Genomic DNA, 72089 nt, shown 5'->3' with positions numbered 1-72089 from the left:
CAATGTCCTTCTATCCTAGACATCTAGATTGATCAATGTGAGGCATAGACCATGTCATCCTCTAATCAATCTAAATCTTGAAATCCAAGTAGACTCACTCAATCAAATGAGCTCAATATCTCATATTAACTCATTTGGGCATGGCCATGCACTTCGTGGTCTCACTCTATCAAGAATATCGATGTCACTCCCGTCAAATAGGAGGGATAGATCCCATCTACATCACTCACATCCCTCTGCATAATTTGTTACATACCCAGTAATCGCCTTTATAGTTCACTCAGTTACGGGTGACGTTTGACAAAGTCAAAGTACGTAACTCCTTATGCAGGGAACTATGGTGACTTTAGGTCCAAGAACTAGTAGTCATACTAATAGCCACATGAGAAAGTATATGACACTCATATAACGATCCATGATACTTTCTCATGGCGGGTCATTCAGTATACATTCTCCAATGCATACCCATGTGTCAACTTGATATCTCCATATCCATGGCTTGTGAGATCAAGTCATCAAGTTGACCTATATGCTAGTCTCGTCGCATTAACATTATCCCTGAATGTTAATACTCGACTAGGAATGATTAAGAGTAGTATTCTCTATATCATCTCACTATCGATTCAACCAATCGATTGATATAGGTAAGAACCTTCTACTCAAGGTCGCTATTATACTTAGTTATTTGGCACCAATACAAGTAAGTATAATAACCAAAAACAAATGTCTTTATTTATATACAAGAATATGATACAACGAGTCCAAACAATAATCATCAAATGATAGGCTCTAGGGCTCTAACTAACAATCTCCCACTAGCACTAGTGTCAATCAGTATAGGCTCTAAGACCCAATGACCTAGTGTGGCCATTATGCTTTCTCTGTGCCAAAACCTTGGTCAAGGGATCTGCAATGTTAGCCTCAGTGGGTACTCTGCAAATCTTCACATCTCCTCTATCGATGATCTCTCGAATAAGATGGAAGCGTCGTAGTATGTGTTTGGCCCGCTAGTGTGAGTGAGGTTCCTTAGCCTGTGCAATTGCTCCATTGTTGTCACAATAGAGCTCAATAGGGTCAGCGATGCTAGGAACTACCCCAAGTTCAGTGATAAACTTACGGATCCAAGCTGTCTCCTTTGCTACCTCTGATGCAGCAATATACTCGACCTCTGTTGTAGAATCAGCGACTGTGTCCTGCTTCGAACTCTTCCAGCTCACAGCACCACCATTTATGCAAAACACGAACCCTGACTGCGATCGATAATCATCCTGGTCGGTCTGGAAGCTGGCATCACTGTAACCCTTTACAGCTAGCTCGTCATCGCCTCCATATATCAAGAAATATTCTTTAGTCCTTCTCAAGTACTTAAGAATATTCTTGATCACTATCCAGTGACTTTCACCTGGATCTGACTAGTATCTGCTCATCATGCTCAAAGCATACGAGACATCAAGATGAGTACATTGTTAGCTAGAGCCCTAGAGCCAATCATTTGATGATTGTATTTTGAACTTGTTGTATCATATTCTATATAAATAAAGGCATTTAGTTTTTGGTTATTATACTTACTTGTATTGGTGCCAAATAAACTAAGTATAATAACGTCTTTGAGTAGAAAGTTCTTACCTATATCAATCGATTGGTTGAATCGATAGTGAGATGATATAGGGAACACTACTCTTAATCATTCCTAGTCGAGTATTAACATTCAGGGATAATGTTAATGCAATAAGACTAGCATGTAGGTCAACTCGATGACTTGATCTCACAAGTCATGGATATAGAGATATCAAGTTGACACATGGGTATGCATTAGAGAATGTATACTGAATGACCCGCCATGAGAAAGTATCATGGATCGTTATATGAGTGTCATATACTTTCTCATGTGGCTATTAGTATGACTACTAGTCCTTAGACCTGAAGTCACCATGGTTCCCTATATAAGGAGTTATGTACTTTGGTTTCGTCAAACGTCACCTGTAACTGGGTGGACTATAAAGGCGATTACTGGGTACTTAACAAATTATGCGGAGGGATGTGAGTGATGTAAATGGGATCTATCCCTCCTATATGACGGGAGCGACATCGATATTCTTGATAGAGTGAGACCACGAAGTGCATGGCCATGCCCAAATGAGTTAATATGAGATATTGAGCTCATTTGATCGAGTGAGTCTACTTGGATTTCAAGATTTAGATTGATTAGAGGATGACACGGTCTATACCTCACATTGATCAATCTAGATGTCTAGGATAGAAGGACAAAGTCACATATTGTGAGGAGTCACAATTAGTAGTCACAAGGTGATGTTGGATCTCAACATTCTTGTAACTTGGGTAGTAATGATGTATTGCTAGATACCGCTCATTACTTATGCTTCTAAATGAGTTTAGGGGCATTGCCAACGTTACAAGAACCTATTGGGTCACACACAAAGAACAAGTGGATGGAGATTAGGTTCATATGATGAACCAATTGGATTAGGTTCATGTGATGCACCAAAGATTGGATTCGGATTAATTCAAATTAGACTTATTGAGTTAAACTCAATTAGATTCAATTGTTGAATGAGTCTAATTTAAATTTGATTCATTGAGTCAATTTATATTAATAAATTGATATTCATTAAATTAAAATTGACTTGAACCAAATGTTGGTTTTAACTCACAAAGGAAGAGAATTGGTCAATTTTGACTTGACCAAATGGAAGTTGAAACATCAAGTTTGACTTGATGTATTGCCACATCATGAAGGTTGACTCATCCTACATGGCATGACTAACCTTGCCACATCATCTCCACATCATCAAGGGAGATCAAGAGGTTACACTCCTCCATTTAATGTGGTCGGCCACATTAAATGAGGAGTTACTCATGTGTGGCCGGCCACATAATGAAAAATGGGTTTCATTTTTGGTAGCATTGATGTGTGTTGAATGCTTCTTCTTCCTTGCTTCTTCCTCCTCTTTGCTTGCTGTTGCCATGGGTTTCAAAGGAGTAGAAGGTGGTTGAGTGAATTCCAAGAGCATAAGGAAGAGTGAAGGTCACAAAGGAGGATACTACTTCTTGAGTGTATGAGATTCTTTTTGCATCCTCTCTTTTTCTTCCTTTCAAATCCTACCAGAGAGCCCTAGAAAGTGCTAGCACACTTGGGGTGCTCTCTTCTCCATCCTTGAGTGTTAGAGAACACTTCTTGTTCGTGTGGATATCACTAGAGAGTTGTCTACGTTGACAACTTCGAGATCCGGCGTACCTTGGACTTGCGGGATTGCGAAGGGCACGCATCGAAGGTATAAAATGTTTTTCCTTTGTAGATCTACTGTAGATCAAAGTTTGAAACTCGTACTCGTATTTTCAAAAGTTTTCTTCGCACGGATCCAATGGCTAGGGGGTTTCGGGGTTTCCGCGACGTGAAAAAGCGGTTTTCGTGACCCGAAAAACCCAACAGTGGTATCAGAGCCACGTGCGAAGACTTGTACGAGTTTAATTAGTATTTTTATGAAAAATATGCATACTATAACATTCTGTGAATTTCCTAATTTTATTATTTTATGGGTATTTTTCTCGTAGAAGCGAAGCACAAGTGTTTTTACACTTGTAGGCTTCGACTACCGAGAAGAATTTTCCGAAACGGCAATGTTTCGACCCAAATCGTTTTGGGACAGCGGACTAAGGCGCTCTTGGATCACTTAGGAGCAACTCGCGATGGTTAGATCGCAGGTAGGGGTACTGCCCCTAACCCCGCAAGGGGATTTGCTCCGCGATTGCGCCCGAAATCGCTAATCGGGACCGCCGGGAAAATTTACTCATAAAATCTGTAAAATTATAAAAAAAAATTACAGAAAATTATGAAAATATATAATTTTGAATTATATATTAATTTTGTGATAGTCATGGCCCAAAAAGACCCAATGTGATTGGATTTGTGTTGTAATTCATAAAACGGCCTGCGTGCCGTCATGTGATATGTGTGCTGTATTTTGATTCGCGACCTGCGCGTCGTGCCTTCTATTTTATTATTTTTGTAAATTAGATTTAGACTCGAATGTAACTCGAGTTTCTAAAATTGTAATGTACAAAATTGGAGCGGTGGAAGATCCACTTGAGACGGAGTTACGAGGAAGGCGCGAGCAACACAAGGTGGTCAAAAGGAAGGAGCTTGAGAAGCTATTGACCTTAGGTTGACCATACGATCTTCTCATTGGCTTGAGAAGATCGTAGTAGGGCCATGACATAATCACATAATTTAATTAATTGCTTGTGTATATATGATGCATGTTTAAGTAATTAATTAGTGCCTAGCGATTAGATTAGATCTAAATCGTGCACATGATGCACTCTTCAATTAGATTAGATCTATCGAGTATATGATACGCATCATCGTTTAGATTAGATCTAAAACGCGTCAACTCGTAATGCCTACCATGCCGTGATACCTACCACTACCTCGATCGCATGTTGTTGTTGAATCTGCCAAAGCAGAGCAACACATACTATCTTGGTAGGGTACGGAGGGACAATCTTGGTCCCGCCTATCAACGCATGGGTGAGTACAACTCAATTAGATTGAGTATTCCTAGTTAACTCGGTTGGATCGAGTATAACTATAGGCATTCTTCCAACGGTTGGAAAGATATGTCAAAATCACATATATATTAACTCTCGGGCATATTAGCCAAAGCTAACTCGAGTTTTAATATAAATGCAGATATTGATCCTATAAACAAGAGTTTCATAGAGATGTAATTGGTAATCATTACCTACCGATCATACTAAGTCTTGGGCGTATTAGCCAAAGTTAACTCAAGGGTTAGTATGATGTGGATCTTGTCCCACATAAATTATAGAATTCAGTGGGAGCATCATTTAGTTAAAGGCCTAATTAAATGATTAAGAATATGATATTTATTTCTGCATTTATTTCTGTTGTAGATTACCATGACGTCGAATACGAACACCTTCTCTCTGCGATCTGTCCTTGAGAAGGACAAGCTCAACGGAGCAAATTTCCTGGACTGATACAGGAACCTGAGAATAGTTCTCACCCAAGAACGTAAACTGTACGTTTTGGAGCAGCCCATTCCGGAGGCTCCTCCTGCCACTGCCACGTGAGCAGACCGAGATGCTTACAAGAAGCACCAAGATGACGCATTAGATGTGTCATGTCTTATGCTCGCGATCATGAACTCTGAGCTTCAGAAGCAACATGAGTTGATGGGCGCTTACGATATGGTTGAACATCTTTGTCACCTATATCAATGACAAGCAAGGCACTGGAAGAGGAACTCCAAAGAATACATGGAAGATCTTAAGAAGAAGAGAAATAAGATTTCTACTTCAGGCATACATGTTATAGAAGTCAACCTCTCTATTTCTTCATCGTGGGTATTAGATACCGGATGTACTTCGCACATTTGTACTAATGTACAAGCGCTGAGGAATAGCAGGGCATTGACGAAGGGTGAGATAGACCTATGAGTAGGCAATGGAGCACGGGTTGCTGCTATTGCTGTAGGAACTTACCATCTATCTCTTCCCTCTGGGCTTGTACTAGAATTAGATGATTGTTGTTATGTGTCTGCCTTGACTAAGAACATAATTTCAGTTTCTTGTTTGGATAAGAAAGGATTTTCGTTTATAATAAAGAACAAATGTTGTTCCGTCTATTTAAACGATATGTTCTATTGTAGTGCACCTCTGATAAACGGACTCTATATTCTAGAACTTGAGAGCCCTATCTATAACATAAATACCAAGAGGTTCAAGTTAAACGACATGAACCAAACCTACCTCTGGCACTGTCGCTTAGGTCATATAAATGACAAGCGCTTATCGCAGCTCCATAAGGATGGTTTGTTGGACTCATTTGATTTAGAATCATATGAGATATGCGAGTCATGCCTACGAGGCAAGATGACCAAGACTCCCTTTAGTGGGCACAGCGAAAGAGCGATTGATTTGTTAGGACTCATACATAGTGATGTATGTGGCCCTTTCAATGTCGCTGCTAGAGGCGGTTATAGGTACTTCATCACATTTACTGATGACTTCAGTAGATATGGTTATGTGTACTTGATGACACATAAGTCAGAATCCTTTGAAAAGTTCAAAGAATTCAAGAATGAAGTACAGAACCAGCTTGGCAAGAGTATTATGATACTTCGATCAGATCGAGGTGGAGAATACCTTAGCTATGAGTTCCGTGACTATCTAGCTGAGTGTGGGATTCTATCCCAACTCACTCCTCCTGGAACACCACAGTGGAATGGTGTATCCGAAAGGAGAAATCGTAGCCTATTAGATATGGTACGATCTATGATGAGTCACACAGATCTTCTGACATACCTTTGGGGCTATGCTCTAGACACGGCAGCTTTTATACTCAACCGAGTTCCATCAAAGGTCGTGATAAAGACACCATATAGGATATGGACTGGGAGAGATGCCCAGGTGTCTTTCATGAGGATTTGGGGTTGTGAGGCTTACGTTTGACGTCAAGTTTCAAACAAATTAGGACCCAAATCCGACAAGTGCTACTTTATTGGATATTCCAAGGAAACTAAGGGATATTACTTCTACAGTCCCAGTCAGCACAAGGTAGTTGTGGCAAAGACTGGGGTCTTTCTAGAAAGGGACTTTGTTTCTAGAAAGACTAGTGGGAGCGCGTTCGATCTTGAAGAAGTTCAAGATGCGAACAATAGCACTGATGCCTCGATGAAAATTGAACTGGAACCACAAAGTGTTGTGAATGATGATGTTCCACAAAGAGTTGAGGAACAACAACCAGTTCAAGTAGACATACCTCTTCGCAGGTCTGATAGGGTACGTCGTCAGCCTGAGAGATACTCATTTCTCTTGTCTGACCATGATGACGTTATGCTCATCAAGGATGAGCCTACCACCTATCAGGAAGCTGTGATGAGACCAGATTCTGAGAAATGGCTATAAGCCATGAGATCCGAGATGGAATCCATGTACACCAACCAAGTATGGACTTTGGTTGATCCACCTGAAGGGGTAAAACCCATTGGGTGCAAGTGGGTCTTTAAGAGAAAGACTGACATGGATGGACTTATCTATAAGGGTCGCTTGGTAGCTAAAGGTTTCAAGCAGATTTATGGTATTAACTATGATGAGACCTTTTCTCTAGTAGCGATGTTTAAGTCCATTCGGATCATGTTTGCTATTGCAGCCTACCATGACTATGAGATATGGCAGATGGATGTCAAAACCACGTTTCTGAATGGAAACCTACTCGAGGATGTGTACATGACACAACCTGAGGGTTTTGTAGATCCACAGCATACTAGCAGAGTATGCAAGCTGCATAGGTCCATTTATGGACTAAAGCAAGCTTCTCGGAGCTGGAATCTTCGATTCGATGATGCAATCAAACAGTTTGGTTTCATCAAGAACGAAGATGAGCCTTGTGTCTACAAGAAGGTTGTAGGGGATATAGTTGTCTTCCTCATATTGTATGTGGATGATATACTACTCATTGGGAAGGACATCCCTATGCTTCAGTCTGTCAAGACCTGGCTAGGGAGTTGCTTCTCAATAAAGGACTTAGGTGAGGCATCTCGCATTCTAGGGATACAGATCTATAGAGATAGATCTAAGAGGTTGTTTGGCCTAAGTCAGAGTACATACATTGACAAGGTACTCCTTCGGTTTGCCATGCAGAACTCCAAGAAGGGATTTCTGCCGATGTCACATGGCGTGAGTCTTTCGAAGACTCAAGGTCCCTCTTCTAGAGAGGAGAGAGACCGCATGGATCAGATCCCTTATGGCTCAGCCATAGGATCGATCATGTACACTATGCTATGTACTCGACCTGATGTCTCGTATGCTTTGAGCATGACGAGCAGATACCAGTCAGATACAGGTGAAAGTCACTGGATAGCGGTCAAGAATATTTTAAGTACTTAAGAAGGACTAAAGAATATTTCTTGAAATATAGAGGCGATGATGAGCTAGCTGTAAAGGGTTACAGTGATGTTAGCTTCCAGACCGACCAGGATGACTATAGATCGCAGTCGGGGTTCGTATTTTGCATTAATGGTGGTGCTGTCAGCTGGAAGAGTTCGAAGCAGGATACAGTAGCTGATTCTACAACAGAAGCCGAGTACATTGCTGCATCAGAGGCAGCAAAGGACGTAGTTCATCACTGAACTTGGGGTGGTTCCTAGCATTGCTGACCCCATTGAGCTCTATTGTGACAACAATAGAGCTATAGCACAGGCGAAGGAACCTCGCTCACACCAGCGGACCAAACACATACTACGGCGCTTCCATCTCATTCGAGATATCATCGAGAGAGGAGATGTGAAGATTTGTAGAGTACCTACAGAGGCTAACATCGCAGATCCCTTGACCAAGGCTTTGGCACAGAGGAAGCATGATGGTCACACTAGGTCATTGGGGCTTAGAGCCTACACTGATTGGCAATAATGCTAGTGGGAGATTGTTAGCTAGAGCCCTAGAGCCAATCATTTGATGATTGTATTTTGAACTTGTTGTATCATATTCTATATAAATAAAGGCATTTAGTTTTTGGTTATTATACTTACTTGTATTGGTGCCAAATAAACTAAGTATAATAACGTCCTTGAGTAGAAGGTTCTTACCTATATCAATCGATTGGTTGAATCGATAGTGAGATGATATAGGGAACACTACTCTTAATCATTCCTAGTCGAGTATTAACATTCAGGGACAATGTTAATGCAATAAGACTAGCATGTAGGTCAACTCGATGACTTGATCTCACAAGTCATGGATATAGAGATATCAAGTTGGCACATGGGTATGCATTAGAGAATGTATACTGAATGACCCGCCATGAGAAAGTATCATGGATCGTTATATGAGTGTCATATACTTTCTCATGTGGCTATTAGTATGACTACTAGTCCTTAGACCTGAAGTCACCATGGTTCCCTACATAAGAAGTTTGACTTGATGTATTGCCACATCATGAAGGTTGACTCATCCTACATGGCATGACTAACCTTGTCACATCATCTCCACATCATCAAGGGAGATCAAGAGGTTACACTCCTCCATTTAATGTGGCCGGCCACATTAAATGAGGAGTTACTCATGTGTGGTCGGCCACATAATGAAAAATGGGTTTCATTTTTGGTAGCATTGATGTGTGTTGAATGTTTCTTCTTCCTTGCTTCTTCCTCCTCTTTGCTTGCTGTTGCCGTGGGTTTCAAAGGAGTAGAAGGTGGTTGAGTGAATTCCAAGAGCATAAGGAAGAGTGAAGGTCACAAAGGAGGATACTACTTCTTGAGTGTATGAGATTCTTTTTGCATCCTCTCTTTTTCTTCCTTTCAAATCCTACCCGAGAGCCCTAGAAAGTGCTAGCACACTTGGGGTACTCTCTTCTCCATCCTTGAGTGTTAGAGAACACTTCTTGTTCGTGTGGATATCACTAGAGAGTTGTCTACGTTGACAACTTCGAGATCCGGCGTACCTTGGACTTGCGGGATTGCGAAGGGCACACATCGAAGGTATAAAATGTTTTTCCTTTGTAGATCTACTGTAGATCAAAGTTTGAAACTTGTACTCGTATTTTCGAAAGTTTTCTTCGCACGGATCCAATGGCTAGGGGGTTTCGGGGTTTCCGCGACGCGAAAAAGCGGTTTTCGTGGCCCGAAAAACCCAACATACATAGCATGGCATACATGATTGATCCTATGGCTGAGGCATAAGGGATCTGATCCATGTGGTCTCTCTCCTCTCTAGAAGAGGGACCTTGAGTCTTCGAAAGACTCACGCCATGTGACATCGGCAGAAATCCCTTCTTGGAGTTCTGTATGGCAAATCGTAGGAGTACCCTGTCAATATATGTACTCTGATTAGGCCAAGCAATCTCTTAGATCTATCTCTATAGATCTGTATGCCTAGAATGCGGGATGTCTCACCTAAGTCCTTCATTGATAAACAAGTCCCTAGCCAAGTCTTGACAGACTACAGCAAAGGGATGTCTTTCCCAATGAGTAGTATGTCATCCACATACAATATAAGAAAGACAACTGTGCTTCCAACAACCTTCTTGTAGACACAAGGTTCATCTTCATTCTTGATGAAACCAAACTATTTGATTGCATCATCGAATCGAAGATTCTAGCTCCGAGAAGCTTGCTTTAGTCCATAAATGGACCTATGCAGTTTGCATACTCTGCTAGTATGTTGTGGATCTACAAAACCCTCAAGTTGTGTCATGTACACATCCTCGAGCAGGTTTCCATTCAGAAACGCGATTTCGACATCCATCTGCCATATCTCATAGTCATGATATGCTGTAATAGCAAGCATGATCTGAATGGACTTAAGCATCGCTACTAGAGAAAAGGTTTCATCATAGTCAATACCATGAATTTGCTTGAAACCTTTAGCTACCAAGCGACCCTTATAAATAAGTCCATCCATGTCAATCTTTCTCTTAAAGACCCACTTACACCCAATGGGTTTGACCCCTTCAGGTGGATCAACCAAAGTTCATACTTGGTTAGTGTACATGGATTCCATCTCGGATCTCATGGCCTCTAGCCATTTCTCAGAATCTGGACTCATCACAGCTTCCAGATAGGAGGTAGGCTCATCCTCAATGAGCACAACGTCATCATGGTCAGACAAGAGAAATGAGTATCTCTTAGGCTGACGACGTACCCTATCAGATCTGCGAAGAGGTAGGTCTACTTGAACTGGTTGTGGTTCCTCAACTCCTTGTGGAACAACATCATCCACAACACTTTGTGGTTCTAGTTCAACTTCCATCGAGGCTTCAGTGCTATGGTCCACATCTTGAACTTTTTCAAGATCGAACGTACTCCCACTAGTCTTTTTAGAAACAAAGTCTCTTTCTAGAAATACCCCAGTCTTAGCCACAACTACCTTGTGTTGACTGGGACTGTAGAAGTAATACCCCTTTGTTTCCTTGGGATATCCAATGAAATAGCACTTGTCGGATTTGGATCCCAGTTTGTCCGAGACTTGACGTCTAACGTTATCCTCACAACCCCAAATCCTCATAAAAGACACCTGGGCATCTCTCCCAGTCCATATCCTATATGGTGTCTTTATTATAGCCTTGGATGGAACTCGGTTGAGAATGAAGGCTGCTGTGTCTAGAGCATAGCCCCAAAGATACATAGGAAGATCTGTGTGACTCATCATAGATCGTACCATATCTAATAAGGTACGATTCCTCCTTTCGGATACACCATTCCACTGTGGCGTTCCAGGAGGAGTGAGTTGAGATAGAATCCCACACTCAGCTAGATAGTCACGAAACTCATGGGTAAGGTATTCACCACCTCGATCTGATCGAAATATCTTAATACTCTTGCCAAGCTGGTTTTGTACTTCATTCTTGAATTCTTTGAACTTTTCAAAGGATTCTGACTTATGTGTCATCAAATACACATAGTCATATCTACTGAAGTCATCAGTAAATGTAATGAAGTACCTATAACCACCTCTAGCAGTGACATTGAAAGGGTCACATACATCACTATGTATAAGACCTAACAAGTCAGTCGCTCTCTCACTGTGCCCACTAAAGGGAGTCTTGGTCATCTTGCCTAGAAGGCATGACTCGTATGTCTTATATGATTCAAAATCAAATGAGTCTAGCAAACCATCCTTATGTAGCTGGGATAAGCATTTGTCATTTATATGACCTAAGCGACAGTGCCAGAGATAGGTTTGGTTCATGTCATTTGACTTGAACCTCTTGGTACTTATGTTATAGATAGGGTTTATAGAGTTCGTTCATCAGAGGTGCACTACAATAGAACATATCATTTAAATAAACTAAACAACATTTGTTCTTTATTATAAATGAAAAGTCTTTCTTGTCTAAACAAGAAATTGATATAATGTTCTTAGTCAAAGCAGACACATAACAACAATCATCCAATTCTAGTACAAGCCCATAGGGTAGAGATAGATAGTAAGTTCATATAGCAACAGCAGCAACTTGTGCTCCATTGCCTACGCGTAGGTCCACCTCGCCCTTTGCCAATGCCCTGCTATTTCTCAGCGCCTGCACATTAGTACAAATGTGAGAAGCACATCCGGTATCTAATACCCCTGATGAAGAAATAGATAGATTGACTTCTATAACATAGATACCTCAAATGGAAGTCTCACTTCTCTTCTTCTTAAGATCTTCCAGGTACACTTTGCAGTTCCTCTTCCACTGCCCGGTCTGACTGCAGTGGAAGCAGGTAGCATCCTTGGCGACCCCTCCTTTAGGTTTCAATGCCTTGCCTTTGCCCTTGGCTTGGGACTTTCCCTTGCCTTTGGGCTTGCCCTTACCTTTGCCCTTTTGCACCATCAAAATGAAGTTGGGCTTAACCTTCTTAAAGTTGAGCTCAGCAGTTCTTAACATGCTAAGCAGCTCGGGCAGTGGCTTGTCAATTTCGTTCATGTTATAATTTAGAACGAATTGACTATAGCTATCTGGCAAGGATTGCAAGATCAAATCAGTGGTCAGCTTTTGGCCAAGTGGGAATCCCAACCTCTGTAGGTTTTCTATGTACCCAATCATTTTGAGTACATATGGGCCTACGAGAGTCCCATCTTGCATCTTGCACTGAAATAGTGCCTTAGAGATCTCGAATCTCTCGTGCCTCGCTTGTCCTTGATATAGTTGACGAAGATGTTCAACCATATCATAAGCGCCCGTCAATTCGTGTTGCTTCTGAAGCTCAGAGTTCATGGTCGCGAGCATAAGACATGACACATCTAATGCGTCATCTTGATGCTTCTTGTAAGCATAACGGTCAGCTCGCGTGGCACTGGCAGGAGGTGCCTCCGGAATGGGCTACTCCAAAACGTATAGTTTACGTTCTTGTGTGAGAACGATTCTCAGGTTCCTGTACCAGTCCAGGAAATTTGCTCCGTTGAGCTTGCCCTTCTCAAGGACGGAACGCAGGGAGAAAGAGTTCGTATTTGACATCATGATTATCTACAACAGAAAAATACAGAAAATAAATAAATATCATATTCTATTAATCATCTAATTAGATCTTTAATTAAATGATGCTCCCACTAAATTCTATAATTCATGTGGGACAAGATCCACATCATACTACGCCTTGAGTTAGCTTTGGCTAAATCGCCCAAGACTTAGTATGATCGGTAGGTAACTAATTACCAATTACATCTCTATGCAACTCTTGTTTATAGGATCAAGATCCGCATTTTATATTAAAACTCGAGTTAGCTTTGGCTAATACGCCCAAGAGTTAATATAAACGTGATTTTGACCTATCTACCGACCATTGAAAAATATCTATAGTTAAACTCGATTCAATTGAGTTAACTAGTTGCTCAATCTAATTGAGTTGTACTCACCCATGCGTTGATAGGTGGGACCAAGATTGTCCCTCCGTACCCCACCAAGATAATATGTGTTGCTCTGCTTTGGCAGATTCAACAACAACATGTGATCGAGGTAGTGATAGGTATCACAGCATGGTAGGCATTACGAGTTGACGCGATTGAGATCTAATCTAATCGACGAGGTGTATCATATACGCAATTTAGATCTAATCTAATCATTAGGGTGCATCATATACACGATTTAGATCTAATCTAATCGTCGAGGTGTATCATATAGACGATTTAGATCTAATCTAATCGATAAGGTGCTAATTAATTATTATTCTAGCATGCATCACATATACACACACAAGCAATTAATTAAATATTTTGTGATTAGTCATGGCCCTACTACGATCTTCTCAAGCCAATGAGAAGATCAGATGGTCAACCTAAGGTCAACAGCTTCTCAAGCTCCTTCCTTTGACCACCTTGTGTTGCTCGCGCCCTCCTCGTAACTCCGTCTCGAGTAGACCTTCCACCGCTCCATTTTGTACATTACAAAAGTGAAACTCGAGTTACATTCGAGTCTAAACTATTTACAACAGGAATAAATAAATAGAAAGGCATGACGCGCAGGTCGCGCATTAAATATACAACACGCACAATCACATGACGGCACGCAAGCCATATTATGAATTACAACACACAATATCCAATCAAATTGGGTCTTTTGGGCCATGACCATCACAAAATAATATATAATTCTAAATTATGTAATTTCTATAAATTTCTGTAATTTTTCTTACAATTTTTATGAGTAAAATTCCCGGCGGTCTCGTTTAGCGATTTTCGGGCGCAATCGCGGAACGAAACCCCTTGCGAGGTCAGGGGCAGCACCCCTACCCGCGATATAACCATCGCGAGTGTTCCTTAGTGATCCTACAGCGCCTTAGCCCGCTGTCCCAAAACGATTTGGGGCGAAACCTTGCCGTTTCAGAAAGATCTTCTCGGTAGTCGAAGCCTACAAGTGTCTAAACACTTGTGCTTCGCTTCTATGAGAAAAATACCCATAAAATCTATTAAAATCACAAATATACAGAAACTTACAAATCTTAATTTTTGTCATAAAAACAAAAACAAAACTCGTACACGCTTTGCACGTGGCTCTGATACCACTATTGGGTTTTTCGCGTCGCAAAAAACTATTTTTTGCATTGCGGAAACCTCGAAACCCATGCTACGCATCCGTGCAAAGTTTATAAAATTTCAAAAACTTCATGTACGAGTTTCTAATCAAGATCTAAACTAGATCTACAAAGAAGAAGAGCATTACCCTTGATGCGAAGCCCTTCACGTAATCCCGCTCGTCCAAGGTTCGCCGGATCTCGAGAGTATCAAAGTAGATACTCCACTATGTGTATCCACACAAGCAAGAGATGGAGAAGAAACCTTAGAGTGTGCTAGCACTCATGCAAGGTCTCAGCAATGGAGAGGAGAGGGAGAGAAGAAACCTTGAGAGGAAGAAGAAGAAATGAATTCACTTGAATGAAAATCAATTCATTCCACACTAAAAGTGGTCGGCCACTTCATGAGGTTTGTAACCTCCATGGGATACCAAGAGTCTCAACTCTTGGTAACTCCCATGAGGTGGCATCCCACTTAAGCAAACATGATGATGTGGAGCATCATCATTGGCCCACTCTTTGCCAACTCACCAATGAGGTGGCAAATGGTCAAGTCAAACTTGACCCTTCATCTTCCTCTCAAGTCAAGTCAAACTTGATCATTTCTCTCCCTTGGTTAATCTAATCTAACCATTAGTTCAAGTCAATTTTAATTTAATGAATCTCTATTCATTGAATTAAATTAATTAAATGAGTCTAAGTCCAAATTAGACTCACTTAACACATGAACCAAATTGAGTCTAACTCAATTAACTCAATTTGGATTACTCTTAATCCAATTTGGTTCATCACATGAACCTAATCCTTTAGGTTCATCAAATGAATCTAATCTCCATCTAATTGCCCTTTGTGTGTGACCTTATAGGTTCTTGTAACGTTGGCAATGCTCCTAAACTCATTTAGAAGCATAAGTAATGAGCGGTATCTAGCAACACATCATTACTACCCAAGTTATAAGAATGTTGAGATCCAACATCACCTTGTGACTACTAATTGTGACTCTTCACAATATATGACAATGTCCTTCTATCCTAGACATCTAGATTGATTAATGTGAGGCATAGACCGTGTCATCCTCTAATCAATCTAAATCTTGAACTCCAAGTAGACTCACTCAATCAAATGAGCTCAATATCTCATATTGACTCATTTGGGTATGGCCATGCACTTCGTGGTCTCATTCTATCAAGAATATCGATGTCACTCCCGTCATATAGGAGGGATAGATTCCATCTACATCACTCACATCCCTCTGCATAATTCGTTACATACCTAGTAATCGCCTTTATAGTCCACCCAGTTACGGGTGATGTTTGACGAAGCCAAAGTACGTAACTCCTTATGTAGGGAACCATGGTGACTTCAGGTCCAAGGACTAGTAGTTATACTAATAGCCACATGAGAAAGTATATGGCACTCATATAACGATTCATGATACTTTCTCATGGCGGGTCATTCAGTATACATTCTCCAATGCATACCCATGTGTCAACTTGATATCTCCATATCCATGACTTGTGAAATCAAGTCATCGAGTTGACCTACATGCTAGTCTCGTCGCATTAACATTGTCCCTGAATATTAATACTCGACTAGGAATGATTAAGAGTAGTGTTTCCTATATCATCTCACTATCAATTCAACCAATCGATTGATATAAGTAAGAACCTTCTACTCAAAGACGCTATTATACTTAGTTATTTGGCACTAATACAAGTAAGTATAATAACCAAAAACAAATGTCTTTATTTATATACAAGAATATGATACAACGAGTTCATACAATAATCATCAAATGATTGGCTCTAGGGCTCTAACTAATAAGAACAGTAGAAGAAAGCGGAGCAATAGTGAAAGCACAAGAATGAATAATGAATAGCACATACCTCCACCGGTGCATGGACTCCCTCCCCCCCTCCCCCTTTATATAGTGTCCCGGTGGGCGACATGCACGCTCCTCAAGGCGCGAGCACGCTTCCCCCAATTGTCCTATGAAAGGATATATCAGAAAAGTATCTCTAACACCATACCTTAAGAAGGCATGTAAATCTCTGATGAGATAGTAGAAGCTTCCGTCGTACGATCCGCCTGTTGACCATGCCCTATTATTAGTGGCATTACCTTCCAAAGGGATATTAAGAGATACAAGAATTGCCCCACTGTTCAGTCGAGCAGGTTAGTCGCTCGGTCGAGACTCCTCCGCTAAGTCAACCTTTGCTGCTTTTTCCCATAGTGACTTAGTTTAGTAGATTATTTTCGCCCGACCGGATAAGCGCTCCAATCACCATAACGTTCCTCTAATCCATAATGAGCATCTGATGTTTTTGCCATAATGATCCTGCCAAATGGGCGTTCTGCTCAAACAAGTCACCTGGCAGATCGAGCACTTCATGCTCGATCAGCAGTTGGTGTTGCTTTCCGCTGATCATCTTTGGTAGGACCGCTGATCACGTTGACTACCTAGACTTTGAGTTCTGCGTCGATTGCTATCTCTACATTTGATCTGTGTTGGGTGGGTCCTTTTTATCGTCACATCAATTATCATAGTTGATTATCAAATTAAGCCGTGTTTAACACGTGATGATTTTTTTTTATGGTTATTGGTCTTTAATTGATTGATTGGTAGATGTTTAATTGGTAGCTTATGTCCGTCACTTTAGCTGATGTGATGATCGGATAAAATTTATTTTACAATTTTTAGATGAGTGATTAATTATTGTGGAGATTAAAAAATTTATAGATTTTCCTTGAGTGATTTTTTTTAACGTGGGAAGAATACTTGAGGTGAGAATTTAAATTCCAGAACGTGATAAATCTGATGAACGTACGAATTGCGTGAATGGCTTTATTTAGTTTTAAAAGACTTACCTATTATATGTTGCGCGTGGATATTTTTTCACATCTAATTATTTATATTATGTTTTTATTAATTTAAATTTATGGTTAATTTGTTATATATTTAAAAGCCTCAGATATGCTTTGGATGTGTAAATTTTCAATTCAATGTTCCATTGTTTTTATTTAAATACGAAGGTGATAAAATTAAATCTTTTCTAAACAATAACATCTTCCAATGCTCTGTTTTTTTGTTCTTAACTTCCTATAACAAAATTAAATATACTAATTCAAACTTTCATATTTTAAAATGCTTTCTAAAGTCCCATTAATTATCAAAATATTATCTGAAATTAAAACTGAAGTTGCTAGTTAGGTTGTATAGTAAAAAATATTTACAATTAATAAAATCTTTAAAAACAACAAATTTTGAAAAGGGTTTAACAGATTACTACATTATATATCAATTTGACTAACACATTATCCATGAGAAACGCAACTGATGAAAAAACATTATGAGATTTTATAGATGTATAAATAGCAATTGGTTGGCTAGAATGAAAGGTATCAAGTGCCAACTCCACTTGCTGGCTGTGTTTTGGAATCATCAAATGGGTTGGGTGGCATAGCAGCGTTTGAAGAAGACAAGCTTGAACAAATTTAGCTCTCCAAAACTTGTAATATGCAGCAGTAACCAACAATCTTCTCACTATTTCTCATGCACAATAACAACGTGATGACGATTCAGCAACAAGATAAAAACATGGATATCATGGGGGAAAACAGCTACCACTGCACAAACACAAGAAGCCCTAGATCTAGCACGAGTGAGTCTGGTAGGCCAATCAGAATAGAGTGGAAAGAGCTTGCAGTTGCTTCAGAGAAATTACAAAGCATAACAATGGTGTTGTTATAGCAAGTTCATTCCGCTTGTAGACAGTAAAGCTGGCGAATGTTCCCGGACGCTGCAAAAGGATTCGATCGAGTTAGGGACCTTGTTTAACAATCACTTGCATTATTAAAAGTAAAATTCACAGAGAGTATGATGGTATTAAATGCCTCACTGCATGATGGTGAAATACAAGGTGTATGATGCCCAAAGTATAGAGAGACCAAAATTTCAAGATTAAGCCCTGTGATGAAGTCTAAAGGTATGTTATCATAGCTCTCACCCACACTCCCTCTCCTTTATTCTTCCTTCCATTGCTTGTGACGACCCTCTTTGGCACTCTCCCTCTCCTTTATTCTTGCTTCCATTGCTTGTCACGACCCTCTTACTTATGTAACTCACCCGATTAACTTGTCATACCAACTATTAGCCTAACTCAACAAGTCACTAGTCACTCCCTCATCTAAGTTTATAAATCAGCTCACAGGTTATCATATGAGATAATCTGAGGTGTCACAGTTGCTCGCTTTTGCTTGTCAATGTTTCAAGAACCAGACTGATATTGCTTCAATGAGCCAGATTTGGACATGTGCTTCAAGATATGGAATCAGATTGACAGAACCAGCGAGACCAGGTACAACTGAGCTCAACATGGATTTGTGCAAGTTAAATAGGTTAAGTGAATACAAGTAAAAACTGATGCCTAGATGGGTTCTAAAACAGGTCTTGGTTTATATTTTAAATGCATTGTCAAAATGTATAAAGTTAATACCATAGGCCATAGTTCAAAGGACACTCTATGTAGACTACAAATTTATAGGACACGAGTGGATGGACTTGTGCATGGAGTTTTATCAGTCTGGATAAGTGGGAAGCTAGAAAGTACCATATAACCAGTCTTTAAAATGTGCATGAAGGGCGGATGCTAGTTCTCGCTTCCGGGTTTCATCAACTGGCGCATCTCTGATAGCTTGTTGAACATCAAGCAAGTTTTTATGCTGGAGAAATCATACAACTAAGCATTTAGAATTGGAAAAAGTAGTATAAGTGAAACATAGCCATGGTACAAATAAGCATAAGAGAAGTTACCTTCTTCTTCTGGGATGTTCTGTAGGTTTCAGGCAAGGGAAATGGGTTGTACTTTGTACATTCTGGTGATTCGGCTCCAAACCAGTTAGGAATCTGAAGAAAACCATATTCTAATTTCTTAGCCAAGTCAAAAGAATGTGCAAGCTTGTCTATGTCTTTTCAATCCAAAGCTATAGCTCGCAATTATAGCCAATGAAATTTAATTGCATACCACAGTGATGCTAATTTCAAGAACTAGATCCAAACGGAAATAAGGTCGGCATACCAAAAAATTAGTAAATTGATCAGGGTCAATGCATGTGGCTGACTCAGCTTGAATGTCAGAAACTCCAGCAGGATGAGATAAAGGGTCATGAGGATCGACCATCCCCAGCACCAAGGGTTGGTCCCATTTATTGACACTAGAATCGATGCCAGCTTGAGCTAGATGCTGTTCCAGTTGTGAATAATAGGTATTAAATGGCCCCACCTGAAAGGAAGACAATAAACAAAAAAAAAAATAGCAACACGCTATGCATTAGCCTACTACTATGGACGACAAATGTGAAGTTGCTAGATGCAAAGAGAAAATAAGCATCAAGATAAATATTTGAGGCAATAGGTTGTTACTTGTGTCACAATGGTAACAATCTGGTAAAACTGATTTATACTGAATGAATAAGGAGTTCTTACCCTAGTCTGCTCGACACAAAAGAATGCTTCATTCAGTTTTTATTATTTGTAAGAGCATTGCCACTGAAAAAACTACTCTTTGAGAAATATTTAGAAAGGGGGGAATTCCCTAAGATAATTTTGAGAGGGTTAGAAGTGGCTTATGGATACTAACACACGAATTCAAACTTAGTTTGAGCAAATAGTTAGCAACACTAACTACTAAGTGGGACCTGGTTTTGTCAGGGATAGAGAATTGGGATTAGTCTGTTCTTGTGAAAAAACTTGGGGCGTTCTATGTGCTTATGTATGAAAGAGCTTTGAATGCAAAATTACATATTCTGACGCCAAGCAAGATAATGATGATGATAATGCGAGAAGAGAAACCGAGGAAAGGAGCAATTCATCATTTACCAAAAAAGAAAATTTTATTCAATATTGAGGATGAATCCTTAAATAGTTAAATAGGTTTTTTAGATAAACTCCAAACCCAAATAAGGATAGAAATCCTAATATATACACCTCAATTTCCATCTTGTAAAGAAAAGAGTATTTGCCATAAAATGGAAAAATAGAATTTACCAAAACAGAACGCTTAATTAGTCTAATCCTAACCCATGAATATCCGGCATACCAAAAATACCCTAAATACCATAAAAATTAAATTACTAAATAGTAAAAATATATTCGAAAGCTCGGATGAGGGGGCCTAAACAGTGGTTTTGGGGCCCGAAACTTGGCAATTACAGTTCCATAACAACGTAGATCTTCTAATTCTACACGCATGACTGCTGACAGCCTGATTCCGAATCCTGAGTTAAAAGTTATGCCCCTTTGAAGTTCAAAGGGTTATATTGGATTGGGTTGGTCCTGCATCAATCACCTCGGGTTGAAAAGAACTCGCCCTCAAGTTCATAGTAGTCTCATCAGCATCCACCGAATAAGGAGTCAAATGTTTCACATTGAAGACATCACAAGTCTTCAAATAACTAGGAAGGCACAACCTGTAAGCATTGTTGTTGATCTTCTGCAGTATCTTACACGATCTATATATCTCCTTATTTCTATTATCTGCTTTACCACTATACGCATCTACCCGCTACCTCGCTGGTATCATAGCAAGGTTTTAAAAGATGCATATGGTAGCGTAAAACTTCTAATGGCAAGGTACAAAAGGAAGGATTGAGGAAGGTTTTAGCATACTCCTATGCTTCTACTAAATTAAGACCTTTATGGTTAAATTTGTTTTCTTTGGAATGATGGTATTATGCAAATCAGGTGATTGCAAAAGGATACGACCTTAACTTGGCAATAAGGCAAGAGGTCGTAGTAAGCCCAAGGGAACCCCTACATGAGCATACCTGGTAAGGAACTCCCCTTTCCAAAAGAAACTTATAAAATCCTAGATGTCTGAAAAATGGAAAAAAGCAATTAAGGAGTGGTATGAAAACTCCCGAACGTCTGACCTAGAGTACCTTTACCTCACTTCAACCACAAAAGTTACTCCCAATCAGTTAGCTAACAATATTGTTGTAATCTACGATAGGACCTGTTTATCTTCCCGTGTCCATCTCAAAACCTTTAAACTTATCCTAGAGTACTGTCAATCCCTTAAGGAAGAAGTTATCAAACTTAAAACTGCTTTACAAGATTTAATGCTTATATATACAGAAAACAAGCCACTAACAAAACAAGAAATCTGAAGCTTGGTCATTGAAATCTCGGGACAACCTAAGCCTGCGGAGGAAAGAACTCTCAAGATAACAAAAGAACTTAACAAAAAGCTTGAACAAGTGGAAGGCTTGCTCCACAATCTTGAAAGGTGGATCGCTTCATGAGCAGCTACGCCCTAACAAAGAACACCTCATCATACAAAAATAGTTGTCAAGGCCACTGAACAAATCGAATCCCTAGCTATTGGGTTCACAAGACCAAGTGACTTTCAAGGACCAACATCCGGAAGTACAGCCATCATCAAACAGAATGACACTCAAGCTTTAGCTCTTAGTTCAAGTTGCCGAAAGTATTAAAGACATCCAGGCAGACCTCAAAACATTACGAGCAAACAAAAGGAGGAGTTTCTTCATCTACCTTGCCTGAAGATTTAATTATCAAATTGAAAAATTTGTCTTTAGGCCCTTCGGAGAAGCCAAAGGAGGGACGGGGAAAGCTCCACGTCTTCAGAGACCTGTACAAAATCCTTAAGGAAAAGCAAGAAAAGCTTAAGAGCTAATGGCAACAAGGACCATGACGGAGCAACCACCAACTCCCCTCTATGATGATCAGATAAGAGAATACAGAAGGAACCAAAGAAGACTATATAACACCATACAAGCCACAAGAAGACTTGGCCGAAGACTTTTGGGGAGATCCAATACTGCACAAACTATTGAGCAACAAATTGATCCCCAAACAGAGCTACAACTGTCCATGCAAGAAAGGGCAGCCTTGGTTCCTGCGGAAGTCCTCTATCACTCAAGAAGAGATGACGCCAACCATCGAGTTTATATGCACAGATCGGAAGAGTCAATCCTAGTAACAGAAGACAACCAGCTTGATCGAGCCTTCATACAAGAAGAAAGCTACCTTCAGTTACAGAGAAGCAAAATGAGGTACATCCACCTGGGAGTGATACAGGTACGAATACAAACACTGCACAAAAATGAAGAAGGTACAATGACTTTAGTAGTATTCAAAGATAATCGCTGGATGGGTGACTAGGCAAATCTTGCAACCATGGAAATTGATCTCACCCATGGTATCCAGTTAGTGTATATTATACCTAACATCATGATAACTATAGGTGATTTTTATAGAAATATTCATCCTCACTAGGAGATACGACCAGTGGCAACATGGAGAGGCTAATCTTCTAATAAGACGAGGGTTAGTTGGAAGGCTCTCTAATACCCCAAATGTGGGCTTCGCTTACGAAGTCCAAGGAGTAGTTGATTATTTAACCAGCCACGGAGTCCAAGCACTATCTGGTCAAAGATATTCTACGACAAGCCTGTAGGGTTTAAACTGGGTAATCAAACCCACACAGGTATGCATTGCTATGAACCCGCAAGAGGTCAATAGCAGAACCCTAATGGATGGACGTATATCCTCAAGCTTCAACAATTATGTCGCTTCAACATCAACTAGACAACCAAGCTACAATGAAAGGGATGAGGAAATTCAAAGCGATGAAGAAACCTTCCAAACACTGGATGTTCTAATCGAACAAGCTCCAAGTGTCTTCGTCGCTGGCAATGATGAGTATCCTAAAGAAACTCATCAACAAGAAGCCTTTGAAGAATATGAAGATGCTCAACCCTGCGTCCTAGTACATAAAATCCCCTCACTAGCCAAAATTCCTAAGCAAAAATCTAATGGTGCTGCAGGATTCGACCCGGCTGCAAGTGAGCCATGTGTTATTGCAGCCCGAGGAAAAGGCAAAATTCCCACGGGACTTCAAATAGAAATTCCATTGGGTAGTTATGGAAGAATTGCTGCAAGATCCAGTATTGCATGGAATTTGGGAATTGACATAGGAGTGGGAGTTATCGACAGCGACTATAGAGGTGAACTTATTATTATGACATTTAATCACTCTGATGTCCCTGTCCGAATGCAACCAAGAGATTGCATTGCTCAAATTATTTTTGAGAAAATCCTGATACTAAACATTTATGAAGCTCCAAGCCTCACCCAAACAAGTCGAGGAGATGGCGGGTTTGGCTCAACATCCAAGGCGCTACAACAACCACCTCCTATAATTTCAAAACTCCTACCAAAAGAAAAACATATGATCTCGGTCTTGTTCGAGGAGCATAGCCTCCCTCAGGAAGGTCTGGAAGAAAATCATGCAAGAGATACAAGCCTAGGGGCCACTGTACTCCGGTCCATGGACCTTTCTCTAGACAATTCTGAGTATGGGGAAGAGCTCATTGATCAGATCTGTTATATGGCAGCTATTACCACGCCTATGGAAGACCCTCGCCAACCAATATGGGACTCATATTCAGATGATGAGGATTGGATTAACCCATTTGCAACAAAAGATGGTGGGACAGAAACCTAATCCCAATCATCCACTAAACTTATCACTACGGGGTATGAAATGGAATACCCTAGTTTAAGGTGTCTTGTGGAAACCCAATCAGAACAAATTTACTCCACAAGCACAGTGGTATCTCCTTATAATCCACCCCAAGACACCATGATGAGGCCACCAGGCTATCCATCGGCAACAACAAAAGTGGAACCAGGCCCATCCCAGCCCACCTTTGAGCGGAGACCCGTCGATACCAGGTTCACCAAAGACAAAAATACTGAAATGTGGACTTTGCCCTCAACTCGGCAACAAGGTGGAGCAATATTTGTTATCCCAGAGCAAATTAGACTATTTCATGACGTATTCTCAGGCTGGGAATCTATCACGAAGAACCATGTAGCTAGCCAAGGTTTCACAAACCCAAAGGATAAAATAGAATATATGGAAAATCTCCTGGGAGAGATTGAAACGCTAGAGTGGGTTCAATGGAGAATGAACTATCCTGCGGAATATACCGCATTAATAGAGATTGCAGATGGCCGGGAAGGAACCCAAAACATACTATCCCCGGTGCGAAGGGTGTTCTCTTCTGAGGATCTGACACAAGAATCAACGGTCATCTAGGATACAGCCTACCACGACCTGAAAAAATAATCCTGTGACAATGTGAAAAACATTGTCCAATATATGAATGATTACATGAGGCTATCATCTAAAACAGGATGACTTTACACTGGACCGGAGCTCTCAGAGAAATTCTAGTTAAAGATGCCAGGAGAACTTAGAAATAAAATAAAAGAAGCCTTTGATACTAAGTACCCAAGCCTAACCATTGGCGTATTTCCAAGAATCCTCTTCGCATATAAGTACCTGGAGCAAGAATGCAATGATGCAGTTTTTAAGAGATCTCTAAAGGATCTATCTTTTTGCAGCCAGATGTCAATTCCCGGATATTACAAGAACCAGAACCAAAAGAAATTTGTAATCCGACGGTCCAAGACTTACAAGGGCAAACCACACGAATCTCATGCCCGAATAGATAAAAGAAAGCACTTGGTTAAAAACAAAAAGTGCAAGTGCTACGTGTGTGGCCAAGAAGGGCATTTTGCCAAAGAATGCTCTAGTTTAGAGCAATGATCGCACAAAAACAAAAAGCTAAATGGAAAACTAGAAGCGTACAAGTGTTGTTGCAAGAATGCTTGTTGTGTTTAGCTCCTTGTACCAAGGCTATATTTATAAACTTGATCAGGGCGCCTGAAGGATAAAATTTTATCCCCTTCGCAACGGATCGCAATCAAACGTGATCCGGATAAAACTTCGTTCCGAGCGCCCAAAAGGATTCCGAACGCCCGGACCAAGAAAGTCAACGTGGTTGACTTTTCCATTCCGGGCCTTCCGCTCCGGCTCCGCTCGCTTGAATGATTTCGGCCATCCGGAATAAGGATCACCCGAACCCAACTTCTAGCCTTCTCCTCGAGCAAGCTTCTGCTCCGGCTTCTCGTCGCGCTGAAACGTCGCGCGACTCCTCGTCTGCCCGCGTTCTCTTCCGCAGCACCTCGTACTTCAGACGCACCGAGCCCGTCGGCTCTCTCCCGTTACATTCTTCTCGCTAGCTACATCTTTTGCTCGACTCTCTGTGCTCCTAAATTCCTGCACACTTAGACACAAGGTTAAACACAACAAAACCTAACTTAACTTGTTTGATCACATCAAAACAACCTTGGGGTACCAACAATTTAAACCCTGCAGGCTTGTCGTAGAATATCTTCAACCAGATAGTGCTCAGACTCCGTGGTTGGTTAAATAATCAACTCCTCCTTGGACTTCGTAAGCGAACCCCACATTTGGGGTATTAGAGTCTTCCAACTAACCCTCATGTTATTAGAAGATAAGTCTTCCCATGTTGCCACTGGTCGTACCCCTAGTGAGGATGGATATTTCGATATTCCTATAAAAATCACCTATAGTTATAATGATGTTAGGTATAATATACACTAACTGGCTACCATGGGTGAGATCAATTTCCATGGTTAAAAGAATTGTCTGGTCATCCATCCAGCAATTATCTCTGAATACTACTAAAGCCATGACCTTCTTCATTCCTGTGCAGTGTTTGTATTCGCACCTGCATCACTCCCAGTTGGATGTACCTCATTCTGCTTCTCTGTAACTAAAGGTAGCTTTCTTCTTGTATGAAGGCTCGGTCAAGCTGGTTGCCTTCCGTTACTAGGATTGACTCTTCCGATCTGTGCATATAAACTCGATGGTTGGCGTCATCTCTTCTTGAGTGATAGAGAACTTCCGCAGGAACCAAGGCTTCCCTTTCTTGCATGGACAGTTGTAGCTCTGTTTGGGGATCAATTTGTTGCTCAATAGTTTGTGCAAAATTGGATCTCCCCAAAAGTCTTCAGCCAAGTCTTCTTGTGGCTTGTATGATGTTATATAGTCTTCTTTGGTTCCTTCTGTATTCTCTTATCTGATCATCATAGAGGGGAGTTGGTGGTTGCTCCGTCATGGTACTTGTTGCCATTAGCTCTTAAGCTTTTCTTGCTTTTCCTTAAGGATTTTGTACAGGTCTCTGAAGACGTGGAGCTTTCCCCGTCCCTCCTTTGGCTTCTCCGAAGGACCTAAAGACAAATTTTTCAATTTGATAATTAAATCTTCAGGCAAGGTAGATGAAGAAACTCCTCCTTTTGTTTGCTCGATTAATGCTTTGAGGTCCGCCTGGATGTCTTTAATACTTTCGGCAACTTGAACTAAGAGCTAAAGCCAAGTGTTATTCTGTTTGATGATGGATGTACTTCCGGATATTGGTCCTTGAAAGTCACTTGGTCTTGTGAACCCAATAGCTGGGGATTCAATTTGTTCAATGGCTTTGACAGCTTCTTTGTATTGTTTTTTGTTAGGGCGTAGTTGCTCATGAAGCGGCCCACCTTTCAAGATTGTGGAGCAAGCCTTCTACTCGTTCAAGCTTTTTGTTAAGTTCTTTTATTATCTTGAGAGTTCCTTCCTCCGCAAGTTTAGGTTGTCTCGAGATTTCAATGGCCAAGCTTCGGATTTCCTGTTTTGTTAGTGGCTTGTTTTGTATATATAAGCGTTAAATCTTGTAAAGCAGTTTTAAGTTTGATAACTTCTTCTTCAAGGGATTGACAGTACTCTAGGATAAGTTTAAAAGTTTTGAGATGGACACGGGAAGATAAACAAGTCCTATCGTAGATTACGGCAATATTGTTAACTAACTGATTGGGAGTAACTTTTGTGGTTGAAGTGAGGTAAAGGTACTCTATGTCAGACATTCGGGAGTTTTCATACCACTCCTTAATTGCTTTTTTCCATTTTTCAGACATCTAGGGTTTTATAAGTTTCTTTTGGAAAGGGCAGTTCCTTACCAGGTATGGCTCATGTAGGGTTTCCCTTGGGCTTACTACGGCCTCTTGCCTTACTGCCAAGTTAAGGTCCTACCCTTTTGCAATCACTTGATTTGCATAATACCATCATTCCAAAGAAAGCAAATTTAACCATAAAGGTCTTAATTTAGTAGAAGCATAGGAGTATGCTAAAACCTTCCTCAATCCTTCCTTTTGTACCTTGCCTTCAGAAGTTTTACGCTATCATATGCATCTTTTAAAACCTTGCTTTGATACCAACGAGGTCTTCCGATCCTTCAACTTATTATACTCACCACTAGGAAAACAATCACAAGTTTATATAGCTTTAGATAAAATCTCCAACCTCAAAACATAGCTATTGACGATGACTATCAACCTGAGTCTTGTACTTGATATTGCTTTCAGCAGTTTCACCTGCTCATGAATGCCCCATGCTCTGTCATCTCATCTATTTTGAGACTAAACGGTCCTACACGTGGAACAAGAGCTAATTCTAGAACCCCGGATAGGTTCCGCCCATAGACCTTCTCAAAAGGACTAAAACTTGTGGTCTTATTTCTTAATCTGTTGTAGGCAAACTCTGCTTAAGGTAACGCCAAGTCCCACTGCTTCGGCTTAGTTCTTGTGAAACATCTTTAAAGATTATCGAGACTCTGATTCACCACCTCGGTCTGTCCATCTGTCTAGGGGTGATAGGCACTGCTAAAGTTCAACTGCATGCCCAATTTTTCCCATAAACTCTTCTAGAAATAACTGATGATCTTGGCATCTTGATCTGAAATCATGGATCGAGGTATGCCATTTAAATGCACGATCTTCTTAAAGTAAAGATAGGTAATCCGGACAACATCTATAGTCTTCCTCCAAACTACAAAGTGTGTCATCTTTGAAAATTTGTCAGCCACAACAAGAACTTAATTTAAGGCTCCTTGGGTGCAGGATAATCCTAATACAAAATTCATGCTAACATTAAACCAAGGAGCATCAGGAATAGGTAGAGGAGTGTGCAAGCCCGCATTGGTGAGAATATCCTTAGACCACTAGTATACATAGCATTGGTCTACAAAGTGAGCTACATCACTAGTTAACTTGGGCAAATAAAAACCAACAAAAATAAGAGCAAGGATCTTGTCACGACCGAAGTGTTCGTGATTATGAAGCTCACTGATAATATACTGCCTTAAATCTCGAACGCACAATTGTAATCCACGAAACAGATGATCATTATACAAAATAAAATCATAGCAACGACCATCGTGTACCTCCTAAAATATCCTTCCAAATGAAGAGCAATACATGTCTGCAAAAACCTCGAAGTTGAAACTTTGGTACTCATGGTGGTAAGTAATAAAGAGCAGTGACTTAGTGCATCCGCGACACAGTTCGGCTCCCAACTTGGTGTCTTAGCGTAAAAGTGAACTCATGCAAATATGCCACCCACTTGGCATGCTGCCTACTCAGTTTGCGTTGACCATTGATGTACTTCAAGACTTCGTAATCAGTAAACAAAATGAACTCCTTTACTAGGTAGTGACGTCAATACTTCAAGGATTGAACAATGGCACAGAATTCTAAGTCGTAGGTAGAATAATTCTTCCTGGATTCAGATAGTTTCTCACTGAAGAACGCAATCAGACACCCAGATTGACTCAGAACGCCCTCTATACCAGTGTTATAAATGGCGGTCAAGGCGACCGCTTAGGCACCACCTAGGCGGAAGGCAGGCATCAACTGCACCGCCTCAGGCTGAGGCGGTATTTTAGGCGGTAACTCACCCTCCGCCACCACCACACATGGAGTCGTCATTGCTACCGTTTCGCCACCGCGAAACATTCAGATGCATGATTTAGGCCCGACAATGAATTCGGATGCGTCGTGCAAGCTCGGACGCAGCGTCTGGTCCTGCAATGTATTAAGACGCGTCGTGCAAGCCCGGACATGTCGCCCGAGCTTGGCGACAGGCCCAGAGGCATCGCTTGGGCCCGACAATAGACCTCGACACGTTGCTCAGGCCAATGACGCGTTCGAACTTGTCACGCAATCCCGACGATATGTCAAACTTGTCGCCCAACTGAAACAGAATACGCGAGTAAGTTGTAAGTTAGGGTTTAATTAAATTGCTTTATGTTAATAATTTTAATCAACTCCTAATTATGATAGGGATAATTTAAATAAACTTAATTAAAACCTAATAAAATTATTCTATTGATTATATATATATATATATATATAATATTTAATTTTAAATTAATATATTGGATTAAAAATAAATATTATAAAGAATAATAATTATTTATAATATTATGTATAAAAAATAAAAAATATTCAACCGCCTAGATACTGCCTAGGCATCGCCTAGACGGCCGAGACAGTAGGCAATCATTTACACCATTGACCGCCCCACCACCGCCTGCCACCATTTACAACACTACCTTATACTAATGTCGGATGCATCACACTTAACCTTGAACACTTTGTAAAAATCAAGAAGTGTTAGAACTGGTGCATCAGTCATCTTCAGCTTAACCAGTTGAAAGCTAGCCTCGAATTCTTTGGACCACTTGAAATCCCGTCCCTTAAGACTCTCAGGGATGAGAGCAATCAAAGTGCTGAAATTCCAGATGAACTGGTGGTAGAAAGAAGTCAAGCCATGGAAACTTATGACATCGTGCAAAGTCCTTGGCTGAGGCCACTCCAAGACTGCATCTATCTTCGATTAATCTGCATATACACCATCAGTAGACACAATAAAGTCAAGACAAGTTATCGATGTAATAAAGAAAGAACACTTCTTGTTGACAAATAAGCACTCCGTTTTCAACTTCTCAAAAACAACACGGAGGTGATCGAAGTGTGATGCCCAATTCGGATTGTAGACAAGAATGTCATCAAAATAAACCACCATAAACTTTTCCATAAAAGACCGTAAGATCTAATGCATAAACCTCATGAACGTGCTCGGCACATTGGACAATCCAAACGGCATGGTCATCCATTCATATAGCCCATGTTGCGTCTTGAATGTTGTCTTCCATTCATCTCCAAGCCTTAGGCCTTCTTCTGATCTTATGGTAGCCGCTTTTAAGGTCAATTTTTGAGAAGACCCTAGAACCAAATAGCTGACCCAACATGTCATCCAAGCGGGGAATTGGAAATCTATACTTAACTATAATCTTGTTGATGGCTCGATTATCAACTCACATATGCTACGAACCATCCTTCTTCAGCACTAGTAGGGTAGGAATGGCGCAAGGGCTCATGCTCTCACAGATACAGCCCTTCCCTAGTAATTCCACCACCTATCGTTGCAATTCTTCAACCTCCTTGGGACTGAGGCGATATGTTGGTCGATTAGGTAAACTCGACCTCGGAGCAAGGTCAATCTGATACTAGATATCCTGCATGAGCAGTAGCCCCGAAGGAAGATCCTCTGGCATCAGCTCATCAAAATCCGTTAATAGCTGCTATACTTCAACTGGTAGTGGTTGGGGCATCACTCTGGTAAGGTAGCAAGGTATACGCAATGCCTCCACTCTCCATCTCATCTAAGAACCTAGGTATAGAAAGCATATTAGTAGTTTTGGCGACCGGAATCGGAGTGTTTCTTCTCACCACGGTGCCAACACAAGCTTCTTTTCAAGAGTAAGTATTCTTCCGTCTATCGTGGATATCGCGCCGATCGTACTGGCAAAGGGGACCCAATAGTACATGACATGTATCCATGGTCAACACATCATATCAAGCGTTATTAAAATATTTGCTAACAATTGAAAAAGGTACGAGGCATGTTACCTTGCTATCTTTATTTAGCCACAACTTATATGGCTTAGGATGACAGTCCGCCTTCAATTGTAATTTCTGGACAGCCTCCTCGGATACCATGCTCTCACAACTGTCGTTGATAATGATCATCTTGCATACTTTTTCCACGACAGTGCAAATAGTGTGAAAATATTAGTTGTCAGCCACTCATCCCCCAAGTTGCCTCTGAGAGCCAACAAACTCTTGCTCACGACCAAAGTCACATGGTCATCATCGTAAAGCATGTCGTCAGCTTCATACTCTGGTTCGTTAATGGCTACTGTCTCTTCTGTCATGTTTTTATCGATCAATAAATTTTTATCTTTCGGATCAACAAGTGCAAATTTCCTGTATTGGCTTGCCCTATCTCCCTGTTCACCACAACGATAACACCTGTTATCTAATAGGGGGTCTTAGAATTAACCTATGGTGGTTGCTGCTACGAAGGATGAGAATCCTGAGGGCAAACTAGTCAATTGTTTTGGTCGCCTCTAGCCACGAGTTTCCGATTCTAGTATTTTTCAACAACCCGTGCACATTGGAAAGTCTCAAAGACCGCCCACAACGAATGAAGGATGAGAGCATCTTGCAAGGAATGGCGCAACCCCCTAAGTACCGAGCCTATTAGATTCAGCAATTAAATAACATATAAATAATGATGTTAATTAAGAAAATATCTTATGAAATTTTCTGAGAATTTTTAGAAATTTTTTTTAATTTAAACAGAGTTCATGTGACATGTTTAAGGGGATGAATCTATTAGACTTAGAGAAAGTCTATTTGGATTATCACTTATGTGGGAGTTAATTGATCAAATAACCTCTGTGTGTGTGTGTGAAATCCTAGGTTCCTTTTCTTATTTTTCCCCGATTCATTCCTCCACCTGACTTTCTCCCTCTCCCTTCTCCTCTCTACGTCGTTGCTGACTCTCTCCCAGCATCCAGCCACGAGCTGCCCGCCACCCGAGCGCCACCCGATCTCCCCTCTCGTGGTCGCGAACACCAAATGCTCGCCAGAAGCTAAGCATCCGAGTCCTTCATTCGGTCATGCCCTAGCTTCGATCCACCGCCATTGTCGTCCATTTCCATGAGACCAATCAACGATGTAGTAGCCATTGTCATCACCGGAGGCGACGCTATCGACGGTTGCAAGAGTCGCAGAGCCTCCTCTACCGTCGCATATACTCCTCCCGAGCCCCTTTCCTCATAGCCTCAGCCACGGTCAGTGAGATCAACATCGACCCTCTCCATAGTCAAGGGTCACTGAAGCTTGAAGCTGGCTTCCACCATTGACGTCACTATCTATTCTCCCCGATTCATCGCACCACTACACCTTAGCCCCAGTTGTTTCTGATCATAGGTGATCCGCAATTTCGCAACCACTAGCAACAACCTCTAGATCCTTCACCAAGCAGTTGCAAATCTAGGTTGGGGTAAGATGTGCGTAGAATTGGATTAATACCAACGGAGGCGACGCTATCGGCTGTTGCAAGAGCCGCAGAGCCTCCTCTACCGTCACGTCTACTCCTCCCGAGCCCCTTTCCTCATCGCCTCAACCATGATCAGTGAGATCAACGTCGACCCTCTCCACAGTCAAGGGTCACTGGAGATTGAAGCTGGCTTCCACCATAGACGTCGCCATCTATTCTCCCTGATTCATCACACCACTACACCTTAGCCCCAGTTGTTTCTGATCGTAGGCGATCCACAATTTCACGACCACTAGCAGCAACCTCTAGATCCTTCACCAAGCAATTGCAAATCTGGATTGGGGTAAGATGTGCGTAGAATTGGATTAATACCAAATTGAATCTATTGTTTTGTTTTGTTGCATTGGATCGATTTCCATTTCTAAAATTGAAAGTGTTAATTAGTGAAAAGAGGATTGATTTCATTTCTGAAATTGAAATTGTAAATCATAAGGGGATGGTGTTAGGTTGATTTAGGCCATTTGATTTGGAAGACAGTAGATCCACCTAGCTCCGGTCACGATTGTCGACAACATGTTCTTTGACTGTGGGTCAACTAAGAAGCATCCGGACTTGGGTGAGTTTACAGTTGTTTTCATTACTACATTGGATTTGATTAGTGTGATGATTAGTGGTGATTGATTGTGGATTGTATTGATTGAGGTGAATAATTAATTAGAGTTAATAATTTAGTTAAATCTGATTTGATTAATGAATTAGATTAAGTATCAGATTTGATGATTAGCAATTGATCATGTGGATGACCGTATGTTGGGTTTATGATGCTTAATAGTTGATTTAATGGATTAATTGGGTTAATGAAGGTTTAACTCTAATTTAATAAATGGATTGGTTGAATTAAAGGTAATCATTAATGAAGAGTGAAGTGTTATATGAGTCTATGATTAATCGAATTAAAGATTAATTAAGAAGTCAGTTAATTAAGTAATAGATTAATTAATTAATAGGTTGACATATTGATTATAGATCCTTAGTTTTGCCTCGTATCTTGTATTGGTAGGATTCGAGGTGGATGTGATCTCTCGGACTTGAAGACGGTTGGAACGATCTACATATAAAAGCGGATACTTTCTTCCCTTGCTTTCATAGTTCATTGCCCTTAGTGCATGATCCTGTTATTTGTATTTATTGCATAGTATTTTACCTTGATATCCACCCTATGTTACTTCCTAAGTTGATCTTTCATTGTTTGATCTTATATTTTAGTCTATTTTGAAATTCATGCAGTCTTATTATTGTCCAAGGTATTTGTGAATATTTATGCTCAGACTATCATGCTAGCGATGTTATACCATAACATAGATGTAGAATATTGAGCTAAGATACTCACTTGACATTTATCCATGCTTGAGTGCTAGTAGCACCACACCGTAGTGTAAGATATCAAGTATCTTACCGATCCTCAGCCCTATACGTTGGTAAGATCATACTGTAGTGTAGGATATCGAGTATCCTACGAGGCCTTGTTTGTTATTTATGCTCAAGCCTAAATGCTAGTGAGGTTAGACTCTTCTATCAATACATTGTTAAACCCAGTGTCGACCATTGTCTCTCATTCGTGGTTGAGAGAGTCGTCAACAATCATTGTTATACTTGATATATGCTAGTGAGACCACACCACAGTGTAGCTAGCAGAATTCACTCTTGAATGTGATTATTACTGCTTACTTATCATTTCTGATTTGTAGACTTAAATATCTTGTCTACGGGACTATCCGTGGTAAAGCATTCTCCCGCAGACAGTGGCTATTTATTTATCCTGTCTTCCGACGGAACCATCTGTGGTAGAGTATTCTCCTGCAGACAGTGATTGTTTACATGCCCTGACTGCCCACGGGTCCATCCGTAGTAAAATGTTCTCCTGCAGTTAGTGGCTGGGGAGCTAAACAGCTACCTCATCCTGTCCTTTCACGGACCATCCGTGGTAAAGCGTTCTCCTGCAGACAGTGGCTAGTTATATATCTATCTTGATTGACCATGAGATCCATTCATGATAGTAGTTTGAGCTAGTCAAGACTTGTTATATGCTTGTTATGCATATGTTCGTGCAGGTTTAGAGGTACAATATGTACTCATGATTTATTGGTCACACCTGGTTAAGCATGTTAGTGTAGTATTATTATTGTTGATTATGCTTCTAGTTAACAAACAATTACAACGACACTCTTATTTTGTAGTAAGTGTTTTCTTGAAACTGTCCCCTTTTATCTCATGTTATTATCATGCACTATCTTCTTGTACCTACAGAGTATGTTATACTCACTACCTCTTGCTCTCCCTTTGTTTCCAAGTTAGCATGTAGATGACATGTCGTATCGCTTAGAGGTCCTGGCTGTCAATCCCACATCGCATCGAGAGTTTTTGTTTCTGCTGTTACTCTTACCCGTATTTTAGCTTTCTGAACTAATTCATGTATTGTATAACTTGTGTGTGGATTTCTGGACTTGTAGTGTCCTTTTGTCTGTTATGTATTGGTTGAGGTAAGTCATACCGATACGCAGTCCAGTTTCTTGTTTTCGTAGTTGCGTTTGTTTTCAGTCGTGTGGGTTGTAGATATTATCTTGTATTACCTTGTGGCAATGTATCCAGATTCAATTATCATTGTTACAAGGAAAATGCTGTCCGATTTTCGTCAAACAACCTTACCCCCGGGGCGTGATAGAGCCACCATCTGCTCTTCCATCTCGAATAAGTCGTTTTGGATGATCAATTGGAAGAACTCATCCATATATTCGTCGACAGATCTCGCACCATGTCTTAACGAGCGAAGTTGCTAGACCAAAGTTTGGGTGTAGGCGAAAGAAAGGAAGTGTTCCCTCATCTTTTTTCTTCATCTTCTTCGTCAGTTATTTGGGGTTGGCTCTATCTATCTCGCAAGCACCGCATCTGCTTCCACCACACGCCGATGTTCAACCCTCGAGTCTGATGGCAATCAGCTTCACCCTCATCCGATCTAGAACTTATTTATTGGCAAAGAGTCGCTCCACTTCATTGAGCCAATCAACGAAGTCCTCTACTCGTAACATACCAGAAAATTTAGACAGTTCAACCCAAAAAACTGAGGTCGCCATAGGGCTCCTCCTGACTACGGCACTCTTGGTATGTAGCCTACTGGTAATAAGGGTTCTCGAAAGAAGACTCAGATCCACAATATGAGATCTCACGATCCTCAATAATTCGTGTAGCCTCCACTAGATGTTGGGTTAAATTGCCTCTATAAATCATTATGTTATGAACGCTACGACCATGATGCGAGGCTTCCTCAGCTGAAACCTATATGTTGTTGTGACCGCGACTACGACCACAACAACCTTCCATTGGATCTGACGCTTGATTTCCTCAATCAGACACTGTCTACTCTGATACCAACTGACGCTGGACAGGATAGCGATTATCCGGGCTAACGAGAAGAAAGATTTGAAGAGAAGGCAAGAAGAGAAATTGAGAAAACAAGGAGAAAATTGTCATTTACCAAAAAAAAGAAATTTTATTCAATATCGAGGATGAATCCTCAAACAGCTAAACATGTTGTTTATATAGACTTCAAACCCTAAGAACCAAATAAGAAAAAAAAATCCTAATATATAGACCTCAATTCCCATCTTATAAAGAAAGGAAAGAATTCTTTCCAAAAAAAAGAAAAATCCTAACAGAAAGAAGTTACCAAAATAAGATGTCTAACTAGTCTAATCCTAACCTATAAATGTCAAACATACCAAAAATACCATATATATCATAAAAACGAAAATTACTAAAAATAGTAAAAATATGTTCGGAAGCTCAAATGAGGGCCTAAAGGATAGTTTTTTTGCCGCAAAACTTAGCGGTTACAGACTCCATAACAAACATAGATCTTCAAATTATGTACACGTGAGCACTAATAGAGCCTAATTCCGAATCCCGAGTCAAAAGTCATGCCTCTTTGAAGTTCAAGGAGTTAGATTGGATTGGGTTGGTTCTGTATCAGATTCATTTCTAATTTTTGAGCAAATGTGTAGTGAAAGTTCGAGCTAAGTTTAAAGTGCTAAGTGGTCAATGAGGAAACATAAAAATAAGATTTCTAACTTTCCCACTAAAGATAATAAATGTTGATCTTTCCACTGAGCTATACCTTTGGTCATGATTCCATAAAACCATTGACAAGTTGTAGGTTTCCGACAGTTTAAGCCCAGAAACAATGTGAACTGTAATGTCCAAACAAAATAGTTTATACTTTTATAAGTTTATCAAATTACTTGTAATGCCTTCAGAACAATCAAAAATCTGAACCTACTGTCATAATCAGAAAACTTTATCGGGATACGTAATGTCTGCTGACAAAAATAATACTTCAGAATATTAGACACAACATACTATATCAACAATAAAATTGAATGGATTATGTAATATGGATATATCACTACCATCAATATCTTGTAGTGTTTAGTTATCTCTACCCATTGAAGTCCTTTTCTAGCTATTCAAGAGACACTTCCTTGAGAGATAAAGAAAACAAAAGCAAGCAAAAGAAGCATACTTGTAACTTGTGATTATCGCCAACAAGAAGGGGTTGTTGATTGACTCCCAAGTAAAATACACACTCACGACAGTTTGCAATACACATGCGTTTCGCAGCTGCAATGATCTGTACCCTTTCGCAGTGCTCCACTTTAACAGACTAAGACAAACAACAAAAAGCGACCACTGTGAAAAAAATGAAACCAGAAAACCACATATATTAAAAATTTACAAACCAAAAGTGAATAGCATATACATCGGTAGTAAGACATTACATAAAACAAAACAGATCTTAATAATTGTTGATCCTTATAAATAGAATTCCAAATTAGCTCCAAAACTATTATTTTTAGTAATAAAGGTCAAGGAAGTATAATTAAGATGAAATCAGAAGGCATATCAAGTAATGGAAAAGGATAGGAAATTCCAAAGCTGCTCCAAGAATCATGTGGTGTCTACATAGCCATTAAGTGCTCCACTGTTCCAGATGATGGAACTCCAAAGAGAAGAACAAGTGGGAATACGAGACATATATCTAAATTTTTAACTTTCAATTTACCAAGTATTTATATTATCTACATTTTAAAAAGGATGCTTGTCTGAAGACCTTCCTTTTAATAAAATTAAAACTTATCTATCTACAAAGTTCCTAACTTCTGAAAGAGTATTCAAAGACGATGTCAAATTGAATATAAGGATAAAATTTATCACAGGAAGCATAGATGAGATTTAAATAAATATTAGGATTAATACTATAAGAAGTTACCTTCGACAAAATATTTGGAAATACCTACTTTGTGGAAAATCTTCTAGAGCTCTAATGCTGCATATGCTACATGCTATAAACTGAGAAGTGATAACCATAATGGTATTGGAAATTCAGGATAGGCATACAACATACCTTACCAACAGCACCAAGAAGGATAGTTGCATCCGAACATCCATAAACTGTGGCAAGCCTCAGCGGTGCCAAGATATAAATCACTGAATCATGGCAATTTAACACCTGCAGTACAACAATTTCATTCTTAGATAAGACCTAGTAAATATGATTCCAAAACACTAAAGCCAGGCTGTACTAGAGGTACAATTGTGCTGGAACTTGAACCATAATACAAAATAAGAAGCAGTGTAATGGTTTTAGAAGTTGATTTTGAGATTCTCAACAAAGGAAAGAAGTTCTAAGGATACCATTATCCATAACATGTGAAAAAAAATCATTGGAAAAAATCAGAAGCAGTGCATTTAGTAAAATGCCCACAAAATTGTTATTGATTAGACCACAGCCATACAGAAGCAAACAAGTATTCATGATATACAAGACGTGAAACAGCAATTAGCTTGCTCACTAAAACTTTACACCTTCAGTTCATGTTGGTGACGAATGTAAACTTCTCTAGTGTAATGAAGTTAATTGAAACAGATATGATTAATATGTTGGCTTATTTTTTTACATGCTCCGGTAGATAGAATTAAAATTGAAACTTAAATCCATTAAAAAATTGAATTGAATTCTCAACCACCCTACACCCTATAGTTGAGGCTCTCATAAGCAAATATACATATACTTTTCAAATCCACAATCAAATATGTATCCACTTAACAAAAGGCGGGTACAGAAACATTTTCCAGTCTCCACTATCTTTTTGCTTTTAATTTGATGCAATAGTTGACTACTAGCTGCCTGACACCTCATAGGGATTGGATTGTCAAGCCATTCTCTAAGGTCTAGGTTGGTCTTGAAATCTGATAAGAAATAAAGATTAAAAGTCCAGGCCTTGCCTTTATAGAATTTCCTTTCATATCACATGGCTGCTTGACAACAGAAGCTTTTGATATACCTTCCACAAAAGTTACATTTATGGAGTATGCTGAATTAGCAGGAACTGCGACCCCAGAAGGAGAGCCACTGCTTTGGGTCTTTGAATGGCTTGCACATGCATCTGTCATATACACATCAACATCTGCAGGATTTTGCATGCCATTTTCTTTTGTTACTACCTTCTCAGCATTGTGATCCAGTGAAGCAATTATGTTTTGAACAACCCATTCATGGACTTGGGCGGCAGGAACAGGAACAGCTGGCATGTCTGGATCTGAATTAGCAAAAAATGGAGCTCCTTGGGTCAAAGAAATTCCTTCAGAAAAATGGAGGAGGAAACCAAGGTGTTCAAATCTTTCCATTGTCAAAACCTGTAAGCCAATTTTTCCAAAAACTAAAAATGTTGTAACTTAAAAACTAGAAAAAATAGTACAATTGCAATATTGAAAGAACTTAATCATTTGCATCGGATAATTACATGATATGGGCATATATGAAAATCCTAAGAAAAAAATGCAAATGTTTGAGCAGTTCATGGTGAGCAAATGTAAGCATTAGTCGTTATACTTCTAAAGACCTACATCTGAAGAGTGTAAAAAAAAAAACAATTAGTGAATTGATCAACCCGAAGCTCTCACTAGTTTTAGGATTCTGCAATAAGTAAATGAACATGTAATCTACTGGTATCAAACTGGTTCAGCTCTACCCAGATTAAGACTTCTTTATCATCTCAGATTCCTCCCGTTTTACAAATTTGGCTAAAGATTATTTATTCTGCTTCATGCGAAGAATAATCAAATAAGATTCTAACGACAGTAAGCAGACCATTTTGTCCAAAAAAATCATTCAAGTTTAGAAGATGAAATAATAAGAAAATGAAACACAGCTGAAAGTGAGGACAACGTTTATGGGAGAAGGCATTTGAGAGAAAAGGGAGGGTCGATCGCAGAAATTTTTTAGATATTTGAGTGAAACAAACCAGAGATTCGTCGCCATCTCCTTCAACAGTCTCAGCCAAAAGAGCAAGTATATTTCCCATATGCTTCTGTATGTATGACAACTGATGAGCCTCTTCATCTGCTTGTGAAGGAAACCTGCGACTATTACTTCGTACAAGCTGCAATGTGAGGAAAGCGAAAGCGCATTTTCATTTAAACCGGAAGAAACAAAGCAGCCTTTTATCCAATAACCGAAGGATGGAGAGACCAGGGATTCAAGACTGGTCACCAACCTGAAGCGGCGAGAGGGCCGACAGGTAGCCGTCGAAGGCCGAGGTGGAGGGCCAGACATCAGCGACAGCAGCCGAGTCTTTGTGAGGGCGGGGAACAAGCCGCTTGTAGGACTGGATGTAGAGGAAGAGGACAAGGTCAAGGACGTCGGCGGTGCCATCCGGAGCCGGATCGGAGTGGAGGACGGAGGCGAGGGTGTCAAAGGCGAGACCAGCGTGTTCGAGAGAGATCTGGAGGGCTTCTGCGAGGGCGGGCGCATCGACACGGTGTGGAGAAGGGACGGATCTCCGGAGGAGCTTGTCGGCGAGCGGCCCGAGGGTTAGGGTTCCATCGGAGAGGATGAGCTTGGGGATCGGGAGGAGACCGTGCTCGAAGGGCTCACGACGAGGGCGGAGGAGTGGCTTGGGCCCACCACCGCCGCTGTCCGTCGCAATCGAGGGCTCTACTTTGTCGTCGACCATCGCGGCCGCTAATTGAAGTGGAGCTAGCGAAGAGAGAGAACTACTTAAAGCAACGACAGTAGTCACGAATCGAGTCTCGAAGAAGAAGATTACTTAGCGGGTCGCCAATTCAGATATCGGTACCGGTTAAGATTAGCTGTCACTGTCATTTCACGATGGAGATTCACGAACCTTTCTATTGATTTTAAGCTTCCGGTTTAAGCACTGAACTAGGATCTCTTATTTAAATTTCGTGTTGGTGTCTTCGACAACACAGATGATCGTCAACTTATGTTATATGTCGTCGGACTGTTATTTGTTTGTAACGTGAGGCTTTAAGCTGTTGGTTAATACTTAATTATGACCGTCATTACGCCAATCCATTGTGGAATGATGCGAAAATACTTGCAAAATGAGATGATACGCATGAGATAGAACATAATAATTATAAAACTAAATAAAACAACAATAACAATCAATTGTTCGATCAGATCCTCATTTATATTATTATCTGTATTTAAATAAATATTATCATTAATAATTAATTTTTTAAATATTTTTTAATTAATATGTATATTTGTTATAATCTCAGCCATGTATAAATTGCTTAAATCTCATGTTATCGAGTTGCCTAATGTTGCTAGCTTAGTTATTATGCAATTTATCATAATTCTAGAGGCTAAATAAAGAAGTTAGCAAATAAAAGTGGAATTTTCTATAATGAATTTCGGCATCAAACATATTGTTGATTCACTGAATTTCTACATAAAGCTCTATAAAGAGTAGTTTACAAAGGAGAATCAATCTAGAACCAATTGAGCATACTGTTCATACTAGTGGCCACATCCCTGATCTAGACTTTTTCATGCTATTTAAAAAATCCTTCAAAATGTTCAGTCAGATTACATACTAGAAATCAATCAGATTGTTACACAAATATCCATTTTGAGAATAATAATAAGTGTAAAAGATTGGAAAATGGACAGGAAGCAAAGGAAAAATGTTATACGAAAGAAGGAAAAACTAACCATAAAGAATTGAAAAGCAACAAAATCTATAGAATCTATGAAGATGAGCAACAGGTTGCTTTAGTATCGGCAGGCTCTTGCCCTGGGACTATTATTTGAGTTCCTTTCGTTAGGTTTGAGTTCCCGGTTGATTCAGGCTCATCATTAGTAGCAAGAGACTTTTTGCTCACAATACGGTAAATTTCAGAGAGCGCAGTCTCGAAAGCACTCTCAACATTGGTAGCTTCGAGTGCAGATGTCTCCATGAAGAAGAGGTTCTCACGTTGGGCGAACTCCTTTGCATCATCAATTGACACTGCACGAAGGCTTCCAAGATCTGACTTGTTTCCAATGAGCATTATCACAATGTTTCGGTCAGCATGCGTCCGTAGTTCATCTAGCCATCTGGCCATGTGATCGAACGATTGACGTTTAGTTATGTCATAGACAAGCATGGCTCCTACTGCACCTCTGTAGTATGCACTTGTTACTGCTCGATACCTGTTGAGAATTAAAGGCAGTATTCTCACTGTTATTGTCTGAAATAAGGTTTGATTATTTGATGATCAAGTGAGGTAATATATGATAAAGCATACTCTTAATTCGCACATCTCAATATATGACAACAAGATTTTATAACTGTGTATCGATTAGGATACCACACTGAATTCAACCTAGAAAAGGGCATTTTATCAAATTTTGGGTTTTAAAAGTAAATTAGATTATTGAAATTTAGTTATATATGGCACAAACATCCAAAATTCTAACAAGAAGAGAAATTGATTTAAGAGGCAAATTAAATAGCTTTATCTGAAATTGCACCCTAAACAAGATGGAGTTCAACTGTTATGAGATTTGATGATCATGATAGGTAACATATGTTAAAACATATTCTTAATCCACGTATCTCAAAAATGGAAAGAAGATTTTACAACTATATATGGCTTAGGATGTTTTGAAATTCAACCAAAAAATGCCACCTAAAACTGATTTTGGGATAAAATAGTAAGTTATATTATTGGAAATTTAGTTATTGGACATAGCACAAGCATCCAAAGTTCTAACAAGAAGTGAAATCGGCTTTTATAAAACAAAGAAATTAGCTTTATCTGGAATTTTCCCTAATATATTGTGCTTAAGATGGACATTAGACTAAATAATTTGGGTGACTTTGACACTCAACGAACTAGATAACCCAACTATCAAAGTGCATATAGCAAAATTAAATCCAAACTCATACCCTAAAAGTCAGTTTTGAGAATATAAATGATAGTCTTAGACTGAGGCAATAGGGAAAATAATTTAAAGAAAGTCTTATATGGACCAAATATTCTCGGAGTAAAATGGCAAGCATGACATCATTAGGAATTTGATGGAAGAGTTCTGCTGTATTTCCAGAAGTATTTCTGGCTCAAGCAAGTCCATTTCATTGATTAAATTTACAGAAACTGAAATTCCTCTATCAACATGAAATGCAAGAAATTTGCAATCAACAAAATAAAGGCTTACTATGTTGAATTGGATAAATTTGTTTCGTTATAATACTTCATAAATCTTTTTGTTTTTCTAGATTATAATATATCTACAGGAAGGTTTGAGTTAACACATCAATGCAATCCACACAAATGAAAGGTGACTTATATGCAAGATCATCAACTCCAAAACAGAAGTTAACTGATGTTATTACGTGATTTCAATGGCTAATTTTGCAAATAGGGATTGCCCACTACAAAAACAATAGATAATCAAAAGCACTTACATTTTCCACCTTTCTAATACAAGGTAAACTAAAGAAACCATATGACAAATTTTGCAACTGATTTGGTAAGGGACTTTCTTTTGGTGGGCACTATGAAATTCATAACTTTGGTGTCATTATGATCATTGCCACATCATTAAGTATTTTTAATTTATCTAAACAAAGCTAGAATAATAAGTTTGACTAATGGATCAACTCAGTTGCATAATTGAATGTGCATCCTATGCAGTAAACATTTGTGGAAAATAGTCGCCTTGGATTCAACCACGTAGTTGAGTGACATAATTAGTTTAAGAATGAAGAACTACAGTCTATAGTGAGTGAAGTGTACAATGAGCAAAGCTAAAACAACCAATATATAATCTACTTGAGTTACTATAGAGATTGTGGTTATGCTACCAAATTAACACTAGAAGCCTACAATGCAGAAAATTTTCAAAAAACTACCACACAATAAGCTTGTCTGAAGAAATGTCTAGGTGAATAATCAGCATTATAGGAAAGGCACAAGAATTCTCAATCAATGAATGTACAGGTATAGCTAAAACACTTTAGACCTATTACCATAAAGATCAACGAAGTAAGAGTAGGGAGGGATGTAGCACTGCCCACATTCTTAGTGGAGCAACTAGAAATTTAGAATACTGTGTAAAAGTAGAAGGGTGTGCAATATTATAGGTTAGTTCCTAGTGTGACCTTTTTGTGTCATAGATAATGGTTATGCATGTGTATTTAAGTTCCAATCTAAAGAAATGGGCATTAGCTTCTTGCAGATTGTAGATTGAGGCTTTCCTTTCCACATTGTAATGCAGATTGACTTTCTAATCCATCATCCTGATCATGGCGATAAAGAGGCAGTTAATGCATTAGATATTGGGTAGTTCATACCAAACTACAGTCAAGTAGCCTAATCAGAGTGACAAAAAAAACAGATAACTAACTGAAAGAAAAATGCCGAAATATTCTGAAGCATGCTTCATAGTAGAACATAGAATGTAAAAGGATCCATATAACCGATCCCATCTAGTAGGATAAGGCTTGACCCCACCTAGGCTTGCTTGTTGTTGTATCAAAACTAGATTAACCGTCTTGTTCATATTATGATTGCAAAAGATATCAATCACACCGTGAAAAAGATTTTTTTTGTTTTTGGTTGTTGAATTTTTATTTGATTGTTGATCAGGCCAATCAATAGCAAATGAAATAACAGGGAAAATCAGGGAACGAAAAGGGAAAACATCGGCGAAAAAGATAACCTTTCTTGGCCGGCGGTGTCCCAGATTTGTGCCTTGATGGTCTTTTGGTCGATGGTGAGGGTGCGGGTCTGGAACTCGACGCCGATGGTAGCCTTGGAATCGACGCTGAACTCGTTGCGAGAGAACCGGGCTAGAAGCTGCGACTTCCCGACTGCCGAGTCCCCGATCAGTACCACCTTGAAGACGTAGTCGATCTTCTGGTTGAACTCGCCGTAGTTATTCCGACTGCCCGACGACATCCTCCCTTCGCCTCTCTCTCGACCGAGCACGAAAAATCGATGGTCAAATCGAATGATCAATCCAGGAAAATCACCCCGACGAGCACGATCTCCACCGTCACCAACCACGAAGGAGAAGAAGACGACGAGGAAGATCTACCGAGACGAAGAAACCCGGCGCCAAATAAATCAGAACATGGAACGGGTCAGATCGGACTCGTCAACTGTGACCAGATTGGATAAATCGTTTCTCTACCCTCCCTCCAAGCACCTACCCACTCACGGGTGTAATGCAGGGAATCAATAAGAAGATAATATAGTAGAATTTTAAATATCTATAAATTATATTTTAAATTTATTCAATAGATAATTCAAAAAGAAAGTCATTCAACTTTAAAATTTCTATCATTACAAACGAGCTAAATCAAATTAAATGTGTTATTATTCAATCTTATTTAATAAAATAAATAAATAAAGTTAAGTTAAACTTAAAATGAATTAAATCATTAAAATATTAGTTCAAACTTCCCTTGATGTTTTTCATAAATTTAACTTGAATTTAATTCATTCAATTCTTAATTTAAATTTATTTGATTATTTAAATTTTAAAAATCATTTAATTAATTAATAAATTTAATATTACAAAATTATTTTTATATATTTGATTAAAAAATGATAAATATCATTCAAAAACTTCATAAACATTTGTAAACATTATTATGGATAATTCATAATCTTTATTTATAAACTTTAACAAACTAAATATAATTTTTTATTAAACCATGTAGCTAACTTTATCAAATACCTAATTCACATATATTATTTTTAAAATTATTAAATCATGTATGGGATACGAATTTTATCCTTAGCATTTTCCCTCGTGGCTATTGTATGCATCCAAACCGAAAGAGAAATTCAAACCACGTTCAATTTTTGTTAGTGGTGTGCATTCGAACCAATGCCGACCACTAGCAATGGTGCAGCTTTTTTGTCAAAATAGGCAAATGAGAAAATCTAAATCTAAACATCATGTCATTTCCAACACTAATGTGTTTCTGGCAGTCTACTACACGACGCAACAACTCAATGAAGACAAACGACCCTCCCGTCTCGACCATCGAAGTCCTAATCGATGAAACGCCACCTTCTTCACGACCAACTCTGACTGCAACGATCGGGCAAAATTCAACTCTATTCTTTTTTTAGGTCAACATTCAAATCTTCCTATAGGGAGAAGCATCCTTTAAATTGAGGTGTTGAGCATTAGTTTCGTGTAAATCACTCTTCCGACAACTCCAAAGCTCCTTACACAGAAAAAGTACTCGAAAATTCTAAGTATTATAGAAAAACTCCAAAGCACTAGCTGTTAGTTAGAGCCCTAGAGTCAATCATTTGATGATTGTATGGACTCATGTATATCATATTCTTATATATATATTAAGGCATTTGGTTTTTGGTTATTATGCTTATTTGTATTAGTGCCAGATAAAATAAGTATAGTAACGTCCTTGAGTAGAAGGTTCTTACCTATATCAATCGATTGGTTGAATCGATAGTGAGATGATATAGGGAACACTACTCTAAATCATTCCTAGTCGAGTATTAACATTCAGGGACAATGTTAATACAATAAGACTAGCATGTAGGTCAGCTCGATGACTTGATCTCACAAGTCATGGATATAGAGATATCAAGCTGACACATGGGTATGCATTAGAGAATGTATACTGAATGACCCGCCATGAGAAAGTATCATGGATCGTTATATGAGTGTCATATACTTTCTCATATGGCTATTAGTATGACTATTAGTCCTTAGACCTGAAGTCACCATGGATCCCTACATAAGGAGTTATGTACTTTAGTTTCGTCAAACGTCACCCGTAACTGGGTGGACTATAAAGGCGATTACTGGGTATATAACGAATTATGTAGAGGGATGTGAGTGATGTAGATGGGATCTATCCCTCCCATATGACGGGAGCGACATCGGTATTCTTGATAGAGTGAGACCACTAAGTGCATGGCCATGCCCAAATGAGTCAACATTAGATGTTGAGCTCATTTGATCGAGTGAGTCTACTTGGAGTTCAAGATTTAGATTGAGGATGACATGCCTCACATCGATCAATCTAGATGTCTAGGATAGAAGGACACTTGTCATTATTTTGTGAGTAGTCACAATTGGTAGTCACAAGGTGATGTCGGATCTCGACATTCTTGTAACTTGGGTAGTAATGATGTGTTGCTAGATACCGCTCATTACTTATGCTCCTAAATGGGTTTAGGGCATTGCCAACGTTACAAGAACCTATAGGGTCACACACTTAGGACAATTAGGTGGAGATTAGGTTCATTTGATGAACCAAGAGGATTAGATTCATTTGATGAATCAAATTGGATTAAGAGTAATCCTAATTGGGCTAACTTGAGTTCGACTAAAGTTGATTCATGTGTTAAATGAGTCTAATTTAGATTTTGACTCATTGAATCAATTCAATTTAATGAATTAGATTCATTATATTAAGTTGGCTCGAATCAAATGGTTGGATTAGATCCACCATGGTAGAGATTGAGTCAAGTTTGACTTAACTTGAGAAAAGAAGACCAAAGGTCAATTTTGACTTGACCTTTTGCCACCTCATTGGTGAGTTGGCATTAGGTGGACCAATAATGATGTTCCACATCATCATGGGTGCCGCGCCACCTCATGGAACTTACAAAGTCACTCTCTTAATGGTTTCATATTAATTGCAATTAATGCAATTAATTGGTAATGGTTTCATATTAATTGCAATTAATGCAATTAATTGGTGAGTTTTTGAAAGTGGCCGGCCACTTGGTTTTTGGGTGTGAATTTCATTTTTCCCATTCAAGTGGTGTAACTTCTTCTTCTTCCTTGTGTTCTTCCTCTCAAGCTCTCCCTCTCCCTCTCCTCCTCCCTTGGCCGAACCACATAGGTGCTAGCACACCTTGGTTTTTGGTCATCTCCATCTAGTGTGTCCATGTGGATACTTCTAGAGGACCGGCGCTTGACGGTCTTGAGATCCGACATCATTTGGACGAGCGGGAACGCGAAGGGCATCGCTACAAGGGTAAACATTTTTTTCTCGTAGATCTAAGTAGTAGATCAGTTTTTGAACTCGTACAAGAAATAGTTTTTTGAATTTTGTATACGAATCTTTGCACGGATCTACGGCTTTGGGTCCTTCGGGGTTTCCGCGACGCGAAAAAGCGGTTTTCGTGGCCCGAAGAACCCAACACTAGCAACATCTAAAATCCTACCGAGAACCTTTTCACTAGGATCAATTAAGACATGTATATTTTCTTCTACAAGTTATTAGTTATCCTTTTCCCTTTTTATAGATTAGCATTATCAATTTGTAAGAAGATTGACATTTTCAATTTCTAGATGTCTTTATTCAGTGACGACCTAGAGGTGGTCAATGTGGGGCCACCGTACAGGGCCTCATCTTTTGGTGGGCCCCATTTACTTATTTTTAAATAAAATTTTTATATTTTTTATAGTATTAACAAATAATCTTGTATTAGTGAAAAAAAATTAATTAAAAATGATCGAGTTATAAATTACAAATTGTTATGGTCTTGTTTTTATAAAAGTATCCAGAACATTTTCTTCCTCCACCATCTTCTATTTTCCTAAACGGCTAAACCTAATATGTTGTCTTTTGCTCTTCGAACCTTTCTGCCACACCAACGTCAACGTCAACACCGAAGGCTCGATAGGCTTTATTGGGTGCAGACAACGCGTCGGTCACACGAAGTCGTGAACCCTAGTGATCTCGAGCGCCATCATCACAAATTCATAGTCACCTCTGGGCTTCGTGGCCACTATCGCAGCATCAGGTGGGCGTATCAGGTTTCTATTTCTACTTATGCATCTATTGTTTTGCTTAAATATGTTTGGTTGGATTATACTTTCCATTGATTGTCGGTTCAGCATCAAATTAAAGTTTTTTTCTCTAATATATGTGGTTTTTAGATTTCTAGTAATTAAGGTGGATAATTAAAGGGTAGGCATTGTGTCATTATAGGGAAAACGGACAAGGATAGAATATACATGAATATGTGATTTAGGTATTACAAGATATATAACACAAACACAATAATATAGTTGGTTAGTAATCTAACATTTTGGTAAAATTCATTTTGACCATATACTTTAATTACCGCACTTGAGAAAATTTATTCATAGCAACTAGCAAACCTTCATGAAGCCTCACTGTTTGACACCTTGTAGATGTGCAGACCTCATGGTAAAAGTTTAAGGTTACAACAAAATGGATAACTTATGATTAAATCCAAAAAATGCCACAGTCGATGAATCAGATTGTTGCTCCACTTTGAAATGGTAGTTCAATGACATTGCTTGTATCCTTGTCATTATGCATTCATTGACATTCACAGAATTTAAAGGGTCTTTTTTTTCACCGACCCTTCAAAATCTAGGGCTAGCCCTGTCTTTATTTAACTTCTTTAAATCAAAACTCTAATTTTATTTTTATCTAAAAGATAATTATTTCTAAAAGGATAAATTCTAAAAGGTTTATAGTACAATTTTAGCAAAATACACATTTAATGATTTATTGACTTCCTCCACTCGACTTTTATTTTTTAAAAATATTCACAATCTTAATAAAATTTTTATTCATAATGATCCTGTCCGAATCAAGAGTCAGTGGACGCTGGGCACGCGGCGCTCTCTGCTGGATCCTCAAGTGCTCCGGCGAACCTGCAACAAAACCGAGCCGGGAGGGGTGTCCCGGCGACGGTCCTCCGACGCTCAAGTCAGGTAAGTGGTGGAGAAAGTGGCTGCCAAATTCGTATTCTGCGTACCTTCGGCGAAGTAATAGCCTCTTTATATAAGACGGAGAAGGAACTGATGCACGCCCACCGAGGTGCGTACGTGTCAACAACCCATACCACGGTATGCACTTGTCAGAGAGCTTACCCGACACCATGCTGCCACAGTCCGAGCATGTTCTTTGATGGGACGGCAGGACCACCCGTTGTCAGACTAGAAGTATGGCACAGCCATACGACTTGACGGCTGTCAGAAGATGTCCCCGTCTTTTACCCACCGTCTGACTGGGGTACCTGGCCCGCCGAGCGGGCGATGGACGTCGTCCGGACGGCCTTGATTCTTTGCGCCGTCCGGGCGGCACCTCCTTCCGCTCGGTTATTACGCACTGCTTTATTTGAGCGTCGGACCCCTGGTCCCTACCAGGGTGCCTTTTACTACCAGATTTCCCTTTCTTCTGAGTCCGGTCGGCTCGCCCTTTTCCGGCGAGCCACTGGACCCTTTGACCTCCCCTCAGCGTTGACTTCTTATGGGGTTCCGGATTTTTACCGCCGGATCACTTGCCTTCCTCTCGAGTCTAGTCGAAGGAGGCAAAGTCCGACTGACTGGACTGCCGATCTGTCGAACAATGATCATTGCCTTAGGCCGCTCGGCCAGGCATAAAGATGCTCCTCCGTGCGGCGATATCTGTCTGTCCGGCGACACTTTGTCCATGCCTTGTATTTTCTGGGAATCGATGTCCGTTGTTCTCCCACACTACCCATCACGTGCTCTGCGCACGGTAAGGAGAGCTCATTAAATGCGGCTAGTAACCGGCAAACACGTGGCGACCGTGCATTTGTCAGAGTATGGCGGTTACGTCACTTCCGATGGGACAGCCGCCGTTTGAAACGGACGATCCGATGACAACCTCGATATTGACGACCTGGATCGGACGGTGGAGGTTGCTTCCGGGCGGCAATATAAAGCCTGCGGCTCCGCTTCCGCCGCCGCCTCGCTGCTTCATTCTCCTCCGGCATTCTCGCCCCTCAACTCTTCGGCAAACCTCGGCCCTTCGTCGATCATCTTCTTTGTTTGTAAGGCCTTCTCTCTTGTTCCCAGCGCTTTCTTCTTTTTGTTACCTGTTTCCTTCAATCGGCTTCTGCTCCATTCTTTGCTCATCCCTTCCCTCGACATCCTATATTCTCGTCCCTTGACCATGACTAGCACTTCACAGTCGACTGGCGGCGCTCCAGGTCTGTGGTACACGACCATGGAGAGCCGTTTTGATGAGGAAGACGCCTTGCGCCTCGTCCGGACTTATGACCTGCCGACCGACCACCAAATAGTGTTAGCCACACCAGCCGCTCGGCCTCATGAACCGCCGTCCGGCACAGTGCTTTTCTTCCGAGACCAATTTCTGGCCGGACTGCGTTTTCCACCTCACAAATTTTTCTTAGAAGTCTGCAACTATTTCCGCATTCCGCTCGGCCAGGTAGTTCCCAACTCTATTAGGCTGCTGAGCGGAGTGATAGTTTTGTTTAAGCTGAACAACATCCCCTTGGACCCAAAAATATTCCACTACTTTTACTACCCCAAGCAAGCCGAGTGGGGTACCTTTGTTTTCCAGTCTAGGATAGGCTTCGTGCTTTTTGATCATATGCCGAGCTCCAACAAACATTGGAAGGAGCATTTTTTCTATATACGTTTTCCCGAGCGGCCGACTTTCCGCACCAAGTGGCAGACGGCTATGCCCGCGCAACCGGAGCTCGGCAAGTTTAGAGGTGACGCGGACTATCTCCAGCAGCCGAGCGGCTAGTCGGTCAGCGCTATCATATTGACGAGATGCTCCTTCCGGGAGTAATGTATATATTCGGCTTGTCTTCTATCCCCGCCGATCTGCCCTACAGCATGAGTAAGTTTCCTTGTCTTCTCATTTGTTTTGTTCTAACTGATTTATTTTTTGTTTCTGCAGCGGAAGTCATGTGGCGTGCCAAGGCTACCGAGAAGATCAAACTGAAAGCTGCTCAGATTGAGGAGGTGACGAACAAGGAGGCCGTCGAGCGGGGCCTTGCTCCATCCGATCCGACCGGTGGAGAAAGTGAGGGGGCGCCAACTGTCCCCGAAGCCTCAGATGTCCCTGCCTTTCACAATGAGGCCGCGGGTGACCTGGAACCTCCTCCCGAGGCTGAGGTAGGGGGCCGTTCGGCCGATGATGTGCCGCTACGCACTCGGAAGCGCCGAAGACCAGAATCTGCCCCTGCCTCTGCCCCTACCTCTAACCTTGATGAGCCACTGCCCGAGCGGAGCGCTAACCTTGATGAGCCACTGCCCGAGCGGAGCGCGGGCGCACCGGTGCTATCCGGGACGGTTTCGCTCGAGAGTACCCCAACTCCTCAGGGCTCTCCGAGGGCCAGCGCGGAGGTGCCGCCGTCCAGCCCTTCCAGAACTTTGCGCCGTATCAGGCGTATGGGTGAGCTTCCCTCCTCTTCTGCCGGTGGGCCGTCCGATAAGGTCGCTGCTTCTCAGAGCGAGCCGAGCGGCCAAAACTTGATAAAGACCGTTCTGCGCCTCCCCTCAGAGGCGTACATGGCTGCTGCTGATCGGCCAGTGGTCCCCGAGCAGCAGATTGCCCAAGCTTGGATAGATGCTCGGCGTCGCATAGCCACGATGACTCCCGGGCAGCTCGGCGATAGCAACCTTCAACAGGCCACCGGGGTATGCTCTCCTTTTCTTTATTTGCATATTCGAATTAGGTTTCTGACCTGTGGACATTTGTTGGTAGAACTGGGTGGAGCAGATCGCTATTAGCAATCGATTGGCCGAGCTGGAGGACGAGTTGAAAAAACAAAAAACCGTTGGGGGTAACGGGCAGTCGGCTGCCGCTCTGGCGAAGGCCAAAAAATCGCTGGACGCCGAACGGAAAAGGGCTAACGATTTGGCGAGTAAAGTCGTTCGGCTCGAAACGATGATCAAGCAACGAGAGAAGGAGCTCAAAACGGCGACCACTCGGAAGCAACAGGCCATCAATGATATGGACCGTATGAAGGTGGAGATCAGGGGGTTGGAACAACGCATCAAAGACTTGGACGCCCTGTTGGCCGCCGAGAAGGAGGGCCGCTCGGCGGATCTCCAAAGATTCGACGGAGATTTGGCCGCGCTCCAAGCCACCAGCGATGCCGCCCATGCCGCGCTCAAGGAATACCAGGAGGGGGAGTCGGCCCGCTCTGACGAGGTGAGGAAAGCGTTCCTTTATTCGGAGGACTTCGGAGAGAAGTTCACTGACAAGATATCCCTCACGTTCGAGGAGGCGATCAAGGCGGCGGTGGGATATCTGAAGAACAAAGGTCACTTGTCTGCCGAGTTGACCATCCCCCCCCGAAGATATAGCGAGCGTGATGGACACCATCCCCGACGCTCTCTTTGATTTTGATGTCTGAGGAGCGTTTTTATAAACTTTTTTGTATTCCAGCCGTTCGGCCCGGACTATCTCTGTAATGACTTTTTTAGCTTGCGTAGTAGATGATCTTCTGTTCCTTTCACCTTTTATTGTGGCAAGAACTTACTAAGTATTCTTTATAACCATTCCGCTCGGCACCTCGCTATGCCAGACAAGCGAATTATCTTTAATGTCTCATTACGCGCTTGATCAGCCGCTCAGCGCGCAAACTTGTTTGCCTCTTTAATTCCGATTAACCATCCTTTGCTCGTCTCTTGATATTTATCGTCGGTGGTCGATGGTGCGGATATTTATAGCCGATCGGCGCGGCTCTCGATCTTTAACGACGGTGCTCGTCGGTCTTCCGCTCGGAGGGTTTATAGACGCCGGCTCGTCTCTACGGTTTAACGTCTGGGCTAGACGGCGCGGATATTTATAGCCGATCGGCGCGGCTCTCGATCTTTAACGACGGTGCTCGTCGGTCTTCCGCTCGGAGGGTTTATAGACGCCGGCTCGTCTCTACGGTTTAACGTCTGGGCTAGACGGCGCGGATATTTATAGCCGATCGGCGCGGCTCTCGATCTTTAACGACGGTGCTCGTCGGTCTTCCGCTCGGAGGGTTTATAGACGCCGGCTCGTCTCTACGGTTTAACGTCTGGGCTAGACGGCGCGGATATTTATAACCGATCGGCGCGGCTCTCGATCTTTAACGACGGTGCTCGTCGGTCTTCCGCTCGGAGGGTTTATAGACGCCGGCTCGTCTCTACGGTTTAACGTCTGGGCTAGACGGCCTTCGAGGTTGACTCCTTACCAGGTCAAGCGACCTTGGCCTTCATATCCCGCGCTTGAACAATATTTATGCCCGGCCGAACAGCACGGGTCATTCGCTTGCGAACCTGATCGGCAGGGAGGCTTTCACTATTCGGGTGCTTGGCTCGGATAATCCCTATGCCCCTTTTACCCAAGAACGTACTCCTGGAGGGTCTGCTCGTCGGGCATTTTGGCTCGGATAATTTATATCCGTCCGAATGGTACGGGCTTCCGTTTTTAGACGTTTGGCGCCAATTTGATCCGTATACCTCCGGCCGCTTGGGGCCTTCGTTGTCGAGCACTTGGCTCGGAAAACCATATACTGGCCGACCGGCTCAGGCCTTCGCTCCAGCAATAACCTCCCTCTATCATCCCGGTAGCAGGCTTTGGTTTCCTTCCGCCACACTAGTATGCGGCCGAGCCTCGGGGTCTTCGATTCGAATCTTGCTTATATTCTATACGCCCGAACTACTGGGGTCTTCAGTTCGAGCTCCGGCTGGATACAAACCTCCACCGATCGGCTCGGGGCCTTCGTTCACGATGATAATGCCTTATATTCGATCTTTTGACTTTTCATCTCTGCATTTCAAGTATTTAGTCGAAAAATGAAATACACGGTGATTATAGTGATACACCTTTCACCCCGCCTGGTAAGGCGTGGTTCGCGCTCCACGGCCTATCTAGCTGCCGTCCGTCCTCATCCTCCATAATACGGGCGGAGCTTTTCGATGATTTTGAAAGGGCTGCCCATGGAGCTTCAAGCTTGCGTCGGCCGGCTTGACTTTCTTCCAGAACACCTGGAACGATCGAGGAATTACGCGACGGTTGTAGTTTTGCTTCATCCGCTGATGCCGAACAGACGCCTTTGCCCTCTCCTCTTCTACCAAGTCCAGCTCCATGTTTCTTCATTCGGCGTTGTCATCATCATAGCTCTGGATCCTGGCTGACTCAACGCCGACTTCGACCGGTATGACAGCCTCACCGCCATATACCAAATGGAACGGTGTGACTCCCGTCCCTTCTTTTGGCGTCGTTCGGATAGCCCACAAGACGCTCGGCACTTCATCCGGCCAACTCCCTCCCAAATGGATACGAAGAACTCCCGGTTGGCGACTTCAGCTTGACCGTTGCTCTGAGGATAGGCTACGGACGTGAAATGTTGCTCAATGCCGTAGCTTTTGCACCAATCCTCTAACATCTTCCCTGTGAACTGCCGCCCGTTGTCGGACACTAGTCGGCGAGGGATGCCGAACCGACAAATGATGTGTTGCCAGATGAATTTTTTAACCATCTGTTCAGTGATCTTTGCCAGCGGCTCGGCCTCCACCCACTTGGAGAAATAGTCTACCGCCACTAGTAAAAATTTCCTCTGCCCGGTCGCCATCGGAAATGGACCCACAATATCCATTCCCCATTGATCGAACGGACATGAGATGGTTGATGCCTTCATCTCCTCTGCCGGTCGGTGGGAGAAGTTGTGATACTTCTGGCATGAAAGTAGATACTGTCCGAACGGCATCTGTTTGTAAAGTTGGCCAAAAGTATCCGGCCAAGAGGATCTTCTTGGCCAATGAGCGTCCGCCCGGATGACCCCCGCATGATCCTTGATGTACTTCCTGGAGGATGTAAGCTGAGTCCTCCGAGCTTACACATTTCAGCAAAGGGCGCGAGAAAGCTTTCTTGTAAAGCTGATCTCCGATGAGTGTGAACCGACCGGCTCTTCTTCTGAGGAGCCGGGCTGCATATTCATCGGATGGTGTGGTGCCCGAACGGAGGAATTCTATAATAGGTGTCCTCCAGTCACTTGGAAATGCGAGGCCTTGCATCCGGTCGACATGCGCCACCAGTAGCGTTTTTTCAATTGGTTGCTGAACGGCGACCGGCGTTATTGAGCTCGCTAGTTTGGCTAACTCATCGGCAGCCTGGTTCTCCGTTCGGGGGATCTTCTGAATAAGCACCTCTCGGAAAGTAGCTTTGAGTTTTTCAAAGGCCTCAGCGTAGAGTTTGAGCCGAACACAGTTGATTTCAAAGGTGCCGGAAAGTTGCTGAGCGGCCAACTGTGAATCAGAATAGAGTGTCACCCGAGCTGCTCCCACATGCCGTGCTGCCTGCAATCCGGCTATGAGGGCCTCATACTCTGCTTCATTGTTAGTAGCTTTGTAATCTAGCCGGACGGATAGGTGCATCTTTTCTTCATGAGGTGAGAGTAGTAATATTCCGATCCCACTTCCAAGCCGAGCGGAGGATCCATCCACATATATTCTCCACATAGCTTCCGGCTCTGGCCTTTGCACTTCGGTCACAAAATCAGCCAAGGATTGGGCTTTAATCGCCGAGCGGGGCTGATATTGGATGTCAAATTCACTCAATTCTGTCGTCCACTTGATAAGCCGTCCGGACGCTTCTGGATTCAACAGCACTCTTCCAAGTGGACTGTTCGTCCGGACAATAATGGTATGAGCCAAGAAATACGGTCGCAGGCGCCGAGCGGCTAGAACTAAAGCAAAGGCCAACTTCTCGAGCCCAGTGTAACGAGATTCAGCATCTTTTAAAATGTGGCTTAGAAAATACACCGGCTGTTCTTCGCCGTTCGCCCTCACAAGTGCTGAGCCTACAGCATGCTCAGTTGACGACAGATACATATAAAGTGACTCACCCCCGACCGGCTTGGCTAACACTGGTAGAGAATTAAGATATGTCTTCAACTCTTCAAATGCTCGGTCACATTCTTCATCCCACTGGAATTTAGTAGCCTTGCGCAGGATCTTGAAGAATGGCAGGCTCCGGTCGGCGGTTCTGGAGATGAATCTCGATAGAGCGGTTATCCGACCGGTCAACCTTTGCACTTCTCTTGTATTTCTTGGGGGCGGCATGTCTTGCAGTGCTTTAATCTTGCTGGGATTTGCTTCAATTCCCCGCTCGGTCACTATATACCCCAGAAAACGCCCTCCTTTGGCTCCGAACAGGCACTTTTGGGGGTTTAGTTTGACTCCATATTTGCGCAGCGTTCGGAAGGTTTCTTCCATATCCTTGAAAAGATCGGCCGCTCGGACGGATTTGATAAGAATGTCGTCCACATAAACTTCCAGATTCCGCCCGATCTGCTCCTTGAAAACCTTGTTCATCAAGCGTTGATAGGTGGCTCCGGTATTCTTCAATCCGAACGGCATCACATTGTAACAATTATGAAGCTTACTTTTTCTTGGTCTTCTCGGGCGAGCGGTACTTGATGATATCCTTGGTAAGCATCAAGCATGCAAATTAGTTCGCAGCCGGCCGTGGAGTCCACCAACTGATCTATCCGGGGCAGAGGATAAAAATCCTTGGGGCATGCCTTGTTTAAATCTCGAAAGTCGATGCAGACCCTCCACTTGCCGCCCGGCTTGGAGACCAAGACTACGTTGGCCAGCCCGCTGCACCTCGCGTATGTGGCCGGCCTTCAAAGTTTTTCCACCTCCGCCCGGATAATGGCATTCTGCTCGGCACTGAAGTCCCTTTTCACTGGTCGAGCGTCCGGTCGGACATGCAATTCATGATGCGCTAGGCTCGGCGAAATTCCAGGTAACTCATGTGTCGACCAAACGAAGACATCATGATTTCGTCGGAGGCATTGAATCACCTTCTCCTTCTGTTCTTTCCCCAGATCAGAGGCGATAAAAGTCGTGGCCTCCGATCGGGTCGGATGGATCTGGACTTCCTCCTTTTCATCATAAATTAAAGCAGGAGGTTTCTCGGTTATGGCGTGTACCTCAATTCGGGGCGCCTTCCGAGCGGAACAAGCTTCTGCTCGGATCATCTCTATATAGCACCGCTGAGCTGCTAGCTGATCTCCCCGCACTTCTCCTACTTTGTCCTCCACGGGGAACTTTATCTTCTGGTGGAAGGTTGAGACAACCGCTCGGAATTCGCCGAGCGTCGTCCCAAAATGACGTTGTAGGATGAGGAGAGTCGACCACCACGAAGTTTATTGTCCTGGTCCTCCGGCTCTTCTCCCAGTGAGGTGGCCGGATTTGTCCGGCCGCTGAACCGTTGCGTAAACCCGTAGGCGGGGTCATCATGGCGCGACTCGGCTCGATCAATTTTGATCGAACGCCTTCTTGAATATGATGTTGACCGAGCTCCCTGTGTCAACAAATATGCAGTGAATGGTGTAATTTGCTATTACCGCTTTAATGAGCAGCGCGTCGTCGTGGGGCACTTCAACTCCTTCTAAGTCCCCGGGTCCGAAAGTGATTTCCGACCCACTTGCCCGCTCTTGGCTGCAGCCGACCGCGTGGATCTGGACGCCCGCCTTTCTGGCTCGGTTGGAATCTCCTCCGGTCGGCCCACCAGCAATAACGTTGATCTCGCCCCGGGAAGTATTGCTCCTATTTTCCTCCTCCCGAGCGGACGGTCGTGACCGTTCTCTGGACGCCCGGCGATTCTCCTGCCTCGGGGATCGGTGCCGATAGGGTGTCTGCTGGTGTCGTCCCTCGGTGTGGGTCCGATCAGCTTCATGAGTCCTACGTCTCCTGTTGATGGGAGGCGACCGTCGTTCGGCTTTCCTGGGAACAGGATTGGACACAAAGGGAAGGCTTCGGCAATCCCTCGTGTTGTGCGTATCCGTCTGGTGGAATTTGCAGAACATAGGGGTCCACCTCTTCTTTGGCTTGGGCCGAGCGGCAGCCACTTCTTGTACGTGCGATCTGACGTGAGGGGATCGAATTGCTTCAGCCCTCGGTCCTCTGGGTGGCTGCTGAGCGGTGTGCTGTTTCCGCTCGGCATGAACAGGTGCGCGCTCGGCTGGAGTTTCCTTTTTCCGAGCGGCTTGCGCTTCTTCCACATTTATATATTCGTTGGCCCGATGTAGCATGTGATCATAATCTCGGGGCGGCTTTCGGATGAGCGACCGGAAGAAGTCCCATCCACAAGGCCTTGCGTGAAGGCATTCATCATCGTCTCCGATGTGGCCGTTGGGATATCCATCGCCACTTGGTTGAATCGCTGAATATAGCCTCGAAGCGATTCTCTCGGCTCTTGCTTGATGGCGAATAAGCTGACACTTGTCTTTTGATAACGCCGACTACTGGCGAAGTGGTGGAGGAAGGCCGTTCGGAATTCCTTGAAGCTCGTGATGGATCCGTCCGGCAACCTTCGAAACCACCGTTGAGCCGATCCCGAGAGGGTGGTAAGGAAAACTCTACACTTTACTCCATCTGTGTACTGATGGAGCGTGGCTGTATTATCGAACTTACCCAGATGATCATCCGGGTCCGTTGTTCCATTGTATTCGCCGATCGTCGGAGGCACGTAGTGCTTGGGCAGAGGGTCTCGTAGGATAACCTCCGAAAATTGGCGATTGATCCGCTCGGGGGAGGAGTCCGCTCGGGGAGCTTTCCCCTTCCTGTCATCCCGCCTTGGCATTTCATCTGAGGAAGATCCTCTATCTCTTCGGGCTGGTATGGCTTCAGGAGTGGTTGGAGGTGCTTCCGCTCGGCCACCAGACGCAGATGTTGCTTGTTGCTCCGCCCGCTCGGCGGATGCTTTTTGTTTTTGCTCCATGAGTTTGGCGGCCCTCATCTCGACCAGAGCCTCGAGTTCTTCTGTTGAAAGCGTCACCGTGTGTTGTCGTCCAGCCTCGTCCATTGTCTCCGATCGGATGCAGGAGCGTTCCCACAGACGGCGCCAATTTGATCCTGTCCGAACCAAGAGTCAGCGGACGCTGGGCACGTGGCGCTCTCTGCTGGATCCTCGAGTGCTCCGGCGAACCTGCAACAAAACCGAGCCGGGAGGGGTGTCCCGGCGACGGTCCTCCGACGCTCAAGTCAGGTAAGTGGTGGAGAAAGTGGCTGCCAAATTCGTATTCTGCGTACCTTCGGCGAAGTAATAGCCTCTTTATATAAGACGGAGAAGGAACTGATGCACGCCCACCGAGGTGCGTACGTGTCAGCAACCCATACCACGGTATGCACTTGTCAGAGAGCTTACCTGACACCATGCTGCCACAGTCCGAGCATGTTCTTTGATGGGACGGCAGGACCACCCGTTGTCAGACTAGAAGTATGGCACAGCCATACGACTTGACGGCTGTCAAAAGATGTCCCCGTCTTTTACCCACCGTCTGACTGGGGTACCTGGCCCGCCGAGCGGGCGATGGACGTCGTCCGGACGGCCTTGATTCTTTGCGCTGTCCGGGCGGCACCTCCTTCCGCTCGGTTATTACGCACTGCTTTATTTGAGCGTCGGACCCCTGGTCCCTACCAGGGTGCCTTTTACTACCAGATTTCCCTTTCTTCTGAGTCCGGTCGGCTCACCCTTTTCCGGCGAGCTACTGGACCCTTTGACCTCCCCTCAGCGTTGACTTCTTATGGGGTTCCGGATTTTTACCGCCGGATCACATAATATGGTTAACTTTTTATTGCATCAAAGTAGGAAAGATCCAATTTAGGATGAGGTGTTCACATTTATGATACAATATATAGATTCACAAATAGATAATCGAAATGAATCCATTACTCTAAATATAAATATTGTTGGGGCACTTCGGAGTTAGAAGAGCGGGTGAATAGCTTGTCTCGTTCACTTCGTAGATGTTGTTGCAGCGGATAAACTCTAAGCCAAGCTTCTAGGATTTAATTGGTATCCACCTCAAGATGAGGTGACTAATCCAAGGATCTGACCCTCTCTCACACATCCACTATATATACTCCTTCTCGGAAATACTCCGGAGGTGGAGAAACCTCGTACAAGTTCTCAATACAACAAGAAGAAAATAAGAAGCTAAACAAATGAAATCTTACCAGATTTACAACAATGAAACCCTAGCTTGCTCTCTTCTTGTTTGGAAACGTCTCTTGATACTTGGAAATGCAGCAGCACTTTGCTCCAAGAACCTTCAAGAACCGGCGGTGAGAATCAGAGAAGAAGATGTGAGAAGAGTTGATGTCGCATTTGAACTCGCTGTCGCGTTTATATCTGTGCTTTTAGGGCTCCCAATCAATTGGGCCTACTCCCAATCGATTGTCAAGTCAGATCCAAGCGATCCTAACCGTCCAAACCTCACAACCTGTGCAACGGTCATATCCCAATCGATTGGAGAAGCTTCAATCAATCAACTGATTAATTCAGAGTGTCTCTGTACTCTCGTAGAAGACCCGGAATCGATTTTGTCTGCTTGCAATATTGCGAGAAAACCTGCTCCAATCAATCAGTTGATCGATTAGAGTGTCCCACTAGATCGACTGATAGATTGGGAAGCCTTTTGTGCTCAAGTAATTTTATCTCAATCGATCGCCTGATCAATTGAGCTCCTCGCGTCAAAAAGCACTACTCGATTGATCTACTAATCGATTGAGTTCTAGTTCAATCCATCACTTGATCGATTGACCAACCCAAACTTGCTCAAATTCAAGTATAGAGTTTACTTGCTTAACATCCGATCAACCGTGACCTGTTGAGACTTCCTTGTACCTAGTATCCAGTCAATCCTTTGACTTACTTGGACTTTTCTCCTTATGCCAAGTGTTTGGTCAACCTTTAATCCACTTAGACTTTTCTCCCTGTGCCAAGTGGCCGGTTAACCTTTATCCACTTGAATTTACCGTCTCGTGCCAAGTGTCAGTTCTCCATTACCCACTTGGACTTTTCTCCTAGTGTCATGTGTCTTGTTAATCTTGACCAACTTGGACTTACCATCTCGTGCCAAGTGTTCGGTCCTCATTGACCCATTTGCCAAATACTGGGTATTGGTCAACCTTGATCCACCTGGATTTCCTCATGTTTGGATTCACTCACTAGAGTTTTTCACTACCTAGCTTCACTCGCTAGGATTTTCCTCCACTTAGCTTCACTCACTAAGGCTTTCACCTAGCTTCACTCATCAAGATTTTCCTCTAACTAGATTCACTCACAAAGGCTTTCACCTGGCTTCACTCACTAGGATTTTCTCACTACCTAGCTTCACTCACTAAGGTTTTTCATCAACTAGCTTCACTCACTAGGATTTTCCTCTGCTTAGCTTCACTCACTAGGGTTTTTCACCTGACTTCACTCACCAGGATTTTCTCACTACCTAGCTTCACTCACTATGACTTTTCATTACCAGCTTCACTCACTAGGATTTTTCCAAACTACCTAGCTTCACTCACCAAGACTTTTCAACTACCTGGCTTCACTCACTAGAACTTTCTCACTGCCTAGCTTCACCAACCAAGACTTCCAATTGTCTGGCTTCACTCACCAAGACTTTCTTACTATCCAGCTTCACTCACTGAGACTTTTCACACCAAGTATTTGGTCAACACTAACCCACTTGGATTTTCATCTTTTGCCAACATTTCCGTTGAACTTGTCCTTGCCTAACCTCCAATTAAGACTTCCTAGTCAAGTATCCAGTCAACCTTGACCTACTTGACTTTTGGTCAAACTTTGACCATCAATCTTCATATGGACAATTGCACTTGCAATCTTCAAATATTGTCAAACATCGAAACTAAAGCTTAAGCCAACTCAAGCTTAGTTAACCTGGCCAATCTTGACCCAGGAGCAATTGCACCAACAAATATGAGTACCGACAATATGACACCTTCAATTTCCTCTAGTATTGTGGTCAATATTAGATTAGAGAGAGTATTAATTATAGTTTCAATTTGAATGAACAAGCTCCTAGTGATCCGGCGGTAAGAATGGGGGACCCACTTCCTGAAGGGTCCCAGCCTGAGGACGGATGGAGGGCTGACTAAGCGGGTAATGGCCGCGTCAAGCAGTTGAGCAGGTCCGAGCGGAGCCAGAGATAACCCAGCCATAGGCTTGGGTTTCCGACGCCAAGGCGGGAGGACTGAATGGCCGAGAGGGTATCTGCCCGGCTGGAACCGAAGGGCCGAGCGGGTGGTCCGTTCGGCCAGGATAAGGGCGAGGATACAAAGGTTAGCCGAGTGGCCCATTCGTTCGGCTCGGGATATGGGATGTCAGCAAAGGCATGTCTGATGATTATGCCGTACACAAGATTTCACGATAGAGGGTCTTACCGTCACATCATGGAGAGGTTGATACAGTAGCGGTATGGCCTTATGGATGCCCTTCTGACAGACTCATACCTGGGCATGGTCGAAAGCAGGTGATTGCTTTGATTGGCGCGCCCAGACTCCTTCGAGAGGTCTATATAAGGTCTCCATTTCTTCACCGGAGGTACGCTGGTCTGAATCTCTGAAGCCACCTCTTTGTTATTCCTCGCCTGACTTGAGCGTCGGAGGGCCATCGCCGGGACACCCCTCCCGACTCGGTTTTGTTGCAGGTTCGCCGGAGCACTCGAGGATCCAGCAGGGAGCGCCACATCCCCAGCGTCCGTTGACTCCTGGTTCGGACAGGATCAATTTGGCGCCGTCTGTGGGAACGCACCTGCATCCGAGCAGAGGCAATGGACGAGGCTGGAAGACTACATACCGTGGTACTCTCACAAGAAGAGTTGGACGCTATAGTCGAGGCGAGGGCAGCCAAGATAGTGGCGCAGCAAAAGGAGAAAGCACAAGCTGAGCGAGCGCAACAGCAAACAACCTCGGCTTCAGCAGGCCGGGCGGCGCAAGCAGACCGCCCGGAATATGTTTCAACAGGAGGGTTCCCTCAGGCACTCTTCCGTACTCCCCCAGAAATCGCGCCCGCTCACGGGGAGCAAGGATCTTCATCTGATGAGCCTCCCGTTCGGGATCATAGGAAGGGCAAAGCTCCCCGAGCGAACGCACCGCCCGAGCAGGTTCACCGACAGTTCTCTGAAGCCATACATCGGGATCCGTTACCAAAATACTATACACCACCGCCGATCGGAGCTTACAATGGGACAACCGACCCCGACGATCATTTGGGGAAGTTCGACAGCATCGCCACCTTGCATCAGTACTCCGATGGCGTAAAGTGCCGAGTATTTCTCACCACTCTATCGGAATCCGCACATAGGTGGTTTCGGAGGTTGCCGGACGGCTCTATCACTAGTTTCCAGGAGTTCCGAACGGCATTTCTTCATCACTTTGCGAGCAGCCGACGTTATCAAAGGACAAGCGTCAGCCTGTTCACCATCAAACAAGAACCAAGAGAATCTCTCCGGGCGTATATACAGCGATTTAATCAGGTAGCGGTGGACATCCCCACAACCACCTCGGAGACAATGGTAAACGCCTTCATGCAAGGCCTCGTAGAAGGGGACTTCTTCCGAGCGCTCATTCGCAAACCGCCCAGAGACTACGACCACATGCTACACCGGGCGAATGAGTATATAAACGTGGAAGAGGCGGAGGCTGCCCGACGGAAGGGAACTCATGCCGAACGGAAGCAGCCCGCTGCCCATCAGCCACCAAGAGGACCAAGAGTTGAGGCATCCCGGGCACATCATGCGAAGTCCCCGGTGGTCCAAGAGGTAGCGGCCGAGTGGTCAAAGATGAAGAAAAAGAGGGTATGGACCCCAATGTTTTGCTCTTTCCATAATACTGACTCCCACAACACCCGCGACTGTCGGGGCCTGCCTTCAATCACCCATCCCGTACGACGGGGTGGCCCGCGTCGACCGCCGGCAGCGGCATCAAGAGTCCGGTCGACGAACATATAGGAGATCTCCCGAACAGCGCTTCCCTCCAAGGCATGAAGATCGTTCTCGGTCCAATGAGCGACCTAGGCAGTCCGCTCGGGAAGAGGAGAACAGAAACAACACCTCCCGGGGAGAAATCAATATTAGGCCGACCGGAGGAGATTCACACAGGGCAAGAAAGGCAAGCGCCCGGCAGCTCAGAATCCATGAGGTGGGTTGCAGCCAAGAAAAGGCGAGCGGGCCCGAGATCAGTTTCGGGCCCAAGGATCTTGAGGGAGTTGAAGTGCCGCATGATGATGCCTTTATCATCAAAGCGGTGATAGCCAACTACACCATCCACCGTATCTTCATTGATACTGGCAGCTCGGTCAACATCATCTTCAAAAAGGCCTTTGATCAACTACAAATCGATCAAGCCGAGCTGCTGCCCATGACAACCCCCCTCTACGGGTTTACGGGCAACGAGGTTCTCCCGGTCGGACAGGTAAGACTGGCTATCTCCTTAGGGGAAGAACCGCTCCGGAGAACGAGGACAACAAACTTTGTGGTGGTCGACTCCCCTTCATCCTACAACGTAATACTGGGGCGACCGGCGTTAAGCGAATTCCGAGCTGCTGTGTCGACGTTCTACCAGAAGATCAAATTCCCGGTCGAGGACAAAGTCGGTGAAGTACGAGGAGATCAGTTGGCCGCTCGGAAATGCTATGTGGAAATGGTCCGAGCCGAATCCAGCACAGCGCGAAAGGCTCCACGGATCGAGGTACATGCCATAACCGAGAAACCTCCTGCTTTAATTTATGATGAAAAAGAGGAGGTTCAGATCCATCCGAGCCGATCGGAGGCTACAACATTTATTGCCGCCGACCTGGAGGACGAACAGAAAGAAGAAGTGGTCAAATGCCTCCGGATGAATCATGACGTCTTCGCCTGGTCGACGCATGAGCTGCCCGGTGTCTCCCCTAGCATAACCCAACATAAGCTTCACGTCCGGCCGGACGCTTGGCCAGTAAAACAAAGGAGAAGAGATTTCAGCGCCGAGCAGAATATTATCATTCGAGCGGAGGTAGAAAGACTCTTAGAGGCCGGCCACATACGGGAGGTTCAATTCCCAAGCTGGTTAGCAAATGTGGTGCTCGTCTCCAAGCCGGACAACAAATGGAGGGTGTGCATCGACTTCAGAGATCTGAACAAAGATTGCCCGAAGGATTTCTACCCTCTACCCCGAATCGACCAGCTCGTAGATTCTACAGTCGGATGCGAGCTTATATGTATGCTGGACGCCTACCAAGGCTATCATCAAGTGCCGCTCGCCCCGGAGGATCAGGAAAAAGTTAGCTTCGTTACACCGGACGGGACGTATTGCTATACGATGATACCGTTCGGGCTGAAGAATGCCGGAGCAACATATCAAAGATTGATGAATAGGGTCTTCCGCGAGCAAATCGGACACAACCTGGAGGTCTATGTAGATGACATCCTCATCAAATCCTTCCGAGCGGCCACTTTATGCAAAGATATGGAAGAAACCTTCCGTACATTCAGAAAATTTGGGGTAAAACTAAATCCTCATAAGTGTTTGTTCGGCGCCAAAGGAGGACGTTTCTTGGGCTATATTGTGACCGAACGGGGTATTGAAGCTAATCCTAGCAAGGTGAAGGCTCTTCAAGACATGCCACCGCCCAGAAACACAAGGGAAGTACAGAGGCTGACCGGTCGGATTACAGCGCTATCACGCTTCATCTCCAAGACAGCCGACCGGAGCCTTCCGTTCTTCAAAATCCTCCGCAAAGCTGCAAAGTTCCAATGGAATGAAGACTGCGATTGGGCCTTTGAAGAACTGAAGACGTACTTAAATTCCCTGCCTGTACTGGCCAAGCCAGCTGTCAGCGAACCGTTGTACATTTATTTATCCTCAACCGAGCAGGCAGTGGGATCAGCGTTAGTCCGGTCGGGAAATGAGGAGCAACCTGTATATTTCCTTAGTCATATCTTGAAAGATGTTGAAACCCACTACACCGGACTCGAGAAGTTGGCCTTTGCTCTGATCCTAGCCGCTCGGAGACTTCGTCCTTATTTTTTGGCGCACACGATTATCGTCAAGACCAATAGCCCGTTGGGACGAGTGCTTTTAAATCCAGAAGCTTCCGGACGGCTCATCAAATGGACAACAGAGCTAAGCGAATTTGATATCCAATATCAGCCCCGCTCGGCTATCAAGGCACAAGCCTTAGCCGATTTTGTGACGGAGGTGCAGGACCCGAAACCCGAAGCTGTGTGGAAAGTGTTCGTGGATGGATCGTCCACTAGACACGGGAGCGGAATTGGCATAGTTTTGCTGTCCCCACAAGGAGAGCGGATGCAGCTCTCCGTCCGGCTAGATTACCGAGCGACCAACAACGAAGCAGAATATGAAGCCCTTATTGCTGGATTACAGGCCGCTCGGCACGTTGGAGCCGTCCGGGTCATCCTCTATTCAGATTCCCAGTTGGCTGCTCAGCAAATCTCGGGGATTTTCGAGATAAATAGTACAAGGCTCAAGCTCTACGTGGAGGCTATTGAAAAACTTAAACTCAACTTTAGGGAGGTGATTATTCAGAAGATCCCCCGGGCGGAGAATCAAGTGGCGGATGAATTGGCCAAGCTGGCAAGCGCGTTATCCCCGGTCGACTATCAGAAGCCAATCGAGCAAGTATCTTTAGTAGCACATGTCGATCGGATGGAGGGCATCACATACCCGAGCGACTGAAGGATAACTATTGTGGAGTTTTTGCGCTCGGGAGCTACCCCCTCCGACCGGGAAGAAGCCCATTTGCTGAAGAGAAGGGCTAGTCGGTTCACCCTCGTAGGAGATCAACTCTACAAGAAGGCCTTCTCCCGTCCGCTCCTAAAATGCGTCAGCTGGGAAGATGCCAAGTACATCCTTCGAGAAGTGCACCAAGGTTCGTGCGGTGGACATCCAGGCGGACGGTCGTTAACCAGGAAGATTTTGCTAGCTGGGTATTTTTGGCCAACACTTCGAAAGGATGCCGCCCGGACCGTTGCAAATTGTCTATCCTGTCAGAAGTATCACAGCATGTCCCACCGACCGGCAGTGGAGATGAAAGCATCAACTGTGGCCTGCCCGTTCGACCAATGGGGGATCGACATCGTGGGACCCTTCCCCATGGCTACCGGGCAGCGGAAGTTCTTATTGGTGGCGGTCGACTACTTCTGAAAATGGGTAGAAGCTGAGCCACTTGCAAAAATATCCGAGCAGATGGTTAAAAAATTCATATGGCAAAATATCATCTGCCGCTTTGGCATCCCAAGACGACTCGTCTCCGACAACGGACGTCAATTCACTGGGAAGCTACTCGGGAAGTGGTGCGAAAGTTATGGCATCGAGCAGCACTTCACATCGGTGGCATACCCTCAAAGTAACGGTCAAGCCGAAGTAACCAACCGAGAGATTCTCAGAATTTTACGGGCTCGGCTCGACCATGAAGGAGGCAGCTGGGTAGACTCCTATGGGCTCTCCGCACGACACCAAAGGAGGGAACGGGCGTCACTCCATTTCACTTGGTATATGGAGGCGAAGCAGTTATCCCGATTGAAGTTGGGGTGGAGTCCGTTCGGGTACAAAATTATGACGAAAATAACGCCGAACGGAGGAACATGGAGCTAGACTTCGTCGAAGAGGAAAGAGCTAAAGCGTCCGTCCGGCTGATGGCGTACCGGCAACGTATGAAACAGAACTACAACCGGCGCGTGATCCCCAGAGCCTTTCAAGTAGGCGACCTAGTTTGGAAGAAAGTCAAGCCAGTCGGAGATGTCGGCAAGTTGGAAGCTCCCTGGGCAGGACCCTTTGAAGTGGTCGAGAAGCTCCGTTCGGGCGCTTATTACCTCAAGGATGCGGAAGGTCGGATGCTGGATCGGCCATGGAGTGCAAATCACCTTCAGCCATATAGAGCTGGGTGAGAGGTGCACTTTTGCTCTATTTTGTGTAAATTCAAAATAGCTGTACTCCTTTTATCGCAGGAAATAAATTATTCCCAAGGCATTCTGTGTTCATAGCCGAACGGTTAGTTCTCCGAAGCCCCCGTGTGTTGGTTGCTACTCGGAAAACCTATAGGTTCCACTGTACAAAAATTTTGTACAAAGGTCTGAACCTTTTCCTAGCTACCATGTGTTCTTTTAAATTAAATTTTGGATCGCCTGCGGAACTTAACACGTTTGATCCAAAACTTAATCTATTTGTTCTTTTAGGTTTTGACTTGGATCTCCTGCGGAACTTAACACGTTCGACCCAAGTCTCCTTAAGTTATTAATTCCATTAAATATTAATTTCCATAAAAGGTTCCCAGTACTGACGTGGCGAGACACATGGCCTTCTTGGATATGGGAGCAACCACCACCGACTAGACAAAACCTTTAATAGAAAGCTAATATTTAATTTCCTAAAATAACTTTAGGTTAACCAAAGAGAACAATCAAATCACAAGGAAAAGAAAGAAACAAAAGAACACAACTTCGAAAAAACATATTCGAAATACTAGAACGTAAACCTCTTGTATTTGGTATTATTTCCATAAATAACTAGCATGATGCGGAAATAGAAATTACTAGTTATACCTTGTAAAAAAAACCTCTTGATCTTCTACCGTATTCCTCTTCTAACCTCGGACGTTGTGTGGGCAACGATCTTCCAAGATGAGAAACCACCAACCACCTTCTTCTCCTCCAAGCAAGGTTCGGCCACAAAAGAAAAGCTTTACCAAGGAGAAAAACCAAAATACTAACCAAGCTCCAAGAGATGCTAGCTTTCTCTCCTTCTTCTTCTTCTTCTCCGAGTAGTATCCGGCCACCACAAGAACTCCAAGGGAGAGGGAGAGGTTCGGCCACCACAAGAGGAAGAGAAGGAGATGATGGCCGGCCACACCAAGGAACAAAAGAGGGAGAGGAATAATAGATGTTGTGTCTTGTGAAGGCACCCTCACCCCTTCTTTTATATTCCTTGGCCTAGGTAAATTAGGAAATTTAATTACAATAAATTTTCCTTAATTTCCTTGACATGATTTAATTGAGAAAAATAAAACAAAATTTCCCAATTAACTTGAGATGGCCGGCCACATCATTGGAAACAAAAGAGGACAAGTTTTAATCAACAATTAAAACTTCCTAATTTGTTTCCGGAAATTTTAAAAAATAAAATTTCTCTTTAAAATCTCTTCATGGTTAATAAAAGGAAATATCTATAATTTTAATTTTATTAACATGTGAATAATTTTAAAGAGAAAATAAAACATCTCTCCAATCTACAAATAAGGAAAGAGATCTAATCTCTTTCTTTTAATCTTTTGTAAATCTTTTACAAGAGAGATATTTTAATTTTAATTCTCTTTAAAATATATCTTCCACATAATAATAAAAATTAAAATTAAATTTCTTTTTAATTTTATTTGGCCGGCCCTACTAGCTTTGGTTCAAGCTAGGGCCGGCCACCCAATAATATACCTAGGTCGGCCCTAGCTTGGTTCCCAAGCTAGCTTGGCCGGTCCCTTATTGGTGGGTATAGAAGGTGGGTATAGGTGGGCATAGAACTCTATAAATAAGAGGCTACGATAGGGACCGAGAGGAGGAATTGGTTTTGGTCTCCCGATAAAATTAAGCATCCCATGTTCGCCCCGAACACACAACTTAATTTTATCAATGATAATTCATTCCACTAGAGAACTATCATTGAACTACCACACCAATCTCAAATTACATTTTTGGGCTCCTTCTTATTATGAGTGTGTTAGTCTCCCTGTGTTTAAGATATCGAATGTCCACTAATTAAGTGAGTTACTGACAACTCATTTAATTAATATCTAAGTCCAAGAGTAGTACCACTCAACCTTATTGTCATGTCGGACTAAGTCCACTGCAAGGTTTAACATGACAATCTTTATGAGCTCCTCTTGAGGACATTATCAACCTAGTATCTCTAGGACACAGTTTCCTTCTATAATCAACAACACACACTATAAGTAATATCATTTCCCAACTTATCGGGTTTATTGATTCAACGAACTAAATCTCACCCATTGATAAATTAAAGAAATAAATATCAAATATATGTGCTTGTTATTATATTAGGATTAAGAGCACATACTTCCATAATAACTGAGGTCTTTGTTCCTTTATAAAGTCAGTATAAAAGAAACGACCTCAAATGGTCCTACTCAATACACTCTGAGTGTACTAGTGTAATTATATAGTCAAGATAAACTAATACCTAATTACACTACGACCTTCTAATGGTTTGTTCCTTTTCCATTTTGGTCGTGAGCTACTGTTTATAATTTATAAGGTACTGATAACATCATCTTCTGTATGTGACACCACATACTATGTTATCTACAATATAAATTAAATGAACAACTACAAGCAAATGTAGACAATTAGACCAAATGTGATTCTTTATTTATAATAAATGTTTACAAAGCTTAGGCTTTCAGTATACATTCCAACACCGTGCCGCTCGGCCGGAGGTAAATTATCGGAGCCAAGCGCTCGACGACGAAGGCCCCGAGCTGCTCAGCCGGAGGTATATTGTACGAGCCAAAGGCTCAATTCCGAAGGCCCCGAGCTGCTCAGCCGGAGGTATATTGTACGAGCCAAAGGCTCAATTCCGTGCCGCTCGGCCGGAGGTAAATTATCGGAGCCAAGCGCTCGACGACGAAGGCCCCGAGCTGCTCAACCGGAGGTATATTGTACGAGCCAAAGGCTCAATTCCGAAGGCCCCGAGCTGCTCAGCCGGAGGTATATTGTACGAGCCAAAGGCTCAATTCCGAAGGCCCCGTGCCGCTCGGCCGGAGGTAAATTATCGGAGCCAAGCGCTCGACGACGAAGGCCCCGAGCTACTCAGCCGGAGGTATATTGTACGAGCCAAAGGCTCAATTCCGAAGAACCTGTGTCGTTCGGCCAGGTAAACGTTATCCAAATTAGGCTTAAAAGCCCGACGAGCTCCGTCGTTAAAGATCGAGAGCCACGCCGACCGGCTATAAATATCCGCGCCGACGAGCTCCGTCGTTAAAGATCGAGAGTCGCGCCGACCAGCTCCGTCGTTAAAGATCGAGAGCCGCGCCGACCGGCTATAAATATCCACGCCGACGAGCTCCGTCGTTAAAGATCGAGAGCTGCACCGACCGGCTATAAATATCGGCGCCGACGAGCTCCGTCGTTAAAGATCGAGAGCCGCACCGACCGACTATAAATATCCGCGCCGACGAGCTCCGTCGTTAAAGATCGAGAGTCGCGCCGACCGGCTATAAATATTCGCGCCGACGAGCTCCGTCTTTAAAGATCGAGAGACGGTCCGGCGTCTATAAACCCTCCGGCCGGGAAACCGGGAGACGAGCCGGCGTCTATAAAAACCGAGCGGAAAACCGACGATCACCATCGTTAAAAATCGAGTCAGTCCGGCGACTATAAATACCCCGGGCGGACGAACGAATATCAGAGAATAAGAAACCGCGGAAACCATAAGTATTAAAACATTTAGGCCCGATCGGGCGTTAGTCCA

The 72089-nt window shown here is 42.9% G+C and overlaps 2 protein-coding genes across 3 annotated transcripts; both read right to left on the bottom strand.

Moving 5' to 3' along the window:
• Positions 1-18049: 18049 nt before the first annotated feature.
• On the bottom strand, positions 18050-40807 carry LOC122023502 (TBCC domain-containing protein 1-like). 2 transcript variants are annotated; one of them, XM_042581629.1, is made up of 9 exons: positions 40264-40806; positions 40012-40149; positions 38993-39403; positions 38112-38216; positions 37230-37370; positions 19610-19813; positions 19345-19437; positions 19142-19253; positions 18050-18331 (listed from the first exon to the last, which is right to left on the bottom strand). In XM_042581629.1, the coding sequence occupies exons 1-9, from the start codon at positions 40720-40722 to the stop codon at positions 18288-18290; spliced, it is 1707 nt and encodes a 568-aa protein (XP_042437563.1). In that variant the 5' UTR covers positions 40723-40806; the 3' UTR covers positions 18050-18287. The 2 variants fall into 2 exon arrangements, 1 of the variants encoding a protein (XP_042437563.1); XR_006123163.1 differs by lacking the exons at positions 18050-18331; positions 19142-19253; positions 19345-19437 and adding an exon at positions 22087-22581 and having other exon boundaries at positions 19678-19813; positions 40264-40807.
• Positions 40808-41572: 765 nt separating this feature from the next.
• LOC122023492 (ras-related protein RGP1-like) lies at positions 41573-45203 on the bottom strand. Its single transcript, XM_042581619.1, has 2 exons — positions 44724-45203; positions 41573-42209 (listed from the first exon to the last, which is right to left on the bottom strand). The coding sequence occupies exons 1-2, from the start codon at positions 44960-44962 to the stop codon at positions 41765-41767; spliced, it is 684 nt and encodes a 227-aa protein (XP_042437553.1). The 5' UTR covers positions 44963-45203; the 3' UTR covers positions 41573-41764.
• Between the last annotated feature and the right edge of the window lie 26886 nt (positions 45204-72089).

This window comes from Zingiber officinale, chromosome 1A (genome assembly GCF_018446385.1).
Source record: "Zingiber officinale cultivar Zhangliang chromosome 1A, Zo_v1.1, whole genome shotgun sequence".
Taxonomy (NCBI): domain Eukaryota; kingdom Viridiplantae; phylum Streptophyta; class Magnoliopsida; order Zingiberales; family Zingiberaceae; genus Zingiber; species Zingiber officinale.
This window is presented reverse-complemented; position numbering and strand designations above follow the sequence as displayed.

What these genes read in the sequence shown, in the direction of transcription:
- LOC122023502 (XM_042581629.1), bottom strand. Translation starts at nt 40,722, where the DNA reads ATGGTCGACGACAAAGTAGAGCCCTCGATTGCGACGGACAGCGGCGGT. An exon ending in ATCAATTTACTAATTTTTTG is followed by an intron (nt 19,438 to 19,609) that starts GTATGCCGACCT and finishes GGTTTTCTTCAG; the next exon opens with ATTCCTAACTGGTTTGGAGC. An exon ending in GAACATCCCAGAAGAAGAAG is followed by an intron (nt 19,254 to 19,344) that starts GTAACTTCTCTT and finishes TGATTTCTCCAG; the next exon opens with CATAAAAACTTGCTTGATGT.
- LOC122023492 (XM_042581619.1), bottom strand. Translation starts at nt 44,962, where the DNA reads ATGTCGTCGGGCAGTCGGAATAACTACGGCGAGTTCAACCAGAAGATC. An exon ending in GACACCGCCGGCCAAGAAAG is followed by an intron (nt 42,210 to 44,723) that starts GTTATCTTTTTC and finishes AATTCTCAACAG; the next exon opens with GTATCGAGCAGTAACAAGTG.